The sequence below is a fragment of the Euprymna scolopes genome, chromosome 24 (genome assembly GCF_053919585.1).
Source record: "Euprymna scolopes isolate OS-2025 chromosome 24, ASM5391958v1, whole genome shotgun sequence".
Classification (NCBI taxonomy): Eukaryota; Metazoa; Mollusca; class Cephalopoda; order Sepiida; family Sepiolidae; genus Euprymna; species Euprymna scolopes.
Genome location: NC_136505.1, coordinates 89,406,467 through 89,478,555, shown reverse-complemented (window position 1 = coordinate 89,478,555; position 72,089 = coordinate 89,406,467). Strand labels below are relative to the sequence as shown.

General features: G+C 36.1%; 1 protein-coding gene across 1 annotated transcript; it reads left to right on the top strand.

The window, feature by feature from the left end:
- Nucleotides 1-23,614: 23,614 nt before the first annotated feature.
- On the top strand, nucleotides 23,615-55,194 carry LOC145246832 (glycerophosphodiester phosphodiesterase 1-like). Its single transcript, XM_080108669.1, has 6 exons — nucleotides 23,615-24,288; nucleotides 36,032-36,207; nucleotides 37,722-37,827; nucleotides 44,286-44,378; nucleotides 47,746-47,951; nucleotides 55,030-55,194. Exons 1-6 carry the CDS (start codon nucleotides 24,016-24,018, stop codon nucleotides 55,178-55,180), a joined length of 1,005 nt encoding a protein of 334 aa, XP_079964795.1. The 5' UTR covers nucleotides 23,615-24,015; the 3' UTR covers nucleotides 55,181-55,194.
- The last annotated feature ends 16,895 nt before the right edge of the window (nucleotides 55,195-72,089 follow it).

The following is a 72,089-nucleotide window of genomic DNA, read 5'->3' as shown; positions in this document are numbered from 1 at the left end:
ATCGATGCGTACGAGGATGCAAACATTGATATAACAGATGCTCACATAAAAGCTCTAGCTGAGGAGATGCGCAAATTTGACACAGACGGATTATCCAGTGGACACCTCCATTCTTTACCTACTGTGTACATTCCTAAGGATCTTCAAATTTGTGACAGCGTCTGGTTGAGAACAGACAGGATTCGAAAATCTATGGAAGCTCCATATACAGGTCCATTCCAAGTAGTACATCGTCATGGCAAATATTTTACTATTAAAATGTCTGATGATGTACACAGTAACGTTTCCATAGATAGATTGAAGCCTGCATATTCTTCAACAACGTCAAAAGATTTTGTTCCACCCCTTCCAGTATCTGACACTTTTGTATCTTCCTCTGATACAGAGGTTGAAAAGAAACAAACTAAATCAAAGTCCGGGAGAACCATCAGGTGGAAAAAGGACAACACATATTTTTACTATTAAAAATAAAAATGATGTAAAAATTTTCTAAACAAAAAAAAAAAAAAATTTTTTTTTCCCAACCTACATTTACATGTAAATATACTACCAAACTTTCCTTCACAAAAAAAAACCCAAAGCTATTTATCATGAACGATGAACCTTTAAACTCCGTTTACTGGGCGGAAAGTTATATGGTGAGCTACGATGTTCACTCTTTCGCTGCCGGAAATTCAAGTGCCCCGAGACGTTTTCTGCGCAAGCGGCTAGAGGCGCCCTTTTTCTTTTTACTGAATTGCTCTGGAGGTTCAATGTTTTGATTTTTTTTGACCAATCAGAGAGTTTTCCGGGCTGTCGGAAATTATGTGTCTGGGAGCCGGTGAAAATCTTTAAAAACCTCTGTATTTTCCAAAAAAAGTGCAGTTAACAAAAATTCAGAGATAGTGTTGAAAGATATATATATCACTACTGTCTGCAGCTCAAAACTAACGCGACAACACTGTGAACGTAGCAGGCGAGTCGGCTGATAAAACAATGTGGGCGAACACACAGACACAGTAACTAACTTTTGTATTCCCCCTTCTACTATCGCATGCTCATTTTTAATTAATTTTATGTAAATAATTATTTTAAAACTTCCTTAATCTCAACTAATTCCCCCCTTTTGTTCACTCATAAATGAACTATTATTTTCATTGAAATATTTCCTAGAAAGTAATAAATCTTTTTTTATAAATTGAGAGTTAACTGTATTTGTTTTGTTGATATATTTTCTACGAAAGAACATCGTAAATTCGACTCTCTGTCTTGCTCTCTTTACTTCTTTTCCCCACAATAATAGTAAAATTAATTAATAAATAATAAACAAATGTAAGAAACATTTAACCCCTAACCTAAATCAAAAACAAACCCCTAACCCCAAAACAAAACCCTAACCTCTAATCCAAAAAACAAAATCCTAATCTTTACCTCCCCACCAAAAAAAACTTGGTGTATAACGTGTAATAGTACTTTAGTTTATAATGTGAAAAAAAAAATTTTCTACTTAGTTACAATATTTTTTTATAAAGCTTATGGTAGGTTGTTATATTTAATTTTATTAGTTTTTTCTTTTCTTTTTTTTTAATTGTCATTAGTATCTAATAAATGTTATTTTCTGTTTCCTAACGTTTTGTAATTTGATTGAATTTCCTACCATTTTTAAGATTTTTTCAGTGCTTGGTTAATGTTAGCTACCGGTTGAGCCCGAGCAAACATTTACGAGAAATCCAGTTTTTAATATGAACCAGGACCGACTTTCGGTTCATAAAATGAAATAACAAAACGAAATCTACAATAAAAATAAACAAAAATGATAATCTCTTCTCTTCTCTATATAAATAAAATGAACTCATTTTTTCCAGTCTGATTTTGACCTTAATAGGATTAAAAATCAAGATATTTCATGCAAATATAATATGCACAAACGGCAGAACAATATCTGAGGTGTGTTATAGGCTTATTATTTCTCAAATTCCTCGATAATCTTAGATTTCTATACTTTTTCTGCTGAGAAGTCAAGGCCAAAATCGGTTAAGATCAATGGAAGTGGTAAAATATTTTCTCTCTTATAAATTCCTCCTCCCCCTGCCACCACTTAATACCGTTTGGGGATCGTTCACAAGGAACAGTTGAGAAGAGAACACCGGTTTGGCTTCGTAGTTCTTTCATGTGAAGTTATTTAAAATCACTAAACTAAGCTGCAGTGCTCTGTGGCGTAGTGGTTAGTGTGCTGGACAATTCACATTATATTTTCACATTCGCGCCGACCTACCGTAGTCGTTTTTTTTTTTTTTTTTTTTCCTAAACAACTGGAATGGACTTTTCTTGGTGGCCGAACTGTTAACGTTGCAGATGTTTTTTTTTTTTTTTTTTCACACTTTATTTTCCTACTTTTACTCATGACTCCGGGTTTGATCCTTCCTACTTACCTACCATAACATTTTTTAAAACTCCCCCCCCCCCGTCCCGGAAACAAACACTCGGGCAACGCCGGGTACCCCCGCTAGTTTATACATAAAAAATTACCTTACTGACATAATGCTGTGGTTTTATATGAATATTTGGTGTTTGTGCTGTATAATGGAATTTCAAATAAGGTAAAAACAATACTACATATTTATCATGTTGAAATTAGTAAAAACCAACAGAGAATCTGACGTTGTCCGGGATTGAATGAGGATAAGCAAATGTTCTACACTTCCAATACTTTTATTGTCATTGAAAACAGTGAAATCGCCCATTTTTCAATCAATTTGATTGATTGCCTGCTCTAGTTGGGAACCCACCGTGGTGCACCGGGAGGAAGCTTCACATGTCTCCTTGCAGTGACTTAGTCCACAATATATTCTAGTCTACATTGCACTGTAGAAAAATTTTATAAAATCATTTTTTATATATAATGGCTTCACTTAAAGTTTAAAATGCAAAAGTTAAGTATCATGCTTCAATTGTGCTTTAAACAAGCACTCATTTTGAACGTGCCCCTGTCTCATCAAAGAACCTACTGTTGATTTTATACACTGGGTTCTTCTACTTGTGCAGTGATAAAACTTCTCAAATGCACTTGCGATGTTAGGTTTTATAAAAGTGTTAACTTTGGTCAAAATTTGACTGTTTCTTCTTTAATGGGATATCTTTGATTATCGTTTTTACATAATCATCAAGTATATTCTGACACAAAACCTATCCAAGACATTCCCAGGCACATATGTGTGAAATTAAAAAAAAAAAAAAAATCGGCCTAGCCGTTTTGGTGTTCATAAAGGACACACCCACCCACACACACATACACACACATGCATGCACACAGAGTACCTTTTATACATATGTAGAGATTCCAAAAATTGCTAAAAATTATCAAATAGAAAAACAATTACATGTAAAAATAAAATTTATTGGATTATAAAGTTTTATCATATTTGTTAATGTTGAAGAGTTCTTAAAATCCAGGGGAGGTAACTGCAGTCTATGATTTTAACAAAATAATCGTAATCCACCATTTTAAAATAGAAAATGTGGGCTGCTAATATCCGTGTTTTTTTTGTTTTTTTTTTGTAAAAAATAATTTTAGTGAATTCTCTGCTTGATCTTTTTTATAATTTAAAATTTTTTACTAATTTTGACATGACACGTACATATTTAATGTTTTCACGTGAAATGCGTTTTTAAAATACCATTATACTGCACAAGCATTAAATATTTTAGTTATGCATTTGAATAATTAACGAGTGTGAACACTGATGAAATATTTTTTCTTTCATAATTTTTGACACAGTAGAATATTAAATAAATAAAAAAAATCTCTATCTTTATCTTCTCTATAAAAGTAACTTTGTGTTTCTTTGAGTTTGTTCTCTATAGACTCCAAAATGGCTGGGCTGATGTTTTGGAAATTTTGCACAAATGTATCGTATCTGTCTGAGAGTGTTCTTAGATAGGTTTTGTAACAGAATGTCTTTGCTAAGTATCGATAATCAAAACAATCTGATGAAAGAAGGAACAGGCAAATTTGACCAAAGTTAACACCTTACACAGCCTAACATAACAAGTGCATTTGAGAATTTTTATTACCACACCAGCAGAAAAGCCCGGCATACAAAATCAGCAGTAGGTTCTTTGATATAACAGGAGCACATTCAAAATGAATCTTTATGTTTAGAGCACAATTGAACCATGATACCTGATATTTGCAGTTTAAACTTTAATCCAAGAGTGCAGAGAGTGATCCGGGCGTAACTCACCGACCGCTTGGCTGTCACTGGAACATTAATGTCAACAGCTGGAGTAAGCCGAGCCTCACTGTAACAAAGTTGAGCCACTGAAAATGAGGCGCCATGCAAATTCAAAGCAGTAGATGACAATTTAGAGGAGGAAGAAAAGAAAAAGTAAAAAGTAAAAAAACACACACCAGTTCCTACATTTACGGAAAAGACACACAAGTTATTAAATTCAGGGCAGGAAAAAAAAGTGTAAAAAAAATATGAATTTCACATCTTTATGTGACGAACTCAAAACCCCAACCAGGTACTGGATTTTTGCCAACAACAAAAAAAATTACTGGCAAGGTCGAAAACGTGTTCGTCATGCGGACACAACTGTCAGCTTATGAGAAGAGCCAAAGTCAGCGCGTGCTATGCCTGGAGGTGTCAGGCTAGCAATTGCCGGAACGTATAATTCACTAAGGATTGGCACATTTTTCGCCAAGTCCAGGCTTACAATAGCAACAATTATCAAAATCATTTACCTGTGGGCCTACCAGCGAGCCACAAAAAAAGATCTTCAATGTGAATGCAGTTTAAGGTCATCACACACCATTGCTGATTGGAAAAATTTCCTGAGAGACATCTGTGGAGAATATTTTCTCAGAAATCCCCAGCAGATAGGGGGCTCAGGCCATATGGTGGAAATAGACGAGGCAGTATTCAATTGCCGAAAACATAACATAGGCCGACTAATCACACCGGTCTGGGTCTTTGGTGGATACGACCCCGCCGAAAAGGAGGGTTTCTTGGTGAGTGTACCAAACCGGAAGGAAGTGAAACAATGCAACAAAATTGAATGCGGAACCAACCGGGAGCTTTTGGACACATATCTCCTAGAGTTTATGTGGAGGCAAAGATTTGGTAATGTTTCATTTGTCTCCATATTACCTCAAATTGCCGAAAGCTACCCGGTTGATGATAAGCTGCTCTTGCACATCCACTATCACCTCTGTGTCCACTTTGTTGTCGTGTGATGCTGTCCAATAGTCTGAGGAAACAACATAACCCCCCCCCCCCCAAAAAAAAAGACAAATGCTTCACTTTTCACGTTTTTCTAAAAAAAAAATAAATAAGACTCCTCCCCAGCCTCAAAAAAGTTTGGTTTCGTTTTTTTTTTGTAAAAAAAAAAAAAAAAAATTGTTTCAACGTTACACGTTTTTCTATAAAAAAAACATAAAAAAGACCCCCCCCCCTCCCCAAAAAAACCGTTTTGTTTCTATTTTTCTTGTAACAAAAAAAAAAAAAAAAGAAAAAAAATCTTTGAAAGTATTGTTTTGGACTTACCAGTGAACCTTTTATTAAACTAACAAATGTTTAAAATTATTTTTCCATAAAAACAAAATATTTATATAAAAAAAAATGTTATACCATTTTCCTTTATCGGTAATAAAACTTTAAAGTTAAAGTAAGTTTTCTTTTTCTTTTTCTTGTAATGCCATGCAACGCTCGGCTTAATTTCCTTGGCGATGCTCGGTTTACTCCGGCTGTTGATGTCAATGTTCCGGTGACAGCCGAGTAGTCGCTGAGTTACGTCTGGATCACTCTCTGCACTAGTACCAAGAATTTTTATTACCACACAAGCAGAAAGGCCCGGCATATAAAATCAACAGTAGGTTCTTTGATATAACAGGGGCACATTCAAAATGAATGTTTATGTTTAGAGCACAATTGAACCATGATACCTGATATTTGCAGTTTAAACTTTAATCCAAGCTATTATATGAAAATGATTTTATAAAATCAATAATAGGTTCTCTACAGTGCAAACTAGACTACAATGCATTGAGGATCAAAAAATGGGTGATTTCACCGATTTCGATGACAAAAAAATATGGGAGTGTGAAACATTCGTTGATCCTCATTCATTCTCGGGCAACACCAGGTCTCCCTGCTAGTAAATCGATAAATTTTTTTTTTTTTTTTTTTACACAGGAATCACCACTATCAAGGTCCAGAGGCCACTCAAGGATAAGGGTTAATCGGTATACATTAGTCAATGTGATTAAAGCGTAGTAAACATAGGTAGTGGGAATTTTGTAAGTTGGATAACTTAGGGGGACGGTTCATCAAGAACTTGTTTACATTGGACTTGAAGACAATCAGATTGTAATCAGCTGGAAAGTAGGCAATCGGAAAAAGTTCCAAAATTAATAGAAATAAAATAAAATAACTTACTGAACAATTAATTTATTGACTGAATTTTTCATTATAATCAAGCTGCACCAAAGACCGTTGCAGAGTTTTTGTCCTCACAATTGCAAGAGTGTCCACTCATTGTCCTCGACTACAGATTGAGTGTTTTCAATTATTTTGCTTCTGCGTTGTGATAATGGAAATGTCTGGAAATTTTCTGGCCTGTTAGAATCGTTGGCGTTACACTCAAGGCCGTAATATTCGTGATCAAAATGGATCCCGTTTTGCTCAGGTATATGCAGAAGTGTTCCCGACATGCCTTCCGTTTTGGAGAAGATTGATGGAAGTGTGATAATCTCTCTGTTGTTATTTATGCAAGTCGGCATGATAACAGAGTCGTATTTCAATGGACATTCATATAAATGTTCATTACTAAATGCCAGTGGTTCTTTCAATTGTTCAGTTTTCAGTTGATGAACGTACGTGTTGTGTTCGCTGTAAAGAATTTGGAATGCATCAGATAGTATTTCTGAAATAGTCGAGCTGATACCTTCCTTTCTCACCGCAATGTTGGGTGAGTTTTCTTGAGCTACAGCATTTGAAAAGTATTTCGGTTGTGCGCTGATTACCTCAAAGGGGGAGGATTTATACAAACATTCTGGAGAATTTCTCCCTTCCCCTTGCCTCATTTGCATATATTCAGCCTCCTGATGCTGATAGGGGTAGTCAGGTAACATTGACCATTCCAGAGTATCACTATCATATCCAATAGATTCTTGCATGCATGATTTTGTCTCCATACACAGCTGTTGCAAATATGATTGCATTCTGTCTGAGAGATCACCTGGTGTGTAAAAAGAAACCCTTGTCTCGGGACCAATTGGCCAGGACAGCTGACCACTTGGAACGAACACCACCTGAGGCATTTGGTAATAGCGATTATTTCTAAGATGGTTATCTTCTATTTCAACTGATTTTATAACAGTCTCAAATTTTTTGTTCCTGGAGTTTCTGTGCGATTTCGGACCACTCTGGAAATCTGGATAATCCATGATGTGCTGTTTCTTCATCCGTTCTGACTCTTTGAAGTACGGTTTTTTCTGCTCCATGGACATTGCGTTCCATATTTTCCCGAGAAGGACATTAGCCTGAGGAATAGATATCTTCGGGTTTTGTTCACATATTTTTTTTCTGAACAATCGGCACCATAAGAAATAAGCATTCAGGGGCTTTTTAACATGACCTTTTTCTTTCTGTTTGTTTGAAGTGTCCATTTTAATCAAAAAAATGTTTTCCTATAGAAAAGTACCTCCCAAAAATTTGTTTCTTACTTGTTTACCAAATCAATCTCTCTATCTATCTGGCTATTTATTACTAAAAATTGTGGGTCTGGTTATCTTGCTGTCTCTCTGCATAATAGATGATGTCATAAAGGACAACATCACAAAATGATGACATCATAAATAATGATGTCACTAAATGATGACGTCATGCGTTTCCTCCATGATTTGTACTTTAAATGCACAAATGGATTATTCTCAGCTGCGGCACCAAACTCAACAGAGTATCCAGCCTTGATAGAGTTCCAAACCTTCCCTGCAACCTCTTTCCCACAGAAGAGACATTAAGAGCCTGTCTCTGCTCTATTGTTATTTTAATAGAAAATGCTCAACTGAACTCAACTCTATGGTTCCCCCTTGCCAAACTTTCACAAAAAATACTCAACTAGCTACTATTTCTTGTTCTCTTTCGGTGGAGGAGAAATCCTTCACGACTGAGACAATTTTTATTTTTGTACCTTTTCTCCACGTTAAAAAACGACCCTGGTGTCTAACTCTGTCCCGTGGGGAGGCATAGTAAATAGGTACAATCACTACATATGATTTCCCTCATTCTCTGTCTGTGCCTAAATCTAAATGCAGATTCCATGAACAAAGCTCGTTTCTCAGAACTGTCCATCTGTGGAACACTGTTCTGCTGGCCTGCTTCCTGGTTGAATACAACATGGTAGCCTTCAAATTCAATTTAAACAGGTTCTTGTTGAGCTGCCCTCATAAATAATCAAATTCTACCCAATTTACACCATTAACGATTACAACACTACTAGCATACATTCATTAACCCTTATCCTCGAGTGGCCTTCAGGTCTTGATAAATGATGACTCCCAAGCAAAAAAATACAAAAGAATATAGGCTATTAGGGTAATGTCTTTTTCCCTGTGCACTGCGGTATGTTGCTGTTGTAGTTTGTTAGTGTTATAACCAATTTTGTATGTTGTGTCTAGGTGTGCTCATTGAACAAAGACTGTTGGACATTCAGAAATGAACCTTGGTGGACAAGTTAGGTATAGATTGAAATTTATTTGTACCAGATGGCAAAAAGGTTTGTGGATTTTACTAATGAATGGCATTTTTGCGGATCCTCTGCAGTTCTAAGCTTTGTCTTCAGTTGTGTCTCAGGCTTTATCTTCTCCCTTTGAGAAGGGGGTTAGTTTATTGCTAATTGTCTTGATCGCTCTTACTGGGTAATACTGTCGAGGTATGTTTTGCAGAGCTGAATGCTCTTCTTGGTTATTTTTACTGAAACAGTTTCATTTTCCGTTTAGCGGAAATTTTGCCTAAGTAATATTAACATCAAAATATTATTCACTTCTCTTTACAACTTACATTTTTTTTTTACACAGGCATGTGGTGGCAATGTGGTGACATTATCAAGGCCAAGAGGCCACTCAAGGATAAGGGTTAAAGAGTGTACAGTAGAAATTGGACAATATAGTAATCATCAGTAATGAAAATTCGTTAAATTTGATAACTTATATGGAACGGCTAGAGGATGACCTCCAATCCGTAGTGGAATGGGGACAAAAATGGTTGGTCACATTCAATGCTGCTAAGACTAAGCTTGTTTCCTTCAATAACTACAAGAAACCTTCTCTACCACCAATAGCAATGGCCATGAACACATTACCTGAAAGTACTTCTTTTAAACTCCTCGGCCTAACGTTTACAGGGAATATGAACTGGAATAGGTACATTGAGAGCATTGCCAAGGCTGCTGCAAGGAAGGTTGGCTCCCTCTACCGTGCTAGAAAACTACTTACGCCTGACAGTATCCTATACCTCTATAAGGCAACCATTCGCCCATGTATGGAGTACTGTTGTCACATCTGGGCTGGTGCATCTGCTTCTTGTCTCTCGCTCCTGGACAGGGTTCAAAAGAGAGCCGCCAACCTGATAGGTCCTGAACTGTCATCTAGGCTTCAGCCTCTGTCCCATCGACGAGATGTTGCATCCCTCTGCCTGTTCTACAAATACTTCAATGGTGAATGCTCTGACGAACTGCAAACACTTGTACCTCCCCGACGTGACTACCCCCGACAAACCCGACAAGCTACTAAGTCTCATCCCTTTACAGTAGAGATCCCTAGGTGCAAGAAAGCCTTTTACTCCAATAGTTTCTTCCCCAGAACTGCGGGTCTTTGGAACTCCCTTCCGGGATTCTGCTTTCCCAACTGCAACGATATGCAGAAGTTCAAGTGTAATGTCAACAAACATCTTTCTACTCATCTCCCTTCATAATGACCCCGCTAATTAAGTCCCTGATAGTAGCTCCCTGCTTCAAAGTGGCACTGTGCCTTGTTTGGGGTGAAAATTGAATTTAAAAAAAAAACAAAACAAAAACAAAACTTATTTACCTTAGACTTGAACACAACCATATTGTAGTCAGCTGGAAAGCAGGAAAAAACGGAAGACAATTCCACAGGCGTGCAGTTCTAAGAAAGAAGCTTTGTTCATGGAATCTACGTTTAGGTTTAGGCACAGATAAAGAGTGGGGGGAATTATTGATAGTGTTTACAGCTAGACGAGTGTTTCTTGTGAAAGTTTGATGAGGGGGGACCATAGATTGAAGTTCAGTCGAACAGTTTCCATGAAAATAACGATACATCAGAGACAAACTGGCAACATCTCTTCTGTGAGATAGAGGTTGCAGGGAAGAGAAAAGGACATCTCCTACGAGGCTACGAAGTCTGTTTTGAACTCTATCAAGGCAGGACAAGTCCTTTCTAGCAGCTCCTGCCCAGATGTGGCAACAGTACTCCATCCTTGGATGTACCTGGCTCTTATATAGATAGAGAATTGCATCAGCAGTGAGATATCTACTGGATCGATAGAAAGATCCCACCATTTTTCTAGCAGCCTTGGCAACAGATTTGATGTACGTGTTCTATTTAAGAGTAATGGTCAAGCCCAGAAGCTTGTAAAAACTTGAGGCCTCCTGAAGACAAGAGCCATTCATTTCAATTGATGCCAGAAATTCTAGTTTAATTTTAAAAAACTCTACATAAAATACAAAAATGATTTTTACTTGGGAATGCTTCCTTTCAGAGAGAATTTTATTTTTAATAAAATGTGTTGTAATGAAAACATATTTTTAAACTTAACTTGGAATTTTTTTTTCATAAACAAGTGTTGTCCGTGTTGTCATTGCGAACGTAGGTTCTTGCTTAGCTGTGAATATGAAATCACTTGAACGCTGATGTTTGGTTTAAAAAAAATGAATTACATAGAGATGAACAGTAATAACAGAGAGACAAGTATTGTTCACATTACGTAAGAACAACCATGTTGTAGCTTGCAGAGAGAAAAGCACATGGTAATGTGTTCCATAAATGAAAAAATCTTAACAAGAAACTCTATTCATGGAAATTCCATTTGCTTTTAGAAACAAAAAATTTAATGTATATGTATACTTGGAAATAATATAATTCTTGTGTATTGATAAATGCAAAAGGACAAAAAAGTTAATTGAAAAATGTCTTGGAATTTGATTGTGTAAAAAGTTTGTCAATTAGGACAGTCTCTAGTTGGGATTGGGGTGATTTACTTGAGGATGAGAACAGAAAATATTAGGGATCGAAAACCGGGGTGGAAAGTGACCTCCGAGTGGGAGAAGACCAGGCACAAAAGGTTTTTAGTGGCACTGAAAATGAAAATAATGTTTAAAATTCCAGGAAACTAGTAGTTTCCAAGATATGAAGAAATTATAGTTTCAAAAATTATGGGATCACTGTTCAATATATTAATGGAAAATGAGCACCCAGTTTATGGGCACCTTTTTTATTGGGAGAGGGGTGTCAATGTAAAATGAACATAATTTAACGTAAAATGAGCACCGACTTTATTGTCACCTTTACGGGGGGGGGGGAAACATGTTTCTGAAGGTTTTTGAGTGTGTTGAAAACGAATATCTCATTTAAATTTTCTGCAAATAAGTAGTTGGTACTTATGCATAATTTGAACCAGCGTCTAATTGGCTTTGCCCAGAACATGACGTCATTCGATTGGGTTTGGTTGTGATCTGACGTAAGACCATCGCTCAACCATTCAATGCGCTGCAAAGTAGCAGACAAACTTTTTGAAGCAAACATTGTAAAATCATTAAATTCACTGAGCAACACAAAATCACTAAGTAGCACACACTTGAAGCAACTCTTTTCTAAGAACTGTGTAAACAAAAAAAAAAAATGAATATCCCCAGTTTAGAAAAGTATTTGATGATGCCAGAATGGTCTCATATTGTCAAGGAAAAAAATTAATTGCTGAAAGAAAAAATGCATTTCCTGTGGCAAAACATGGATAATCGCCAAAAGAAGATCTGTGGAGGAAGGAAGTGGGTTAAGGTGCACACGTACGCAATGTCAGCAGTGGACCTCCCTAACGATAGGCACATTTTTCCAACACTCCAAACTTCAGATCGCCACCATAATACGATTTATTTACTTGTGAGCCTATGACATGGCAACACATAAAAATATTATGTGGGAATATGGGGTGGTGTCTGCACAGACCATAACAGACTGAAAAATTTTATATGGGACATATGTCGTGATTATTTCCTCAGACATTCCAGGCAGACTGGTGATCCGGGGCATACCATCGAAATAGACGAATCCGTCTTCAACCGTTGGAAACACAACGTTGGCTGACTACTTGAAGCCACTCTGGGTGTACGGTGGTTATGACCCTGTGGATAAGGATTAGGGTTTTCTCATCGCAGTTCCAAATAGGAATGCTGAAACCCTCCTTTCTATTCTGAAACAGTATATTCTGCCGAGGACTACGGCTGTGTTAAACTGCTGGAAAGCATATAGCAGAGTAAAGGAAGAAAAGTTTCACCATTTAACGGTGAACCGCAGTCTTCATTTCGTCGACCCTGACTCCAAGGCGATCACTAATCATGTGGAGCGGATGTGGAAGGAAGCTAAACAATGAAATAAAAAAGAATGCAGGATCAGCTAGGAGCTTTTTGGCAGTTACCTTTTGGAGTTTATGTAAAAAGAAAATTTGCTCATGACCCTTTTGTCTCCATCTTAAACCATATTTCAGAAAGCTATCCAGTTGGTGAAGTTTCTTTCACATCAGATGCCTTTTCTCACCCAACTTTGCCATCATCTGATGCAACTGTAGAAAAGTCTATCTAAACCTAACGGCAAAAAAAAAAAATAAATAAATAAAAATAAAATAACAAACGGTTGTGCAAACTCACCCTACCGAAAAAAAAACAAAACAAATCAGAACAATTTTTTTAAGTATAGCAAAAATGTTTCTTTATAAACCTTTCTGTTAAAAAAACAGGTTGTTTATTAAAAAATTTATTATCAAAAGCACAAAAAAATTTGCTTAATTGACAACTTCTTTTGGTACTGTTGAACAAACACCCCTGATATCTTAGCACTTAGTGAGACTAACCTACACTCCTCCATCCCTTCTAACTACTTTAACATGCCTGGATATCTCCCACTCTGCCGTAAGGACTCTGACAGACATATGCACGGGCTTGGAGTATATATTCGGAACACCCTCCTCAAGAGAAACTAAACTAGAATCGGACGATCAAGTCTTTATGTTCTTTAGACTTAACATGCAACATAAAATTAGTTACTTTTATTTTCTCTACCACTCTCCCTTGACCCAGGACCGTATCCTAATAAACAAAGTCTCTGACAGCATAGATACAGCACTTTCCCTTGACACTAGCGCACAAGTGCATGTATTTGGTGACTTCAATGTCCACCACAGCAACTGGCTTGGATTTTCTACTCACACAGACGCAGCTGGTATGACTACATATAACTTCTCTATATCTCATTCCCTATCACAGATGGTTACGTTTCCAACCCGTTTCCCAGACCAGCAAGAACAGCACGCATCACTTCTAGATCTGTTTCTGACCACAGTTCCTGATGACTGTGTAACTAATGCCCACAGCCCACTTGGAAACGCCGATCATGCAGTGGTAATAGTTGAAATAGCCCTAAACTTTAGAGCAAAAACTGAAGAGCCACTGCTCAAAACAACGAGATATTATAAAAAGGTAGACTGGGAAGCCATCAAGGATCTCATCAGGGACACCCCATGGCAAAATATCTTTTCACTTCCTGCTGAACAGTGCGCAAATGAGACCACTGAATGGTTCAAAGCAGCAATTGAAGCACATGTTCCCACATGGAAATTTTATAGCAAGCCACACTCTCCCCAATGGTTTACTTCTACTTGTGCAGCTGCTATCGCGCAAAGGCAGCATGCATACCATAGATTTAACCGACATAAGTCCAGTTCAAACAGGCAGAAGTATATAGAAGCCAGAAGTAACTGTAAAAAAGAAATAGCGACAGCTAAGAGAGAATTTACTGAAACCACCAAAAATCGCATCAAAGCACAGAAATTAGGAACCCACGACTTCTGGAAAATCTATGAGAGTGTAGTAAATAATGGGCAATCAACAATCCCCCCACTATCCAACAACCATGAGGTTGTTTGCTCTGCAACTGAGAAGGCTAACATGCTTGCCAGTCGGTTTGCCTCAAACTCCACACTGGACCCTTCCAACCATCCCCACCCTGACTTTCCTTTGCGGACAGACGCCATACTAAACGATCTGAAAATCATCCCTTCTCAGGTGCATGCTATCATAAGAAACCTTGACACTGCAAAAGCATGTGGACCTGATCTCATCCCGGCTGTGCTATTAAAAAAATGCGCTGTCGAAGTAGCTCCAGTTCTCTCCAAACTTTACAACAAATGCCTTAATGAATCTTGCTTTCCTGCCTGCTGGAATACTGCTTCTGCAGTTCCAGTTTTCAAGAATTCTGGCGAAAGAACTGACCCAGCAAATTATCGCCCCATTAGCCTCCTTTCACTTTTCGCCAAAATATTCAAGACAATAATTAATCAAGCTCTAGTCCATCACCTTACAGATGTTAAACTTCTGACGGACCAACAATATGGATTTAGGCAAGCTCGTTCAACAGCAGACATCCTAACTGTAATCTCAGAACGTATATATCAGTCACTGGACAACGTGGGGGAGGGTAGAGCGGTAGCCCTAAATATATCTAAGGCTTTTGACAGGGTATGGCATGAAGGTCTTCTCAGGAAAATCAGATCATATGGTATCACTGGAAAAATATATGACATAATTAAATCCTTCTTAGATAAGAGAAAAATCCAGGTTGTCCTCGATGGTCGTACATCTACCCAATGCAATATAAATGCGGGAGTGCCTCAGGGGTCTATCCTAGGACCTCTGTTATTCCTAATATTCATAAATGACCTCCCTGACAAAACTGCTTCTGAGATGGGTATATATGCTGACGACACCACACACTATAACAGACACGACAGGAAAACAAATGAACACATATCTAAAGAAATGGCAGAAGCACTAGAGGATGACCTCCGATCCGTAGTGGAATGGGGACATAAATGGATGGTTACATTCAATGCTGCCAAGACTAAACTCGTTTCCTTCAATAATTACAAGAAACCTTCTCTACCACCAATAGCAATGGCCAATGACTCTTTATCTGAAAGTACATCCTTTAAACTCCTCGGCCTAACGCTCTCAGGAAACATGAGTTGGAACAAGTACATTGAGAGTATCGCCAGGACCGCTGCGAAGAAGGTAGGTTCTCTCTACTGTGCTAGAAAGATACTAACGCCTGAAAGTATCCTATACCTCTATAAGGCCACCATTCGCCCATGTATGGAGTATTGTTGTCATATTTGGGCTGGTGCATCTGCTACTAGTCTCTCGCTTCTAGATAAGGTTCAAAAGAGAGTCGCCACTCTGATAGGTCCTGAACTATCATCTAAACTTCAGTCCCTGTCCCATCAACGAAATGTTGCATCCCTCTGCCTTTTCTACGGTGAATGCTCTGACGAACTGCAAGCACTTGTGCCCCCTCGACGTAAATACCCCAAACAAGCAGCTAAATCCCAACCCTTCACAATAGAGATCCCTAGATGTAAGTGTAACGTGCATCCAGGAGATAAGCGCCCGCGTGTTTGCGTGTTGTGTGGGTTCGTGGGAGAGACGGATGAGGGGAAAAAGACTTACCTCGAGACCAGCTCAGCGTTACCGACCAAAAATAGAAAAGAGGGACCAAGATGGCGACCGCCGTCTTTTGTAAAGTATGATGTCTCGCAAAGTCACACGAATTCTCGGAATATGCAAATTTAGCCGACCTAGAACGACGATAAAAGCGGGTGAGGGGAAAGACGTGGGCAGTGACGATTGAGTTGGCTGGGGAATCGTGTGGCTGTTGCTTCTTGTGCCGTGTTGAGGATATCTTACCGTGTTAAAGAGAGAGTCGGGCGCCATCTTGAATTTTTCCCTACATTTTTTTTCTTACAGTAATTTCTCACTTTTACAAGCTATTTCGGCCTAACGTTCACAGGAAACATGAGTTGGAACAATTACATTGAAGGCATTGCCAAGACCGCTGCGAAAAAGGTAGGTTCTCTCTACCATGCTAGAAAGCTACTAACACCCGAAAGTATCGTGTACCTCTATAAGGCCACCATTCGCCCATGTATGGTGGCCTTATAGAGGTACACGATACTTTACAACATAAGCTACAGGGGTACTATGTAGGGAGTTAGGCAGCAAAATGTTGGCTCACGTTACACATAACTTCTGCATGTCAGTACAGTTGGGGAAGCAGGGACCCGGAAGTCTAGCGGTTCTGGGGAGGAAACTACTGGAGTAGAAAGCTCTGTTACATCTAGGGATCTCTACTGTGAAGGGTCTAATACCCTTGATGGCAGTAGTCCAGCATAACAAGTCGAAAGTACGGCCCGTGCTGGACTATAGGGAGCTTAACAAGCATATTGAAGCCTACACTGCCGATGCTGACGTATGCGCCAGTAAGTTGAGGGAATGGCGTCAGAAAGGCACTAATGTCTCAATATTGGATTTACGAAAAGCCTATTTACAGGTGCGAGTTGATGAGACGTTGTGGCCGTTCCAGACAGTTTGGTTCCAGGGGCAGAGGTACTGCCTTACACGCCTTGGCTTCGGCCTAAATGTGGCACCACAGATCATGAAGACTATTGTCAACACAGTATTGTCCCAAGAAAAGCCCATGAGGGACTCAACGTCAGCTTACATTGATGACGTATACGTCAATGAAGATGTACAGTCTGCGTCGTGTGTCAAAGAAAAGTTGGCTCAGTTTGGTCTGGAATGCAAGAATCCCGAACGTTTAAGGGAAGGAGCACGTGTATTGGGATTGGATGTTTATGAAGAGGATGGCACCCTACAATGGAGGCGTGGCAGTGAAATTCCAAGCATCCCCAACCTCGTTACAAGGCGGACCGTTTTTTCTTGGTGTGGAAAACTTGTTGGTCACTTACCGGTCTGTGGCTGGCTCCGCGCAGCTGTTGGTGTGATTAAACGCAGAGCAAATTTAACAACCATGGGTTGGGATGACATATCCGATGATGTCCTACTAACTCTGATGATTAAGGAGACACTGGAGAGAGTGAACAAGAAGGACCATGCCTGTGGGCGGTGGTGTGTTAACGGAGACAACGTAGGTGTGTGGGTTGATGCCAGTTCTTTGGCGTTGGGAGTATCATTGGAGCAAGGAGGAAACGTGTTCGAGGATGCATGTTGGCTGCGGCCCGTAACAGATTCTCAGCATATCAACCTGGCAGAGCTGGACGCTGTTGTAAAGGGTGTAAATCTGGCCCTGCAGTGGCAGTCTAAGAAGTTGACCTTGTACACAGATTCTCTCTGTGTCTACCACTGGGTGTCTGACACACTTTCAGGACGGACACGAATCCGTACCAAGGCAGCAAGCGAAATGTTAATACGGAGAAGGCTAGACACGCTAAAAAACCTGGTATCTGAGTATGGGCTATCACTGAGCGTCACTCTGGTGCCATCACATTGTAATCGTGCTGACCAACTGACCCATGTACCTCACAAATGGTATGAAGCCGCGAAGATGGGAATGGAGATTACTGCTCGATCTTGTGCAGTTGCAATCGACCCATGTCAAATACAAAAAATTCATGCACAGAGCGGACATCCGGGTATCAAGAGGACCCTTTATTTTGTGAGGCGTGCATACCCAGCAGTGACCAAGATGGATGTCAGACAGATCGTCAGAAATTGCGAGGCTTGCCAGTCTATTGATCCTGCACCAGAGCGATGGCAGAAGGGTCGCTTGGAAGTTGAGAGTGTGTGGCAGCGGCTGGCCATGGATATTACCCATTACAGTGGCAAGCCCTTTCTAATTCTCATTGATTGCGGGCCTACGAGATTTGCGGTGTGGCGGCAGATGACCAGACAGGATTCAGCAAATGTTGTTCGCCACCTATCATCCATTTTTTTTGAGCGAGGTGCGCCGGAAGAGCTCCTGACTGACAATGATGCAGCGTTTTGTAGCCAGCAAGTCCGGCAGTTGTTAGATGAGTGGGGCGTCCGTCTACGGTTGCGATGTGCGCATGTGCCATCAGGAAATGGCATTGCTGAAAGAAGCCATCGCAGCATCAAGAGAATTGCCGCCAGGAAGCGATGTACTATTGCGGAAGCAACATATTGGTACAACATTACGCCAAAGGACGGGACGTCCCCTTCAACCGCACCTGCGAATGCTATTTACACGTACCAAGTCGGAGTGAAGGGAATCAACACTACGCAGCCAACCGACAAGGGAACATATAACAGATATGAAGTGGGAGATCCAGTGTGGGTGCGGCCTCCAGGAAATCGGTGCACCGACAAGTTTAAGCGAGGACACATATCTGGAGTGATTAGCCAGCAGTCTGTTTTGGTCGATGGAACCCCACGACATGTGCGAGATCTTCGCCCAGCTACCGAGGTGCGTCATACAACTACAGAAGAAAGCAGTGAAGCGTCTAGCGATGAGCTGCCGATGCACGGATTCAGTGAGCCCCTTCCAGAGACTGATAGCGATACTTCATCTGATGAGGCGGAACCAGATCCAGAGCCCGAATCTGAAACAGTGAATGTACCTCTTCGCAGAAGCACACGCACTAAAAGGCCACCCCCCCAGTGCTCTCTATGTGATCATCAGATCAGGGGGGAGTGTAACGTGCATCCAGGAGATAAGCGCCCGCGTGTTTGCGTGTTGTGTGGGTTCGTGGGAGAGACGGATGAGGGGAAAAAGACTTACCTCGAGACCAGCTCAGCGTTACCGACCAAAAATAGAAAAGAGGGACCAAGATGGCGACCGCCGTCTTTTGTAAAGTATGATGTCTCGCAAAGTCACACGAATTCTCGGAATATGCAAATTTAGCCGACCTAGAACGACGATAAAAGCGGGTGAGGGGAAAGACGTGGGCAGTGACGATTGAGTTGGCTGGGGAATCGTATGGCTGTTGCTTCTTGTGCCGTGTTGAGGATATCTTACCATGTTAAAGAGAGAGTCGGGCGCCATCTTGAATTTTTCCCTACATTTTTTTTCTTACAGTAATTTCTCACTTTTACAGTAAGAGAGCCTTCTACTCTAGTAGTTTCTTCCCCAAGACAGCTAGACTTTGAAATTCCCTGCCGGGTCCCTGCTTCCCCAACTGTACTGACATGCAGAAGTTCAAGTGCAACGTGAACCAACATTTTGCTGCCCAACTCCCTACACAGTACCCCTGATGCCTATGTCCCTGATAGTAGCCCCCTACAACAAAGTGGCAATGTGCCTTGTTTGGGGTGAAAATGTAATAAGAAAAAAAAAAAAAAAAAAATTTATTTAATAGTGTGACCTGACGTGCACGGCCCCAACAGATCGCCAACTCCCAAAGTTGTGTGTCGTGGATTTTTCATTCGACTATTCCTCTTATGGTCGGATCGTTGTTTTCTCGCTGGCGACCATCGATGGGAACAAAGCAAACGGGAAAAACACAAACGCCAATGTTTAACATATATGAAAATAAAGTTTCGAGTTTTTTTTGTTTTTTGTTTTTTTTTAAACTTATTTAGTTTTTAGTATTGAAAAGTGAGTTTGTGGGTGTTTTTTTTTGTATTTTTAAATAATTTATTAATTTTTATGAAAGATAAGTTTGTAGGTGTTTCTTCACAATAATATATCTGTTTTTATGAAAGGTGAGGGTTTTTTTATTTCAAATTTTTTTTTTTTTTTTTAATTTTTTAAGTATTTTAAATTTCACTAACATGCTGGAGAAATGTTTCATAATTTTCCATCCCGTTGTCTATTTTTCATAAAAAACAAAAAGTAATTTTCATTCTATTTTGTTTTTTCTTTGAGAAACAAAAATATTTCTGACTTTGGTAGGCTCATGTTATTTTTACTTTCTATGGTTTTGATATACCCGTGTTTTTATTAGTTACAAACCGATTTACCAGAACGATGTAAGTAAAAAGTAAGCACCCCTTTCAAATGTCGAAATAATGATTTTTTTTTTCATAATCTGGTTAAGTAGTGTCCCATCAATAATAATCCAGTGAAAAAATTTAAAAAAACCTATCAGTTTAGAAATTACACATGGTAGTGATGGTTGTACAACTCCGCCCAGTAAGTAAAATAGTAAAATAAAGTTACTTCTCGAATTACCCCGTTTTTTGGGGGTTTTTTTTTGGTAAATTTTCAGATTAGGTCCACCTCAACAATTTTCTTTTAAATGACAACTTTTATAGGTTTTCGACTATACTGAATACGAAAGTCGCATTGAAATTCTGCAGAAATAATTAGTTATCGAGATATAAAAAGTTGTATTATGCATTGTATTCTTTGGCGGCCATTTTTTACGCGCGTGCATGCACCATAAACAAATCTACTCATCAATGACTGACACTGCACTAGGTGTGTCAGAAATTTCGTGAAAATAGTGAATAATTCCACCCCATCTTTCCAAGCTTATAACTCCTCGAACAATGTAATTCAATCCCTAATTTTTTTTCAATTAAAGGAGCAAGAACCAAGGTTTCATTAAAAAAAACAAAACAAAAACAAACAAACAAAAAAACAAAAAACAAAAAAAAACGTGATTTTTTTTTTTTTAAAGGTTTTAAACTTCGGACTTTACAGGTAAATTTCTAAAAAACAGTACTTTTTTTTTGTTTTAAATTTGAATATATTATTTATTGACCTTTTCTCTTCAATTTGTGATATATAAGACTTTGGTACATAAATTATTTACTTTTTAATAGACATTTCAAAATGGGAGGCGTGAATTATTCGACCCTCTGTCTTTCCAAGCTTATAACTCCTCGAAAAATGTAATTCTAGCCCTAATTTTTTTTTCAATTAAAGGAGCAAAGACCAAGGTTCGATTAAAAAAAAAAAAGAAAAAACAAATAACTTGGTTTTAAATAAAAGTTTTAAACTTCAAACTTTACAGGTAAAATTCTAAAAAACACTACGTTTTTTTTGTGTTTGTTTTAAATTTGAATATATTATTTATTGACCTTTTCTCTTCAATTTGTGAGTAAATTAATTATTTACTTTTTAATAAACACTTTAAAATGGGGGGGGGCGTGAATTAAAAAAAAAAAACGTTTGTCTAAAATATTATATTCGGTTTATTGGAAAGAACATAAAATTTCACATTGACCTGAAATATCGTAAAAACAGAATTAAGAGAAAAATTTTGATAGATTTTTAAAGTTTAAAAATTGAAAAATATTGAGTTCGGAAAATTCATTACTGTTAAAAAAAAAAAAAAAAATTCTATTACTTTTAAAACAACTTTAATAGTTTATTTTGGAAGTATAATCCATAAAGAAAATAAACAACCCACTTTTAACAGAGAAATTACGAGATTTTTATATTTTATTCGCAGTTTCGTGTTAGGGGTGTCAAAAATTCCTACAATAATTCTGATACACCTAACACTGCACGCGCGTAAAAAAAGATGGCCGCCAAAGAATACAATGCATAAAAAACTTTTTATATCTCGATAACTAATTATTTCTGCAAAATTTCAATGCAATTGAATTTACGTATTCAGCATAGTCGAAAACCGGTAATCTCCAAAAATACCGTTAGGGCTTACAACATGGCCGCCAGAAGAGTCAACAAAAAACTGCGAATAAAATATATAAAACTCGTAATTTCTGTTTTTAAAGTGGGTTGTCAATTTTCTTTATGAAATATACTTCCAAAATAAACTATTACAGTCGTTTAAAACATAATAGAAGTATTATTTTTTATTTTTTAAAAACAATGTTTACAAAATGTCTACGAACGTGCGTAGACATTTTGTAAACATTGTTTTTAAAAAATAAAAAATAATACTTCTATTATGTTTTAAACGACTGTAATAGTTTATTTTGGAAGTATATTTCATAAAGAAAATTGACAACCCACTTTAAAAACAGAAATTACGAGTTTTATATATTTTATTCGCAGTTTTTTGTTGACTCTTCTGGCGGCCATGTTGTAAGCCCTAACGGTATTTTTGGAGATTACCCGAAAACCTATGCAAGTTGTCATTTAAAAGAAAATTATGGAGGTGGACCTAATCTAAAAAAAATACCTTTTTTTTTTCCTCGACAGTTTGCTCCGACCCTCTAGTCGCCTGTTTTTCTGAAACCTGCATTCATAAGGTGGCACGTAAATAGAAACAAAATGATATTATTCAGTCGTGATGACAACTGACCGGAACCACGTGACAAATACTATCGGAAATGCGTTAACGCGCATGCGTCAAATTCAGGATCATCTGCATGAAAAATATGTTTGTCTTACTTTAGTTTTTACTTTAAAAAAAAAAATATTTATAATAGCTTAATCTTTTCCTGGATTAAAAAAAATGTATATGTACGTAGACATGAAATAGACATCTCATAAAAAGAATAGTATTTCACGGAATTTATATATTTTTTTAAGTACAAATTTTAAAATTCTATTTTTCGAGAATTTCAATCTCATTTTTTGTCATTATTTTATAATATATATATATATATAAGTAAATAAAGACATACATTTTAACTTATTGTGGGTATTTTAATCGCATGATCACAGCGACGTTAGCAGTGTCAGAAATTTCGTGAAAATAGTGAATAATTCCACCCCATCTTTCCAAGCTTATAACTCCTCGAAAAATGTAATTCAAGCCCTAATTTTTTTTTCAATTAAAGGAGTAAGGACCAAGGTTTTATTTAAAAAAAAAAACAAAACAAAACAATGTGTTTTTTTTTTTTTAAAAAGGTTTTAAACTTCGGACTTTACAGGTAAATTTCTAAAAAACTGTTTTTTTTTTTTGTTTTAAATTTGAATATATTATTTATTGACCTTTTCTCTTCAATTTGTGATATATAAACCTATTAAACATAAATTAATTATTTACTTTTTAATAGACATTTCAAAATGAGAGGCGTAAATTATTCGACCCCCTATCTTTCTAAGCTTATAACTCCTCGAAAAATGTAATTCAAGCCCTAATTTTTTTTTCAATTAAAGGAGCAAGGACCAAGGTTTCATTAAAAAAAAAAAAAAAAGACAAAAAGAAAAAATGTGTTCTTATAAAATAAGGTTTTAAACTTCGGACTTTACAGGTAAATTTCTAAAAAACTGATTTTTTTTTTGTTTTAAATTTGAATATATTATTTATTGACCTTTTCTCTTCAATTTGTGATATATAAACCTATTAAACATAAATTAATTATTTACTTTTTAATAGACATTTCAAAATGGGGGGGGCGTGAAAATGGGGGGGCGTGAAAATGGGGGGGCGTGAATTTAAAAAAAACGTTTGTCTAAAATATTATATTCGGTTTATTGGAAAGAACATAAAATTTCACATTGACCCTGAAAATATCGTAAAAATAGAATCAATAGAAAAATTTTGATAGATTTTTAAAATTTAAAAATTTAAAAATATTGAGTTTAAAAATTAAAAAATATTGAGTTCGGAAAATTCATTACTGTTTTAAAAAAAAAATAAAAATATTTTTATTACTTTTAAAACAACTGTAATAGTTTATTTTGGAAGTATAATCCATAAAGAAAATAAATAACCCACTTTTAACAGAGAAATTACGAGATTTTTATATTGTATTCGCAGTTTCGTGTTAGGGGTGTCAAAAATTCCTACAAAAATTCTGATACTGCTACAGCGACGTGAGTTGACACTATTTCTTTAAAAGTCTATTTACGTATTTCTTCTTAAGAAAAATGTTTACAGTTATTTGGAGATAAGATATTCCTATATTTTCCATCTCGATTTATTTAAATTTATTTTATCGTATCAAGAGACCCTCTAAACTAATAAAGGTCTCAAAATTAAAAAAAAAAAAAAAAATAGCTCTCCCTCTCCGATAATTAAAAAAAAAAAAAAAAAAAAAAATCAGAAACAAACAAAAACAAAAATGTCGTCTCTTCTAGCTCCCACCACTTCAAACCTTTTATTATTTTATTGTATTATTTTATCCTTTCTTGTCTTGATCTCAGTCGTTGGGCCTTACATATTCATTCCTCTTGGTATTTTTTGCCTTACCCTTATCTGGTGGTTTCGGGTGTCACCCGTACCCGAAGCCGCCGCAAACGCTGTCCTGGGTCACACAACGAAGGGCCCCCTTGTCATCGCTCACAGAGGCGCAGCCCTTGATGCCCCTGAAAACACAATCGAAGCTTTTCAATTGGTAAGTACTGCAATAGCATTTTTGGTCACCAAAATCTACTTTCACGGGCCAAGGATAGTAATACGGAACATTCTTTACAATAGCATGAAAACAACAAATATGCAAGAAATTAAGGTAACACAACAACAGAACACCGACCAATCTAATTTGTATTTTAGAGGTATTCGAGGGCGCGGTAAAATTTTAGAAAAAGCATGAACTCGAATTAAAAGAAAAAAAAAAATTTTTTCTTGTAGATTTCGGCGTGCTAAAAAAGAATTTGAAAACCGTATTCGTCGCAAATTAATAGTTTCGGAAATATTAATATTTTTCCAATGGATTATTTTCTTTATAAAATCAGCTATAATGGCGTAAGTCGGCTGATTGCGCATGCCCACAGAGGCCATTTCACTTACTTCATTTACGCTACGCATGTGTGATAGTCACGTGACATTTCACAAGGCGCATGTATACATGGCGGACATTTTAAATTACAAGAAATATTTTCATAAAATTTTTTTTTTTATCATTTTATAGTAAAAATAATGCTGTTTCACGACCAGTTTACAAAAAAAACATATCTTTGTTTTCGTTCTTTTTTTGGGGAAGGGGGCGCGCGGTAATCAGAAAACTTGTGACAGGTGCTTCTGCGGTTTAATTAACCGTTTAACGTGCCGAAATTTATCGAGCCCGCCAATGTAAACAGAATTTTTGTGAAATGTTAATCATTACTCTGCTCGATAAATTTCGGCACGTTACTTACGGAAAAACGGTTATGCTTTTGTAAACTGCTCATGAAAACTGAAGTTTTAAGATCACTTAAAAAGTATTAAAAACTATGTAACAAAAATGAACCACATTTGTTTTGAAAATGCCCGTTAACAATTCCTCCGCAATGTTACAAGTCATTTTGTGCACGTGAACGCAAGAACCGAATTACGTGAACTAATACAATGATGCGTTGTGATATTTATTTTTTACTTACGGAAACTAATAAAATGATGATTTTTTATAAATAAATGTGATTTCTCTTTGGTCTGTGCGCATGCGTAATCAGCCGACTTACGCCATTATAGCTGATTTTGTAAAGAAAATAATCCATTGGAAAAATATTAATATCTCCGAAACTATTAATTTGCGACGGATACGGTTTTCAGATTCTTTTTTAGCACACCGAAATCTACAAAAACAATATATTTTTATCTACTAGTTCGAGTTCATGCTTTTTCTAAAATAATACCGAGGTCGCTGACAATGAATCTGATTATCAAACCCGCCGCAAATTTACCGCTTGTATGGTATGAACCCCTGGGCCCTGGTACTATTTTCTGCCTTTGCACAGCTTTCGTTGACGCTATGCGCAAGCACACGGTAGCATAAACGAAGGCTGTGAAATGTGCCTTCGCAGAAAGCTGTCTTCTCACATGGCGTATGAATACGAATCTTTCACGGATAATTTAAAAAGAAGATGAAAAAGAAGAAAAAGAAAACCACTTGGGAGCGGGATAATGTTGGAAATACATTTTTTTTGTTTTTTTCAGTGGCGGACAATTTGAAATTATAAGAAAAAGTGTCAAACAAAACTATAAAAAATGCATTATAGCATTTGGGGGAGGGGGTTAATACCGGCAAGACATTTTTTCACGTTAAAAAACAAAATTTGAAGAGAGCAAAGTATAAAGAAAACCAATTTCTGAAATTAATTATTTTAATAAAACAATGTTTTGTAATAAAAGAAACATTGGAAGTTTATCAAGTAAAATTTATTTTTCAAACAAATTAATTTAAATTAAAGCAACTTTGAAGGGTCAACAACAAATTAACAAATTATCAACGAAAAGTCTGTGAGAAAATATAATTTAAATAAAATAACTTTGTAATCAAACATTAAATTTTTAAAAAGTAAAATTTTTTTTTTTTTCCCGAAATAATAAATAATTTAAATATCCATTTTTCAAATTAAAGTAGCATTGTAGCGTGAAACAACCGAGATGCGCAACCTTGCAACAGTTTAGTGTAACAGTAACACACTAACAAAAATGGCCGTGGTCCGCATAATGCAGAAGTGCCAAAAATTTATATTTATTTCTGTGCATGCGGATGCGGGTACATTTTTGCAACTTGTATGAAAAAATTGTGTAAAATCATATCAGGCTTGTCCTTCAGGCTTCGTATAAAAAGGTATCTTGGCAGATATTTGCATAAATAGGTTGGACGAATACCCACTCCTTTACGTTGCGCTACAGCCGTTCGATATTTTGTGTATGTATTTCCAGGTCTTGTGGATTCACAAAATTTTTGGAATGGTTAATTGTGTAATGTTCGAACGAATGCTGTTGGATATTATTATACGCTTTCCATGAATCGCTGTATATTATAGACCCAGGCAGAATGGAATTAATGTATCTTCATTCCTTATATCTGTTTGTTCTAAGAGTGGGACGATAAAACTTCATTTAGAATGGCGTTCAATTCCTCCAAACATCCAGATTTGTTTGAGAAAGTGTCCTCTGTTGTACTTTCGACGAACGAGGAGGGTTTCATCTATTTCGACTTTTACACTGACACCTCCTATCGGGTTTTGGTTTGTTATCCACTCCTGAGTGATTTCAGAACATAATGACCTCCAGTCTACTGACGCTTTCCTAGATATGTCCAAATTATGTGTCACTGTCTTATGGCTCCATAAATGGCTCAGGAAATTATTAATGAATAGCACAATTTTCCACGCAGGAATATGCGTCTTTTCTAGAAATGTGCCCGTTTTGTCATTTACCGTGACGCCACAATGCTTTCTTTTCTTCGTTTTTGGAAGTAATACTGTACTTGTGCAACGCCACATGGTATGACTGCTTCCAAGTGAACACGGTCTATTACACTTAGGACATAATACTTGGTGTAGTAAGATACTATGTTCTCTCAAAAAATCGTGAGTCATTTTTGTAAAATTTGGCTATTGCATCATAATAATTGAACGTGCATGACTGGCAAGATTCCATTTTCACAAAGTTCTTTTAAAAACTGAAATTGCCAAAAGTAGTCCCTACAAACTGACCCCCCACCCCACTGGTACCCGCGAAAAGCCCTTCGGCTATTTTGTGATGAAATTCATACACCAAACATAGACCACTTGTGGCGCGACTGTTTCCAAGTGAACACGGTCTATTACACTTAGGACATGATACTTGTTGTGGTAAGATACCATGTCCTCTGATAAATTCATGAAACGTATCAGTTTTGTAAAATTTGGCTACTGACTGCTTCGTGATAAACGTGCGTGACTGGCAAGATTCCATTTTTACAAAGTTGGTTTAGAAACTAAAATGGCTGAAAATAGTCCCTACAAGCAGACCACCACGCTGAAACATCTAAGAATAGGTGAAATCGTAAGTCCTTTTCAAGTAAATTATATATTACTGTAGGCACCGCCAAAAATGGCCGAAAAATCAAATTGTTGTTGCTTTTTAAAACGAAATTACATTTATTAAAATCCATTATTTCGGAGTAACTTTTTTTTTCCAGAAAGATAAAACCCTGAATTTTATCATATAGAAAACAGAATAATGTAAAACTTTTTCTACTATTTTTAATTAAATTTTAAATGTTAAATTTTCCCAAAAAGTTAACAATTGACATTTTTTGTCTTGCACAAAAAACGTACATAAATATTTAAAAAAAAAAGAAGGTTTTTGAAATAATTAATTTATTTATTTGTCTAACTAAGATTTAGGATGATTTTCTAAGAGAATATGCAAAAATATTATAAGTACCTGGATTTGAAATAATTCCACTTATTCATATAGGCAACCAGTTACTTCGCGTTGATCTAGAATTTAGATCGACAATGTTTACGTTTGCATTTGATAAAAAGCAAACTATGGAAGACCAAACAGGCCAAAAAAAACTTATTTTTCAGTAACGAAAATTTCAATGTATTATTAACGCTGAGGGTGGCCAGTACCAGATGGATGACCATTTGTATGAGTTTGGTTTTTGATGTGTATGTGTGTGGGGGCCAGCCTCCCCGAATTGGGGTGGGGCAATTTAAAGCTGAATAAAAAAAAATTATTTCAGCGCGTTTGATCCACCGTAGTCGAAAGGCGGCAAACATTTTCAAATGGGATCGAAAAAATGATGCTATTTTTAACACAAAGGGCACAATATTTATCAAATTTTTTTTTTGTATCGATTCTTCAAAGCATGCTCTGTTTAATAATGGTCATGCATTATTCAGCTCACTAAAAAAAATTGTTTATTTATCAAAGATTTTAAAATGGCTTTTTTCGTATAAATATAAAAAAATGTTTTGTTTTTTTTGCTTAACTTAAATTAATTATTTTATTTAACATATTCACCGAATTTCACACTTCAAAACTCAAAAGCGGGATAATTAAACACAATCGAAGTTCTGATATTCAGACATCAAAATAAGGTATGCAAACAATTTTTTTTTTTTTTTTTAATCTATAATTCTGTCCCTTACAACAACACAATATGTTGTGTTCAGTTTCAGATGATTATTTTAAGCATATTTGTACCCCCTCAAAACAAGGGGGGGTTTTGTAAGCAAAAAAAAAATATATATATATATATATAAATATCGTTTATGAAAAATAAGTACACTGTTATAAAGTTAATTCTTCTCTTAATAATCACTGAAAATTTTGTATTGATCGGATAATTACCTGATTTTTGGTAGATTTTTAAAAAGACGGTCCGTCAAAAAGTACTTACCTGCCCCCCATCCCCCCCAGTTTTGGCGGTGCCTATATTACTGATATCTCCCTTTGGTTCGAAAAACATAAGTAAGTAAAAACACTAAAAACTTATTCAGATAGGTAGAAGAGTAACTTATCTTGCCTTTTGATTACATTTATTTAATTTTGTTATTTTTTTTTCCTTCAAAGTTGCTTTTATTCTGAAAAATGTTTCATTTAAATTATTAATTTGGTCTTGACCTTTTAAAGTTGCTTAAATTCAAACTCCTCGCATTTTTAAAAAAAAATAATTTCATAAATCGGTTTTCTTTATACTTTACTTTCTTCGAATTTTGTTTTTTAACATGAAAAAATGTCTTGCCATTATTAACCACCGCCTCCAAGTGCTATAATGTATTTTTTATAATTTTGTTTGAGACAACTTTTTCTTATAATTTCAAATTGTCCGCTACTGAAAAAAAAATGTATTTTCAACATTATCCCCCCCCCCAAATGGGTTTCTTTTTCTTCTTTTTCATCTTCTTTTTAAATTGTCCGCAAAAGATTCGTATTCATACACCATGTGAGAAGGCAACTTTCTGCGAAGGCACATATCACAGCCTTCGTTTATGCTACCGCGCACTTGCACATAGCGTCAACGAAAGCTGTGAAAAGGCAGAAAATAGTACCAGGATCTAGGGGTTCATACCATACGAACAGTAAGTTTGCGGCGGGTTTGATTATCAGATTCGTTGTCAGCGACCTCGAATAACCCTAAAAAAAACAAATTAGAGTGGTCGCTGTTCTGTTATTGCGTAAGGTAACATTTACCAAAATTAATGTTACCAAAGACAATATAAATTACTTTTCTTTCTTCCTGTTGTAATTTCTGATTGTTTTCTTTCATTCTGCCATGGGCAAAACCGCTGTGAGAGAATATCTCACACAATTATCACAGATCCCTATGTATGGTAATCAGGATTATATCTATTCTAACTGAACAATCAACCGAAAAATGATTTAAAATAAATTAAAACACACAAAAAAATCACTCAGGTAGGTAGAAGAGTAATTTATCTTTGATAACATTTATTTGCTGTATATTTATTTTTCACTCATTTTTTTGTTTGCTATTTTAAAAAATGCCTGTAATTTGTTAAAGCGCGCACATTACCTTAAGTAGTTAATGAGTATAAAGTTCATTGAAAACGCTATGTGAGTTTTAAACCAATTCTTTTGTATATTTGTTCTAACTAAAATATACAACTTTTATAAAATTTGGTGCTAGTGCACTTATTGATCCGTGCTATTTTTTAAATAAAATTTTGAAGCTTAATTAAAGTTTTATGATGTCTGTTTTTATTAAATTGTGTAGTTAAAGTACAGAATAGCTACAAAACACCCTCCCCTCCCTATGTTAAGAATGGCTTTCGAAATAATGTTATTATTTCAGCACGGATCAATAAGTGCACTAGTACCTAAAATTTATATATTTCAGGTTAGAAATTTCGAAAAGTAAAAACCATTGAATTTTAATGAGGTTGATAGTGTCAAATGAAAAAAGCAGGATATTATTTTTTATATTTATATTGTATTATTATTTAATAATACAATAAATCTACTGTTTCAGTTTAAAAAGACATCGTCAGGCGATAATAAACCTTTCTTGAGTAAGACCAGAGGTTTATTGTCGCCTGACGATGTCTTTTTAGAGTGAAACTATATTGCAGTAACCTATGGTAATTTTGTTTACCTAAATCGAATAAAATAATATATAGATAACGTTGCCGTTACACTTTAACCGTGTCATTACCTTTCAACCACTCAAATCCATTAAATGTAACTTCCGCTTACTTATAAATTAGTTACAATGTTTTTTATTTAAAAATAATGTAGATGAAAATTTTCGATATATATATATATATATATATATATATATATATATATATATATATATATATATATGTCATAATTTAAATTTTATGATGTGAAACGGTTAAATTTCAAATCTAGAAATTTTAGTGCTAGGGCACTTACTGATCCGCGCTATTTTTTAAATCATATTTCCAAGTTTAATTAAAGTTTTCTGATATGTTTTTTTAAATTCAATTGTAAGGTTAAATTACAGAATAGGTACAAAACACCCTCCCCTCCCAATGTTAAGAATGGCTTTCGAAATAATAGGGTTATTATTTCAGCACAGATCAATAAGTGCACTAGTACTGAAATTTTATTATATGCAAGACAAAGAATACATTTCAATAAGGAAATATACTTATTGAAATTTATTCTTTGTCTTGCATTTAATAAAAATTCTAGATTTGAAATTTAACGGTTTCACGTCATAGAATTTAAATTACTAAATTATGATTTATTTGCTCTATCTGGTATATTGAGCAATTTTCATTTAATTTGTCAGACCGATAATCACTGGATTTACATACTAGTAGATTTATTGCATTACATTATTCTGAAGTATATATATATATATATATATATATATATATATATATATATATATATATATATATAACAAAGTGGTGCATTCTTATTGTAATAGAGCGTTGATGAACGAGAAAATCAGCAGCTGTAGAATAGCTGACTAGCGAAAATATTAGCAGCAGCAAATTTAGCGATATGCAAATTAGCAAATGTGCGTAAGATTGTGTGACAAGAAAACGAGAAAAATCTTCCCCCACGTGGCCGAGAGGAGAAGCAAGTTGCATGCCAGGAAAGATGGACGCGTGAAAACAAAGGCAAGAAAGCACTGGCTATAGCCGATGTGAGGTGATGGGAAGAGCGTTGTAAAACGTGTGTGTGCGAAAAATCTTTTGAAAAATAATGAAATTCGTTATTATTGGAAAACTTACAAATAAATGCATTTCATTTGCATTTTAAAAAATGTAGAGTTGGATTTTTATTTATTTCCTTTGTTTGATTGTATTATGTTGATTAATCGGACTTGGGTTGGCATATATCATTTACAAAAATACGAACCATTTGTTCGAAAAGAAAAAAAGATATATGCTTAACCCAAGGGAGGTAACTTCATAATAACAAAACTCTTTTTTCTTAGAGTTGCCCCCCTTACATCGTGTTTACGGATGGGTATCGAGCCTCTGTTTTATAAAGCACTTTTTTTTTCTCTTCTTTTCTTTTTTTTTTACTAATATTAAAAATTAGTATAGATATCCCGAAAAATTGAGCCATAGAAAAACCTTTAACAAATATTTTAGTGACCTCTGATGATTGAGCCTTCTTTATGATCTACGGACCCACCCTCAAACCCATGGTTCGAATTCTTGTAATGCAGGCGGCAGAGCCAACCCTTTTTTTTTCTTTAGTAGAGAAAAAGAAGCTTGTTCTCAACACCCGAAGAAGGTCGCAGGTTGCAGCAATCGAAACGTTGTGCTAATAACACCCAAGATGAGAATAATAGTCCGATTAATCAGCATAACACACGCATTCACATACATCTCATCTCAAAAATTCAGAATTGCATTTCCTTTGTTTGTTTGTGACAAAATTAGGACAAATTAAACCCTCTACCAGTAGGTAGTGCTGAGTACCTGACATCAGTTCCTTAAGAGCTGTTTGATCCTGGCATGCTCATTGCAGATCTGGTATAGATTCGCATGCTTCTGAAAGGGGTTACAATGCCACAATATTTCATGGACTCCTTTGCCAAGGGAATTTGATAGAAAGCACCAGCGTGGTCATTTTTAGTAATCCATTACCACTGGCCTATCTTCCTCAGAGTCGAGTCAACGTGTGGCATGATGGATGGCTGAGTGGTGGCCTTCACTTGGTTGGTTAACTACGAAGGAGGAGTTTACTTTGCTGCTACTCCGACATGTTCAGGCTGTAAAAACCCATCAATGTGTTCTAATTCATCAAACTCATGTAGTTCTCTGAGTTTGTTGCCTCCAATTTTATATTTGGGAAATCGGCCTTGATCCATATGAGCCATTATACCCAAGTACATCAAGTACATCTCCAAATACATCAAAGAACTCGACATTGAGTTGTTGGAATCCAATTTTTTCTGATGGGGAAAACATGTCATTCAAATCAATGACCAGACAGGAAGTAATATTCGCTTGGTGGTTAAGATTGGATTGGCACTTGGCATACCAGAAGCTGTTGTTGCTGGAATGAATGTGGATACTGCCTGACAGATATGTTGGGATCTCCGTATCTGTTGTGGTTCACTAGTGGTGTTGATAAATCGCACTCTACCTCCTTGATATTCAACAACCAAATGCATGGATGTAAAGATCATGAATACGTCCCTGACAAGCAGATGGTTCCTTCTCACTAAATGTGGTTGGAGAAACCAGGTTCATCCTATACTCCATGTGATTATGGGCTGTGGCCAAAGTTCATCTAATACTTTGCAGCCTGAATCCCAACAAGGTTCAATGACAAATTTGTCATCTCATTGTCAGGATAATGAGAATGACAAGAGTTCTTAGTATCTACCAGGTCAAATTGTAATTTGTCTAGGTGGAGTAAGCAAAACATGAACACATAGGACCTGCCTTATGTTGGGTAGCGATGCAGTTGAACAGACGTCTTGCTACTCATCTTTCTACATAATATCCCTGCAACTTATGTCCCCGATAGTAGCCCCCTACTTCAAAGTGGCACAGTGCCTTGTTTAGGATGAAAATTGAATTTAAAAAAAAGAAAAAAAAAAGCATACTTGTTTCAGGTATTGCCAATTCATATCTCAAACCCAGCAGGTCTAATTGCCATGTCATTCCTGCACATGAATGGGATGCCTCCAAGTATCTTGGTAACAAGATCTTCAATAGCTAACCCTTCAAAATGGCACATTGTATTCCCTCTCTCTAGGATGAACCTGGTTTCTCCAACCACATTTAGTTAGAAGGAACCGTCCGTCTAAGAAGTATTCATGATCTTTAAACCCAAGCGTTTGGCTGTTGAATATCAAATCATGTTCCAGTGTTCATAACAATCTTCACCTGATAATGATTTGAGAACATGTCGATGTAGGGGGGGGGCTGTTAAATTTTCACACGTCACAAGGCTGTTGTATTTTTGATTTCTAGAGACCAGAGGGTACCTTATTATCAAGGATGTAAATGATATGTTGATCATATACCATCAGTCTGATTCAGAAAGGAAGGTGCATTTACTTAAGAAATAGTTTGTTCTGAGCCTCTTCATCTGAGGCAAGTCTGTCTTGGGTGAGGTTTCTTAGCATTACAATTGTGATGTAGTGATTACCTGACTTAGTGTCACTCATTTTCTAACTCGTTGAGTAGAGAATCCAATGCCAGGGAAATTTCAGGTTTGATTGATCTCAATGTGTGTGACCTCAACTCTGTCTCGTAATATTGTTTGATTAACTTAGGAGGGCAGGGTGAAGTAGACGCAACCATGTGAGGATTATTAAATTCTCCAATGTGAGGGAGACTTCATTTTCTGTTGGAATATTGTTATGGTTTCTTATAGGAATATCAGTGCAGAGAGTCATCAATGAATGCTGTTGGTCTCTTAAATAACTCTTCTGGGTACTTGTCCGTTTGGAGTCGAAGTCCAGGAGGTGAGAGCCACTAATCTGAAAGTCATAATGTTGTCTAACGATCTCGATGATTTCTCAGTAGGGTAGTAATTTGCCACTGGTCCCAATGTCATCTTAATGATATTATATTTTTGGACAGCAGTGTGTCTGTTACAATCAGGTACTTCCATCATTTGTAAAACCCCGGTGTGAGTGTGTGTGACACTCTCAATTAGCTTCGAGGAATGGGGCATATTTGTTATCAAGATATCAAGAGACAAGCAGTACGTAAGGTTATTTCTCCATGCCTTATATGGCATAATCATGTTTGGCACACCGGTTCCCGTCAGATCACAGAAGTTAAGCAACAATGAGCCTGGTCAGTATCAGATCGGTGACCATTTAGAACTTCCAGGTGCTGTATGTGCTCTGTGCTTATCTCAGCATTGTTTTCAGTCGTCCTGGACTTCTCCTTGCAACTGGACTCAGTGCAGATTTAGGAGAGATGTGGTTGGAGATTTCGCAACCCTTGCCTCACAATTACACACACAGCTGCCCCTACAGGGGGTGTCCTTTGTCTTTCGAGACTGAACGGAGGCATCGAAAGGAAGAGATAGTCTCATTCTTTCTCAGACTCCACTGTTTGAGGCGTGTGCAGACATACTGAGAGATATTTGAGCAACTGATATACAAGAGTCGTTCCAAAAGTAAAGCCTCCTGTTTCTTTTTAATTAAAAAAGTTGAAGAGTTACAAAGGCGGGAGTGTTACCATTAAAACGAGTAATCTTTTGTGTGCCAGAATTTATTTTCCTACATAGTCACCACCATTCTCAAAGTACTTTTGCCAGGAATTCAATGACCTATTTCTGCTTCTGATGCACATCTATGACAGGAGTTGCTTTGTTAGGGTCTCACGCCATCAATATCTGCAACAAAGAAATGAAACTTTCAAGTCCTGAATGCATAAGTTCAGTCATGATAACAATGCAATTTGTAATCATTTCCGATCTATTCAGACAGAATAAAAAAATAGGAGACATTACTGTTGGAACTCTTCTCATATTTTTTGTTATTATTTGGCTGGATTTTATTTTTTATCTTTATCCTTTTCTGTTTTTATTTCTTTCTCTTTACCTGTTTTTTTTTTTTGCTTTGTCTCCTTTCTCCTTTGTGACAGTTCTTTCTGAAAACTTAATATGTTAATCTTATTATTAAAGCTAAGACTTTGTACAATTCATGAAGAGTATAGAGGAGTTAGATATCTTTGGTTTCTTCAAAGAATGACTTCCTGTCTCTTTCCTTTCACACATGCACTTGATTTCTTTTAATTTTGACTTTATTTCTCTTATTGGAGTTTAGGAAAAATTTTTTTTTTTTTTTTTCGCTGTCTTCTCTCACCATCAATATCTGCAACAGAAAGATGAAACTATTAGGTCCATGCTTAACTCAATGTGGCCTTAACTCAATATATACTGAACTCTAAAAGTCTATTATACCAAGTAACATATAACATTTAAGACTGTTTTGCTTCTTGCAGGCTAAAAAGAACGGTGCAGATGCCATTGAATTTGATGTTGAATTCACTCGTGATTCTCATGCTGTGGTCATACACGATGATACAGTTGATCGCACAACAGATGGACATGGTCTAATCAGCGATTTCTCTCTTGAAGACATCCAAAAATTAGATGCTGCAGCAAAATATAAAAACAGGTAGGATAAATTCCAATATTCACCAATCACATCTCTTTAACCAAATGGTTCCCAAACCTTTTCCAAATCTCTGTTCTCCTCCTTAATGCTTATGTTATGCCTCTAGCTCCCTCCTCTCCACATCGAACACTTATCCAAATCATACTTTTTGATACTAGCAGTGTGACAGATCGGAACTTTATCTGTGTGTCTGTGAGTTTGTTCCCTATGGATTCCAAAATGTCTGGGTGATTTTTATGAAATTTCACATGAAGGTACTTTATGTGCCTGGCAGTGTTCTTAGATAAGTTTTATGTCATAATGTCTTTGATAAGTATCAATAATCAAAATAATCCAATGAAAGAAGGGACAAGCGATATGGACTAAAGTTAATATCTTACACAGCCTAACATCACAAGTGCTTTGAGATGTTTTATTACCACACAAGCCGATAGGCCCAACATATAAAATCAACAGTATGTTCTTTGGTATGACTAGGGCATGTTCAAAATGAATATTTGTTTAGAGTACAATTGAAGCATGATATTCGACTTTTGCATTTCAAATTTTAATGCAAGCCATTATGTATAAGAATAATTTTATAAAATCAACAGTAGGTTCTCTACATTACATTCTAGACTACAATATATTGTGAAGACTCCCAGTGCATTGTGATGGGTCCCCAACTTAAGCAGGCAATGAATCGATTTGATTGAAAAACGGATGATTACATTGATTTTGATGACAAAAAAAAATATGAGAGTGTAAAACATTCATTGATCATCATTCAATCCCAGGCAGCATTGGATCACCCTGCTAGTACACACACACACACATACATACATATATATATATATATATATATGAACTAGCCTGGGTGTTTGGAGGCATGTGTTGAGCAAAACAAAAAAAAAACAAAACTGATAGTAGGTAGGCAGGCTCAAACCTCCGCAAAGGAGGTAAAGAATGTGAAAAAAAAAAGTGACGTCTTTACTGTTTTGTTCATCGCCAAACTGGAAGTGGCAAAGGTTTAAATTAAGGCTAGTCAAATACCGATCTCGTGAAAATCTGTCGCCTCTGTCGAAAGTTTTAGGCAGACCTACAAACAACAAACATACATACATACATGTAAACAGACAGGTGAGATTTATATTATAGATGGTGACCTTATCTATTATTTATAATTAATGATTCCCATGCTATATAGTCTGTTTAGTAAGCGATCATCGACCAACATATGCGTTGCTTCTTTGAGTCATCTTACTCTCCACCATCCTTCTCTGTCTATAATTTTTACTTTGTCCCAGGAGGGTAGATGGTTTTTAACAGTTTTTAAATATTTTTAAGTAGCTAGAAAGCTGGTGAAGCTATTTCATTACCTATACAGAAACACTTTTTGCTGCTTTTTCTCTTGTTCCTTCTTTCTGTTCTTGTGTTCAGTTTTTCCGCATTGTCACAGCATTTTAAAAATTAATCTATATAAATGCTTCAAGCAAACCACAATACACTCTTAATTTTATTTTTTTTTTTTATAGGAGCCAGTTTGGAAAAGTAAAAGTTCCCACTCTGGAAGAAGCCATTGTAGCTTGTTTGAAACTGAAAGTAAAAATGTTTATTGATTGCAAACGAGATGCAAATTTAGTAAGCATTAAAAATTTATTTTTTAATTTTATAATCCTTTTTGATCCATATTTTAACATACAAATATTTTCAATCTAATTTTTTTAATATTAAGTCATGATTGATAGTTTATTTTTTTATTAGTTACAAATTGAGTTGGTGAGTTAACCATAACTTCTATAAGGAAAAGTGGTGAAGTCTTCGACCACAGCTACTATTGTAGCCTTAAGCTTAATGACCATGAAATGAGTTTGCTCAAGCATATCGTACACACTCACATACGTGGGATGGTGAGTATCTGTGAGGTATATTCAACAATCGCTAACCCTAACACTATTTGCTATGGTTTTCTTCTTTTCTCTTCTACTTCTGGCCATGTTGTCTTAGTGATCACTAAGGATGCAAACACTAAATAAAAAAACTAAAGCAGAACAATGCAAACTCACAAGGGAAAATGCAACCTCCAACACATTGCGTTTAACACAGTTGTACTTTGAATGTGTGTGATAAAAGGATCCTCAAACATTGTTCGTTTAGACATATTTATTGGTTGAGCAGTTCATCTCCTAAAGCTCTATCTACTCTTGCCTGCAAATTGTTGTCAACTGCCCTAAACTGAAAACTGTCGTCAAACTAACTCTGACTCCTAAATTTATTAACTTAAAATCAGAAACAGTATGTCTGTTTCTTTCTTTTTTTTTGTTTTTGTCTAAGAGTAACCAATAAATGGGAAAATGACTTGACCTCTTGGTCACTCCTAGCTGACCACTGATCCCATTTATAACCGCCTTTGTGTGCCTTGGTGAATCATTTCTTATCATTGTCCTGGGTCATTTACTTCCAGCAACTTTTCCTCTTTTATTTATGAGTCACTTTCTAATGTGTTTGGGGAGGGCATCCATAGCATCACGCATCATGAAGTTTGGCTTTGCATCAGACAGAAGAATCTCTATCCTTTCCATTGCATGCAAACTGCAGGAAACCTCTCTGTTTGCATTCGTTGACCTTGAGGAGGCTTTTAACCTTGTGCCTAAGAAAGTGCTCTGGTAAGCAATAAAGAGCTTTGATGTGAAGGATTGGGCTGTCCGTCTTATCCCAGGTATATATGCAAATGCTTGTCAACAGCCACTACAGCAGACAGGTATGGATAACAATGGGCTGATTGTTTATCTTCATTTCATGGCAAGATGATGTGGCACAAGGGTCAGAAAGCAGGATTTTAAGAGTTCAGTACCTTAGAGGAAGAGCACTCTGGCCTGCAAAAACTGCCTGGTCAGCCTTGTTAGTATTCCTCATAGGGACGCCTTGGGCGATTAGCAATAAACTAACTTTCTTTTGAAAGGGAGAACATAAAGCCTGGAAGGGTAGGCCTCCTAGAACTGTGCAGAACCAAAACAATCTTTTATTTAACAGGGAACAAGGCATTTCAACAATGGCCTAGACTCTGTTAGCTTTGGTGCCGAAGGAAAACCACTAAGACTCAGCTTGAAAACTCAGCCCATTTCTCTTCATCATGGTTCTAGAGATATTGTCAGGTGAGTTCCATATAAATGCGGGTGTACCTTAGGGATCGATCCTTGGACCTTTATTATTTCTGATATTCATAAATGACTAACCTGATAAAATTGTCTCTGAGATGAGTATATTTGCCAATGACACCATGCTCTATAGTGCAGACATGTGGGTAAAACTAATGAGCACATATCTAAGGTAATAGCAGAAACCCTAGGGAAAGAGTTTTAGTCTGTAGTGGAATGGGGTAAAAAATGGATGTTAACGTTCAACGCTGCCAAAACAAAGCTTATTTCCTTTAATAATTACATGAAACCTTACCAACTATCAATAGCTATGGCTAAAGATACATTACCTGGAAGTATTTCATTCAAGCTTCTTGACTTAACGTTCACAGGGAACATGTGTTGGAATAGATACATTGAGATCATTGCCAAGACTGCTGTGAAGAAGGTGTGGGCTCTCTCTACCATGCTAGAAAGTTACTTATGCCTGAAAGTATCCTGTACCTCTACAAAACCACCATTCGCCCATGTATGGAGTACTGCTGTCACATTTGGGCTAGTGCATCTGCTACTAGTCTCTCACTCCTGGACAGGGTTCAAAAGAGAGTTGCCAGCCTGATAGGACCTGAACTGTCATCTAAGCTTTAGCCCCTGTCCCATCGACGAAATGTTGCATCCCTCTACCTGTTTTACAAGTATTTTAATGGTGGATGCTCTGACGAACTACAGACCCTTGTACCCTCTTGACGAAAATATCCCCGACAAACTCAGCAAGCAGCAAAATCCCACCCCCACAAAGTAGAGATCCGTAGATGTAAGAAAGCCTTCTACTCTAATAGTTTCTTCCCCAGAACTACTAAACTTTGGAATTCTCTTCCAGGTTCCTGCTTCCCACATGTAGAAGTTCAAGTGTAATGTGAACAAACATCTTACTGCTAAACTCCCTACATAGTAGCCCCTTACATCAAAGTGGCAATTTGCCTTGTTTGGGGTGAAAATGCAATTAAAAAAAAATAAATATAGGTGTCTGGTAGGAGATCTTGTGTCCAGTTGTTTTTATTGTGGATTCTCTGAATGAGTGCAACTCTAGGTAGCTGACATGGAGGACGGTCAAGGAGAGCAAAGGACTGATAATCAACATGAAAAAGAAGAGAAAATTTCTTATTTTCAGTGTTCGTTTCAATCTCCTGCATTTCTTGCCATTATAATTGGTCACATTTTCCAACATCTAATTATGCTATTAATACAGAAATATATACGCCATCCAGATGTAAATATAAAGTTTCATAAACACATAGAAATGGATGACAAGTGTTACTCTCGGCTTTTTTTTTTAAAACTATTTCATAAGATGTATTATCTATTGGCAACATTTTGCATGAATAAAACGAATCCAGAGTTATTTCATTGAAACTTGTATTTATTTTACGAGGGAGTCATGACTTATCAAGGCCCAAAAGCTGTTTGAGGTTAAGAGTTAATGAATGTACGGTAGTCACCGGGACAATGACATAGTAATAGTTAGTAGTGGAAATAGGGTAGAAATGGATTATTTAGGGGGATAGCTCAACAAGAACTTGTTTACATTAGACTTGAAGATGATCATATTGTAGTCAGCTGGAAAGCAGGCCAGTGGAACAGAGTTCCACAAGCAGACAGGTCTAAGAAAGAAACTTTGTTCATGGAATTTACGTTTAAATTTAGGCACAGATAGAGAGTGGAGGAAATTTTTGATAGTTGTAGCTGGACAAGTATTTTTTTGTGAAAGTCTGGCAAGGAGGGACAATAGATTGAAGCTTAGATGTGCATTTGCCATGAAAATAATGATAAAGCTGAGACAAGTTTGTAACATCTCTTCTGTGGGAAAGAAGTTGCAAAGAAGAGAAAATGGTTGCAGAGAAGAGAAAAGGGCATCACCTATTAGTTTTCGAAGCCAGTTTTGAACTTTATCAAGGCAAGATAGGATGCTCCGAACGGCTCCCCCCCAGCTATAGCAACAATATTCTATTTTAGGATGTGCCTGGCTCTTATACAGGTAGAGGATTGTGTTGAGAGTGAGATATCTTCTGAAGTGGAAGAATGATGCAACCATTTTTTTCGGCGCCCTTGGCAAATGTTTTGATGTAAGTTTTTTTTTTGTTTTTTTTTTACATAAACGTCACCACTTATCAAGGCCGATAGGCCACTCAAGGATAAGGGTTAAAGAGTGTAGAGTAGTCAAAAGGACAATGTAGTTTTCCATTTTACATTAGGAGTGAATGTCAGACCCAGAAGTTTGTCAAAAAAGGAAGCCTCTTTTAGATGACAGCCATTTGTATCAATTGGGACCAAGTTGGGATCGGAGCATTTATGGCGAATAGTTTACCAAGACAGTTTTACGGACATGAAGAAAAGCATTTATCTATATAATTATAAAACTGGACCTTGCACCCTTGCTTGAATCTTTTCTTTGACGATCAGGCAATTCCACCTTTTAAAAAAAGGAATGATATATATATATTTTTTTTTTTTTTTTACAAAGGAGTCACCACTTATCAAGGCCTGGAAGCCACTCAAATATAAGGGTTAATGAGTGTACAGTGGTCAAGGGGAACATGTCAGTCATCATTAGTAGTGGAAATTTGGTAAATTGGATTACGTAAGGGGGTGGCTCATCAAGAATTTGTTCACGTTGGACTTGAAGACAACCATATTGTAATCAGTTGGAAAGCAAGCAAACAGAACAGAGTTCCACAGGCATGCAATTTTAAGAAAGAAGCTTTGTTGATGGAATCTCCGTTTAGGTTTAGGCACAGATAAAGAGTGAGGGAAATTAATGATAGTTTTTTTTTTTTTTTTTTTTTTTTTACAAGGGTGTCACCACTTATCAAGGCCCAGAGGCCACTCGAGGATAAGGGTTAATAGGTATACATTAGTCATTGTGATTTTAGCATAGTAAACAGTGGGAATTTTGAAACTTGGATTACTTAGGGGGACGATTCAATTAGAACTTGTTCACATTGGACTTTTTCTTTTTTTTTTTTCATAGGTATCAACTTATTATCAAGGCCAAGAGGCCACTCAAGGATAAGGGTTAAAGAGTGTACAGTAGAAATTGGACAATATAATAATCATTAGTAATGAAAATTTGTTAAATTTGATAAGTTATATGGAACGGCTCATCAAGAACTTATTTACGTTAGACTTGAAGACAACCATATTGTAGTCAGCCGGAAAGCAGGAAAACGGAAGACAATTCCACAGGCGTGCAGTTCTAATAAAAAAGCTTTGTTCATGGAATCTACGTTTAGGTTTAGGCACAGATAAAGAGTGGGGGGAATTATTGATAGTGTTTACAGCTAGACGAGTGTTTCTTGTGAAAGTTTTGCGAGGGGGGACCATAGATTGAAGCTCAGTCGAACACTTTCCATGAAAATAACGATACATCAGAGACAAACTCGCAACATCTCTTCTGTGAGATAGAGGTTGCAAGGAAGAGAAAAGGACATCTCCTACGAGGCTACGAAGTCTATTTTTTCAGCTAGACGAGTGTTTTTTTGTGAAAGTCAGGCCATGGGGAACTATAGATTGGAGCTGAGATGAGCACTTGCTATGAAAATAACGATAAAACAGAGACAGGCTCGCAACGTCTCTTCTGTGGGAAAGAGGTTGCAAGGACGAGAAAAGGGCATCCCCTACTAGGCTACGAAGTCTATTTTGTCAAAGCAGCATAACCTGCTTCTAGCAGCTCCTGCCCAGATCTGGCGACAGTACTCCATCCTTGGATGTACTTGACTTTTATACATGTAGAGAATTGCATCAGCAGTGAGATATCTACTGAAATGGTAGAATGATCCCACCATTTTCCCAGCAGCCCTAGCAACGGATTTGATGTACGTGTTCCATCTCAAGTGAAGCCTAGAAGTTTATCAAAACATGGAGCCTCTTCAAGATGAGAGCCATTCATTTCAGATGATGCCAGATGAGGATCAGAGCGTTGATGATGTAAGTTAGAAGTTTGGTCTTAGATGCATAAAAATTAACTAGCCACCTCTTTCCTCATTGTACCATGTGCTTAAGATCAGAAGAGAGAGAATCAGAGAGAACTTGGTTGTTTACGGCCTTTGAAATGTTGCCATAGATGGTAGTGTCATCAGCATAAATGTCTACAAATGATCTTAGAATGTGATTTGGGAGATCATTGATGTAAATCAGAAAGAGTTGGGCTCAGAAGTGATCTCTGAGGGACTCCAGCATTAATTCTGTGAGCTTCTGATTTTTGCTCATCAACCACTACTCTTATGAACCTATCAAAGAGAAATGATTTAATAAGTGAAAAGACGTTTCCAGCTATACGATAGCTGGAGATTTTGTGGAGTAGACCTTTATACCACACCCTATCAAACGCCTTTGATATGTCAAGGGCAATTGCCTTAGAAAGGAAGCCTTTAATGAGAGATTCGCTAATCCTATGAGATATAACCGTTAACACATCAGCTGTAGATCTAGCAGAACAGAAACCATATTGCATGTCACTAAGGAGGTTATTTTTTCATATGGGCATAGCTTAGAGGCTAAGGAATGACAGTGGAGAGTTGTATGTTTTGGTTTTGATTCTAGCTAATGGCATCTAAGTCATATATATATAGTTTTGTTCTCTCTACAATATATTAGGTTAAGTATAATACTCGTATCAATTTAAGCATACCTTATGACCGGGCAATGCCAGGTGGCCTGCTAGTATAAGTATGATATTTTTTTTCTTACTAATCAATAGAAAATGAACAGATGGACAGAACAGTTATTAAAATTATGCTCTTTATTAGATGCACAGTATTTCAAAAAGACTATCTTGCGTTGTTGATTTAAAATAACTGTGATCGTTTTGAATGTAATAAAGATCTGATAAATGAAAAAAACTTTCATATTTATTTGAATTATTTTCTTGGTTACAAAAAAAATTGTGTTTTCTGTGAATTTCAGACTGCCCAGTATCTCAGTCAACTATTCACCAAATATCCTGATTTGTACAAGGAAGCTATTATTTGTTCTTTTTTCCCGAATATCATTTATAAGGTATGTATCTTTTTATTTGTGCAGCCCCCATTTTTTTTGTTTTTAATATATTTGTTCCTAGTATTAAAAGCATGTAAATTTATTTTATTTTTTCCAAGGAAAAAAAAAACCCAGCAAAATTAAATTTTATCTGAAATCTTGCTTAAATAGTGTGGATCATAAAAGTTGAGGACATACGTTGTTGCATGGAAAGAAATAATATAAAAATGATACAATGAATGTGTAATGTGAGTCTTGAAAACAGGAAGATTAAATCTGGATAGTATAGGGAGATGTGCATCGAAGAGTAGATTTTGATGGTATAGCCACCTTGGAAGAATGGATGACATTTTTGTCGTTATTTCTTTCTTCCATTCCTTTCTTCCTTCCATTTCTTTTTTCTCATTCCTTTTTTTCTTCTTTTTTTTCTCCCGTTTCTTTTTTCTTCTATTTCTTTTTTCCCTATTTCTTTCTTTCTCACATTTCTTTCTTTCATTTTTTTTTTAACCATTTCCTTTTTTTTTCTTCTTTTCTTCCATTTCTTTTTTCCCTATTTCTTTCTTTCTTCCATTTCTTTTTTTTACCATTTCCTTTTTTGCTTTTTTTCTTCCATTTCTTTTTTCCCTATTTCTTTTTTTCTCACATTTTTTCTTTCTTCCATTTCTTTTTTTTTCTGTTTCTTTCTTTTTTCTATTTATTTTTTCTTTGTCCATTTCTTTTTTCTCTATTTCTTCCTTTCTCACATTTCTTTTTTTCTCACCCATTTTTTTTTTCTCCCATTTCAGACACAATCCAAAATATTAGCCCCTTATGTTCCAAGTGGCCATATGCCCTGCTTGGGGTGAAAAAGAGTAAAAAACAATAAGAAAGTTTACAGTGGAAAGAAAAACATGGTATGATGTGATAAAAGCAAACTAAAGAGAAAGAGGAATAAAAAGTTGAGGTAAATTAGTTTGAAAGCCAATTTCTTAAAGCCACCCTACCAGCATGTAAAATGGATGTTCAACCAAATTTGATGCTGTGTTCAGTACACATAATTTAAATGATGAAGAATAGAATGGAAAATGTTCGACTGAGCTTCAGTCTATGGTCCCCCCTTGCCAAACTTTCACAAGAAACACTCGTCTAGCTGAAAACACTATCAATAATTCCCCTCACTCTTTATCTGTGCCTAAACCTAAACGTATATTCCATGAACAAAGCTTCTTTCTTAGAACTGCACGCCTATGAAATTGTCTTCCGTTTTCCTGTTTTCCGGCTGACTACAATATGGTTGTGTTCAAGTCTAATGTAAACAAGTTCTTGATGAGCCGTTCCATATGTTAACAAATTTACCGAATTTCCATTACTAATGATTACTATATTGTCCACTTTCTACTGTACACTCTTTAACCCTTATCCTTGAGTGGCCTCTTGGCCTTGATAATGTGGTGATGCTTGTGTAAAAAAAAAAATAAGAAACAATAGGATAAAAAGGCAAATTTTTTTGATAAAGAATTGGTATTTGGTTTGGTTATTTTGTTTTACGGCGTCTCAACCCTTTCCTGTTATTTAATGCCAACTTCATTCAAAAAAACAAATTTACACTTCAATTCTTTATATCATCAAATATTTATTCATAGTGTTTAGTTTGTTTGGTTGCTTTTTGAAAAAAATTATTGTTGTTGTTTTTGGCATGCAGAACATGATTGAGTTTTGCAAAGTGTAAAGAAAAAAACAATAACATAAGTGCTTGGTACATTTTTGGTCAAGAACCTGTTATCTTTGGACATAAATAATCAATAATTTTTTTTTTTATATCAGTCAATGGACAATGGACAGAGTAACATATTAGGATTTGGCAAACGAATGAAATTCTAAAAATAAATTAATGCAAAAATATCTGAATTGTCGCCAGAATTATAAAAACTATATTATTATAAAAAATTGTAAAAATCACACCAAAACAAAAAATAGTTTTCATGTTTTAGAAATACAATATATACTCATGAGCAAAAAAAAAAAAAAAAAATAAGTTGGGCCAGGCGTGAAAGAAGGAAGAAATCGATTTTTCAATATTTTTCTATGAATTTTTGTTAATTTTAACTGAAAATTTCTATTATTATTATAGCATATAATAATAAGTGGAAAAATGAATCCTAAAAATGGTAAGACCGCATCTTGGCGAGGATATAAAAAACCGAATTGCAGGGTTAAGGCAGTTGAAAATGATTTATAAGCAGATTTTTGATATTTTAAGAAAAGAAAATGTGAAAACATTTCTTTTTGTAGTGAAGCAAATTGGTCGAAGGTTCGAAGTTGAATGCTTGGTAAAAGGGAAATTTGGATTTGGTTGCCCTAAAGCATCCACTTTGAAGGACGACCATAGGCTTAAATTAACTGTTTTGAAGGATTGAAAGAAAACTTATGTTGACCATAGTAAGGAATTTAAAACAGGGGCTGGAAATTCTCGTTCTAGATTTACAATATAAAGATAATAAATTGTTTGTGCGATAAAGCAAACACTTTTGGGCATTCATGACTGAAATATATTTGACCAAATTTGGTTAGATTGCAGAAAGGATTCTGAATTTTATTAACAATTAACGATTCCCTGCATGACATTTTTGACGAGAATCACATTATATTAGATAGAATTAAGTATTTATATATATTATATTTTTTATAATAATTTGTTTCTTATTGATGGTTTACATTCTATAGAAAGATATCTTTTATTTACATATAAAGTGATAATCAAAACAAACAAAAAAAGAAACAAATCAGTTGTGAAACTGCATATATCTACCTGACAATGTAAGGATGGGCCAAAGTCTTAATCTTGGTTTTATTTTTTCATATTGTACAAAGTATTCCCACAGTTATGCCATGATAATATTGATAACTTAAAACCTCTTTATCTGATCAGGTTGCAATTTTGAATGTTGGTTAGTGTTATGAAAGCGCATTGGATCCATACATCAAATTTAGAAAAAGCAAAAGTTGAAATACTGCTAAATTTCCACCGTGACTGAATTTTTCAAAGTCAATATTATATAAGATGTGGAACATCATTGACTACAATATGGACCAAGTACCGAGTCTTTCCAATGAATAGAACCAAGTTTATTACTAAAAATATGACCTTTTCCTTTGATCTTGATATGTTAAAATTGAAATAATAATTTAGATAGATAATTTAATTTAGACCATGACCGGTATTTTCAACAAGTTTGGTGATGATTGGTCAAGCGATGTAGATGCTGGACTGTAGACAAACAAGTAACAAATCCAATCAAAAACATAATTTTCACATTAGTAAAGGTAAAAAGTAAAGACCTTATTTTAGAATATATTTTTTTCTGTTTTTTTATTTAAGATCTTTTCTATTTGTTTTTTTTTTTTTTAGTTGCGGCAAGTTGATCCAAAGATTGTCACTGCGCTGACATTTAGGCACCAATTCATTGCCACTCATGTAGATAAAGAGAAAGCTAGATGGTGGCATTGGTTATCAGCTTATGTTGGGGACATTCTCTTAGAAGCAGCACACTACTTTTTCCTCTGGTACCTCTGCGGAAATTCAGCTTGTCTTATGAACAACCAATGTTATTCAAGGTTAGTCTTTGTTTTGTTTTTGTTTTATCTTTGTTTTTGTTTTATCTTTGTTTTTGTCTTTTTCGATTAATTTGCAATGTGATGACTACATCCTACATTAAGCTTGGCCTTGTGTCATATCCAACACTCATCGGGATCCAGGTAAATAAATTCAGTTTATTTTCATATGGGTTATTGTTTGTTGTATAGTATTACTGTTCTTAAAAAAATAACAACTAACACTTATATATAACTCATTGGCTCACAAAGTTATTGTTTTGTTGACTTCACAAAGTTTGTTTGTTGTAACACTTGAAGCATTAATTTAAAATAATAAACATTTTATGTTTCTGAAGTTTTTAGATGAGGATTGATAATTTGTATTATTTGGATTATATATAGACTACTGCTCTCATTTTGAGTGGTATTCTCACAACGTTTAGGCTGATGTAACTTCCGACCTTCTTCAGGTGTATCTCATCAAATTCTGGAATCTTTCTATCAAACTTTATTATAAATAATAAGCAAGGTTGACATAAAAGAAATATATATATATATATATATATATATATATATATTGGAAAACTTTTTAATTAGTTTTCATCCGGAACAAAGGGCTGCTACGGAGTCAAAATTAGCAAATTAGTATGTAGAGGCCATTGGATTTTTATTTATTTGTCAACTGTTTCACAACTGCGCATGCACAGTCGAGAAATATGACAGCTTTTTTATGTTAAGAATAAGATTTTTTAAAAACATTTTGTAAATGTTATGTCGAGCTGGCGTAATAGTTATCGTACTTGACTCAATGTCTTTAGGTTTTGGGTTTCATCTTAGCTCGAGTTTTTTGTTTTTTTTACTGGCAAAAATTGAACTGTTTAGAAAAAAACATAATACTCGCATGCACATGTCTCAATTTCTGTATGCATTAAAACATATTTATGCATATTTTATGACCAGGCAATGCCGAGTAGCCTGCTAGTATACATATAAAGTATGTATATATATATATATATATATATATATAAAGTAGTGATTTATATTGGTAGTAGTAAAATTGTACATCTAAAAAAAAAACAAGTATTGGTTTAAGCCTCCCAAAATTTAAACGAGAATTGTCTGCAAGGACCCATGGCATAGCAGTTAAAATAGTTGGTCAAATTCAGTTGTAAGTGACACTCTTTGGGAGGTTGAAAGCTGAAACCTCAGTGCAAGTGATATGAAGTATTACTTAATACTTCTACTTAGTCATGGCTGACAGGACGATAGCATGTCACCTCTGTGGATTAAATAAAGGGTTTCGTTTGAAATCCTGTGCAAATTCTCAAGTTTTGCCAAGATACACTTGAAGAAGGTTGGAGGTTACATTGGCTGAAATGTTATAAAAATAACGTTTAAGCTGAGAACAATAGCCTGAATAATCCATGCAATAGCATAAACATTTCATTCATTCATTGTAAACATGAGACAAAATTTTTCCTATTTGTTATAATAATGTGCAGTGAACTAAGTAGTATGGTATCTGTTCGATGCACAGTTGGGAATTAATAAGGACTAGCGGGGGATACCCGGCGTACCCGGGGGTTTGGAGGTGTGTGTGGTTTTGGGTAAATCAAAACTCCAGGGCGGGGGGGGGGGGGGGTAAAATAAAAAGTTAGGTAAGTATGAGGATCGAACCCGAACCCTTGAGGCAAAGTTGAAAATTAAAGCGTCAAAAAAAAACGTGCGACGTTAACCATTGGGCCATCGCGAAATACTAACAGAAACACGTTTGAATTTATTTAACTATTTAGAATTGGCAGGTGCACGTTTTAATGACTTAATGAGGTCAACTTTGACTGCGGGGTAGTATTTCATTGACTGCGGGAATGCTTTTTTTATTTTTATTTTCCCAAGATGTTGTGGGGGGACAGCTCCCCATAAAAAAGGGGATTGTCCAAATTGAATAGCAATTGTCTGATATAAGGAAAAATTTCCACATTGATCAAAGCTGATTGCTTTCGGACATTTCCGGCGATCGCGATCACAAAAATACCGCCAGAATTAGTGCCGCTTTTATTATATGAAAAAGACTAATCCACATGTGGCGAAAAATGTTGAATATTTATCTTTTCAAAGTCAAGCAAATTAAATAGACAGGCGACCTCTATTGTTAACTCGTAGATATTATGATTTATATGTGATATAAAAAGTTTTAAGAGGTTGTGAGCCGACCGACCGCTTCTCGGAAAAATGCCTTTTACAGACATACACAAAAAGCAAACATACATACATACACACATTTTGGTTTTTATATTTATAGATTAATAGAAATTAGTCACCACAATACCACATTTACACTAGAAGTTTGGCATAAAGCACTCATTTTAAGTTAACAGGCTATAACTTTTACTCGTTTTTAATAGGCTAAAAATCTAGTTACATTTAAATTTCTGTCCGGGAAAAAGGTAGCAGATATAGAATTCCAAAGGTAAGCGAATTAAGGAAAGAACTTATTAGTTGAAATTTTTCCAGAATCTGTGGATCTCTATAGTGAAGGAGTGGAATTTTGCTGCTTGTGTGGTTGGTTGGAGGTATTTACATTGAAGAGGTACAAGTGTAATAAGTCCGTCCTATGCACAAGGATGCAATATTGCACCGATGTGACAGGGGCTGAAGTAGATAAACAGTGCGAAACCTGGAAATTCAAGGTAGTTAATATAGCATTTTTGGATATCCATGCATCCTCAACTGCCGCACCTAAATAGAAATTTTATCTGCTCACTCTATGTAGCTCTGCATCATATGAATTGTGGTTTCCAGCAATGTCTTGTTTATGTAGTAAATGGATGTCCACTGCATCTAGTGGTGTTCTTTAAAAATGTCTGCATTAAATAGTCTGATGTTATCCACAAATTCAATATTAACTTTAGGAAAATCCTTAAAATCTCACCCAACTTATTGCATAAAATAATTATATTTATAAGAGTAATTATATTTATGTTTTAAGATTAAGACAATAAGTTATAGCAAGTTGAATTGTACCGGGTGGAACAATAAAATTGTCGCCATAGTAAAAACAATATGATTCTATTTCCGTTTGATGAAAACTTGCTGCAGACCATCTACTAAGTGGTCAGTTGTGTACAAATCCCAAGAGCGATAGAAACCTTCTATCATGTCTGAAAGTGACACAATGCAACGAACGAGATTGGAGATGTGCTGCTATACAAGTTATGCTCCTGACCGATGCAAGTTATGACAGCAGGATCATTGCCAGTATCCTCAAAATGCATTGCTGGATTGCGAATAACAGGGACATGTCCAGTGTGATGAAAACAAAGTTTCCAGCCACGGTTATGGTCTTAGGTGTGGTTTCAAGTGAGGGTCACATCATGCTACCTCGTATCTTCGCAGTCAGCTTGAAAGTCAACACCAAAGTGTACCTGGACATGCTGAAGAGTGAGGTGATCCCCTGGTGCAATCAGGTAGCCGCTGGCAGACCCCGGGTGTAACAGCAAGATTTGGCGCTGGCTCCCAAGTCCAAAGAGACCCAGGATTAACTTCAGAAGGACTGCTATGACTTTGTACTCTTCTCTCATTGCCCCCCCCCCCTCCGTTCCTCCCCCAACCTGAACCCACTGGACTACTTTGTTTGGTCATACGTCAAAAACATCACCAACACGACCTCTCACAACACCAAAGCCAGCCTGATCACCGCCATCTGGCAAGTATTTGCAAGCTCCCGCCGGCGCTTGTGGAAAAGGCATGCTCCCAGTTCCAGACCCGTATCAAAGAGGTGATTGATACTGAAAGTGGCTACACTGAATAGATGTCAACTCTAGTACATAATCAAGTTACCTGAACCGATTTTTTCAATAAAAATTGTAGAATAAAGCTGTAGTTTTTTTTTTTTTTTTTTTTTATTACATTTTCACCCCAAACAAGGCACATTGCCACTTTGGTGTAGGGGGCTACTATCAGGGGAAACATCTACTGGGGTACTATGTAGGGATTAGGACAGCGAGATGTTGGTTCACGTTGCACTTGAACTTATGCATGTCAGTACAGTTGGGGAAGCAGTGACCCGGAATGGAATTCCAAAGTCTAGCAGTTCTGGGGAAGAAACTACTGGAGTAGAAGGATCTTTTACATCTAGGGATCTCTACAGTGTGGGGGTGGGATTTTGCAGCTTGTCGGGTCTGTCGAGGGTGTTCACGTGGGGGCACAAGTGCTTGCAGTTCTTCAGAGCATTCACCATTATAATACTTGTAGAACAGGCAGAGGGATGCAACGTTTCGACGATGGGACAGAGGCTGAAGTTTTGATTCCAGTTTAGGGCCTATCAGATTTGCGACTCTCTTTTGAACCTTGTCAAGGAGCGAGAGACTAGTAGCCGATGCACCGGCCCAAATATGACAGCAATACTCCATACATGGGCGAATAGTGGCCTTATAGAGGTACAGGATACTTTCGGGTGTTAAAAGTTTTCTAGCACGGTAGAGAGAGCCCACCTTCCTTGCAGCGGCCCTGGCAATGCCCTCGATGTAACTGTTCCAACTCATGTTTCCAGTGAACGTTAGGCCAAGGAGCTTGAGAGACGTACTCTCAGATAAAGAGTCGTTGGCCATTGCTATAGGTGGTAGAGAAGGTTTCTTGTAATTATTGAATGAAACCAGTTTTGTCTTGGTGGCATTGAAGTTGTTTTCTTTAGGGCAACACTTTTATCATTCCATCCTGTAAATGCTGACAAATAGTCTTATGTCGAATTTTTAATATGGCCGATATAAACAAATGATCATTTGAAGAGAAATAAACCTTCTTGTATTGTGCTATAAGGGAGATAACCTTGTAGTTAATGAAAACTCAAATCTTTTTCTTCATTTCTAAAAAAAATGTTAGATGATGGGGGTTATCTCCTTTGTGACGTAATAGAAACAGATATATTACCTTTATCGATATGAAAAAAGCTTTCACCCCAAAACAGGTTTTATCAAACGATTTTTTTTTTTTTTAATTTTTTTTTATTGATCATTTTTTTTCCTTCTTGGAGATGTAAAAATCTCCCTGGGTAATAGTCCATTGTTACACTTGAAAAGTCTTAAAACCTGTCTATTTATTACCCAGAGAAATATTTACATCTCCAAGGAGAAAAATGATTAATAAATAAATCGGGGTGAAAACTTGTTTCATATATTTAAAGGTGAATAAACATCTCTTTTAAAGAAAACAAGTGAAGCATGCATGTTGTAAGTATACAGTGAACGAGGCATAAAAAAATGACTAAGTTCATGATTTGCCCCCCCCACCCCCGTTTAGCCCCAAAAGTCTCCAAGGGACGTCAAATCCTGGTGAAAATGAACAAACGGTGCAGTTTTAGGCATTAACATATGTAAATTTGAGTTCTGTACTATGCAAAAAAAGAAATAACTAAGTCCATCATTTGCCCCCGCCCCCATTAAGCCCCAAAAGTCCCCAAGGCCTTAACATACTTAAATTTGAGTTCAGCACCATACAAAACTGCTAAATAGACATATACAGAAAATTTTGGACAAATATGGTAAAATATTCCCCAAAATGGAGTGTTTTAAAAGCCCTAAAAGAGCCCCTGGGGCACACCCAAGAGTTATCGCGAAGTATAGACAAACACAATTATATAGAAATCAGTTAGTTACAACTTTTACAAAAGTTTTATAAAAATCCAAGGCGTCAGTTTTTTTTAATAAGCACAAAAGTGTCAATTTTAGCCATTTTAACCAAAAGGCACCCCTAGGGGGGGGGGGCAACCAAAGTTTTCCCAGAAAATCAGTTTTGTTACTTTTTTCACTCATGTTTAATGTTTGTACAAAATTTCCAAAATTCCAAGGCGTAGTTATTGAGAAAAGTGCGTACAAACGAACAAGGGTGAATTTACAGGCCCACCATCCTTTTCTCGGGGGTCCAATAATATTATATACCTTTTGGTTTTCTTAAAAAAGTTTCAAAGATATATTTCCTTTTGTGTCTTGTCCGATTATTTTCTAAAAACTTTTTTTACTTTTTTTCATCTCAAACAAGATATATTGCTATTTAGAACATAATGGTCTACTATTTGGGATCGTGTCTAACAGGGAACTGATGGGAGTTGAGCAGCGAGATGCCTGTTCACATTACATTTAAACTTCTGCAGTCAGGGAAGCAGGAAACAAAAGGAATTCTAAAGTCTAGCAGTCTGAGAATTAGAATAGAAGACTTTTTGGTATCTAGGGGCATCAATAGTGAAAGGGTGTGATTTTGCTGCTTATTGGGTACATTGGGGAGGCACAAATGCTAACAAGCACAAGGATACAACATTGCAACAGAAATCAGAGCTTGGTTGATAGTGCAGGATTTGTTGGTTGTATTAAAACTTTAACATAAAGAGACTTTTTTTTTTCTATATTTACGATTTTATATTTCGGGAAGAAAGAAACACCCTAATGTTGGTGTCTTTTTAATTAAAAATGAATGAGCAACTCATTAAAAATGAATGAGGTATATAAATGTTTTTGATGAAGTGCAGGGTGTTTGGGACAAATTTGACACTTTTTAGAATTAAAGAAAAAAATTTCATATCTTGGCCAATAATTGATATATTATTATTATTAAAAAATGTCCTATCTTGGTTAATAATTGATATATTCTTATGATTCAAAAATGTCATATCTTGGCCAATAATTGATATATTCTTATGATTCAAAAATGTCATATCTTGGCCAATAATTGATATATTCTTATGATTCAAAAATGTCATATCTTGGCCAATAATTGATATATTCTTATGATTCAAAAATGTCATATCTTGGCCAATAATTGATATATTCTTATGATTCAAAAATGTCATATCTTGGCCAATAATTGATATATTCTCATTATTCAAAGTGCATCCCTTAGAGAATCTTTTGCTGAGTACAGTTCACTCGAAGAAGCCACTATCAGCTTCTATCCTAACCTTGATGCAGAACTTGAGGCTGAAACATATTTCTTCTACTTATGGATAAAGTAGTAGGGTAGCCTGGATAATTAGTCAGCAATAAACTTTTGATTTATGTTTTTGTCTACAGTTTTGTTGATTGTAAGAATATTTCTTTTGTTATTTCAGCAATTCTCATACATTCTGGAAAAACCGTGGTTTGCATGTCGTGTTGTGGACGGTGAATGATACTAGAGAGAAGGATTACCTCCTCCACACCAAAAAATGCAGTATCATTACAGACACTCTAAAGAATGATGAAAACCAACAAAATACATAATTCTTGACAACTGATCCTGATATAACTTTGTTTTTTTTTTGTTGTGTGTGTGTGTGTGTTTTTTTTTAATTTCCCTTTTTTCCATCGGAGAGTCCTTCAAGACAAGGCATGAAGCCACTTAATGTAAAAGAACGAAATATGATATATGATTAGCATTGGCAGGAAACATAAAATATATTACAGTTTTCCATATATATGTTATTAACGGGGGTGCCCGGTGTTGTTCGGGTGTTTGGAGGTGTGTGTTGAGTACAAAAAATGTTTTTTAAAATGTGGTAGTAGGCAGGCAGGCTCAAACCTGTGCCGCGAAGGTGGAAAAGAAAGTGAAAGAAAACCTGACATCTTCCTGCTACGCCATGACGCAACAGGAAGTGGAAAGCGTTCAAATTTAGCGATGTCAATCAAAAAGTTGACTTGCAGAAATGGATAGTTAAGTGAATGAGTTCACGCAGGTGCAGAAAAAAACGTTTGGCTGTAGGCCAGTTAAGCTTTCTGCCATTTTATTTATTTGCCCACGAAAACCAGTTCCCCTCAAAAAGAGGGTGCTCTGGCAGTGTCCAAATTAATAGCAATTGTCTGATATGAAGCGTTTCCCCCGCATTGATCAAAGCTAATTGCCTTTCTGGACGTCCCTAGCAGGAAAGCCAAACGGATGCCTTTGCTTAGATTAGTTTCGCTTTATTTATACGAAAAAGACAAACACTCAAAAGGACGGAAAGGAGGCAATTTTTTTAAAACTTGATCAAAATAAAGATAGAGATGACGTTCATTTGCAAATCGTAGATATTATAATCTAGGAAGTATAAGGAAAGTTCTCCAAAATAGCAACCTTGTCAAGGACTCCCAGGAAAAAAAAAAGCCTTTCTTGGACATACAAAAACGTGCACGGCTGTTTAGTCTTTTATATATATAAATGGGCCCAGTTTTAGGGGTCAAACAAATCAAGATTGATTAGCTAAAAGCAAAAGTTAGAGAATTTTTTAATGGAAGTTGCTTCGGACAAGGCTTGAAGCCACTTGATGTAAAACGCTAAAAAGAATGAAATATGATTATTGCAAAGATAGGAGATGCCTATTAATCTCAATCTTGAAAAGACCAAGGCTATAGGTAGGAGGAAAACAGTCAGCAGAAATAAAATGGATAAGTATATTTCATGTTGATCAAAGAAGACCCAAGAGTATTGTGGGGTCTACGTTTGCACTTAACGCCCTTAACTTTTTGTTACGTATTTCGGAATGGGATGGATGTGGGGTACAATTCTTGGTTTTCTCAAATTTTTCAGGTAACACTAGGATATGCATCACAAATAATAAATAACAATAATCAACTATTTTCATCATCATAATCTTGCTGTGTATTAAAAGAAATGGATTTTTTCCCCTCAAGAAATTTTTAATCCATGATATTAAATTTTAATTGAGATATTTTTGAGATGAGGATTGATAATGTAGATTATTTGGACTACTGCTTTCGTCTTGGATATTATTTTCACAATGGTTCAGCAAATCTAACCCTCGACCTTCTTCAAATGCATCTTCCTGGTTTTTTAAAGATGCGCGTTCTCCACTTTTTCAATCCAGGAAAAAGTGGATTTCTGCTTATGCCATTTTTTGTTTTAAATAAGAAAAAGATGATTTCTGCCAAATCGCTAGAACCTTACCTGTGTATGATGGTCATTCCAAAAGTAAAACCTCCTATTTTTTTTTTTAACTCAAAAAGTTGAAGCGCTACGAAGATGGGAGTAGTACCATTAAAACGAGCGACTTTTTTGTGCTTCAGAATTTTACTTTTTCTACATAGTCACTGCCATTCTCAATGTACTTTTGCTAGAAATTCAATGAAGCATCTTTGCTTGTGGTGCACATCTATGACAGGGGCTGCTTTCTTAGGGTCTCACACCATCAATATCTACAACAGAGAGATGAAACTTTTAAGTCATTAATGCATAAGTTCAGTCATGATAACAATGCAATTTGTAATTACTTCCGATCCATTCAGACAGAATAAAAAACATAGGAGACATTACCATTTGAACTCTTTTATTTTTTGTTGTTATTTGGCTGGATTTTATTTCTTTTTATCTTTATCCTTTTCTGTTTGTATTTTTTCTCTTTACTTTTTTTTGCTTCCTTTGTGACAGTTCTCTCTGAAAACTTAATATCTTAATTTTGTTATAAAAGCTAAGACTTTATACGATTAATGAATAGTATAGAGGAGTTAGATGACTTTGGTTTCTTCAAAGAATGACTTCCTGTCTCTTTCCTTTCACACATGCACTTGATTTCTTTTACTGTTAGCTTTGTTTCTCTTATTGGAGTTTAGGAAAAAAAATCTTTTTTGTAGTCTTCTCTCCTCACACACACACACACACGTGGGGGAGAGGCAAGTTCAAAAAATCATCTCAATTTCAGCTTTTTTTATTGCAATTGGATCATTCACTGATTTTGATGTAAAAATTCCTCAGTTTGAAAAGACACTTGAAGAAGGTCGGAGGTTTTATTGACTGACATGTATATTAGAATAATATCCAAGACAAAAACAATAATCTAAATAATGTAAGTGTTGTATACTGGGGGAGTATATATATATATTACGGTGCATGTAATATTTGTTCTGTATAACATGGAGTGATGTATATTATGTATGTGTGTCTAAACTCATGCATCGTCTAGTGGTATCAAACTTACAACAACAGATACATTTTAATAACAGGCATGTACATTTACAACAGAAAAGGGACAAATAACAGTTCTCTGGGCTTGTAACATCGGGCCAATCAGAGAAACATACTTAATCTGGGTATATTTGCTGATGACACCACTCTCTATAACAGGCACGAGGGGAAAACAAATGAACACATATCTAAGGACATGGCAAAAACACTAGAGGATGACTTCCAATCTGTAGTGGAATGGGGACAAAAATGGATAGTCACATTAAATGCTGCCAAGACTAAGTTTGTTTCCTTCAATAACTACAAGAAACCTTCTCTACCACCAATAGCAATGGCCAAGAACACATTACCTGAAAGTACTTCCTGTAAAGTCCTCAGGCAAACATGAACAGGAATAGATACATTGAGAGCATTGCCAAGGTTACTGCAAAGAAGGTGGGCTCTCTCTACCGTGCTAGAAGATTACTTACGCCTGAAAGTATCCTGTACCTCTATAAGGCCACCATTCACCAATACATGGAGTACTGCTGTCACATTTGGGCTGGTGCATCTGTTGCTTGTCTCTCACTTCTAGACAAGGTTCAAAAGAGAGTCGCCACCCTGATAGGTCCGGAACTGTCATCTAGGCTTCAGCCTCTGTCCCATTGACGTAATGTTGCATCCCTCTGCCTGTTCTACAAATACTTTAATAGTGAATACTCTGATGAACTACAAGCACTTGTACCTCCTCGACGTAACTACTCTTGACAAACCCGACAAGCAACTAAGTCTCCCACCCCTTTACAGTAGAGATCCCTTCGTGTAAGAAAGCCTTTTACTCCAATAGTTTCTTCCCCAGAACTGCAAGACTTTGGAACTCCCTTCCGCGATTCTGATTTCCCAACTACAGTAATATTTGAAGAATTTTGCAGCTAATTCTACGCTTTGCGACCAAGGCCGCTAACCTCCAATATTTCCTCCTGTATCAGAAAACACGCTATGTGATATACCAATGTCTGTACGTGATGTTGCCAAGCTAATTAAAACCTTTATTCCAGTAAAGCAACCAGTCCTGATGGTATTCCAATTATAGTACTCAAAAGACTTCAACCAGAACGAGCACCCATCCTTACAAAACTGTTTAAATGTTGCCTTAAGGAGAATTGCTTCCTATCACCCTGGAAAATCTCATCAGTATGCCCTGTATTTAAGAATTCAGGCGATCACTCATCTCCTTCTCAGTACAGGCCAATAAATCTCCTGTGCGTCATGAGTAAGTTGCTGAAATCTGTGTTAAATAGAGAAGTAATCAACCATCTCAGCAAAAATAACCTTCTTAGTGACACGCAATATGGTTTCCATTCTGCTAGATCTACAGCAGATGTGCTTACAGTTATATCTCATAGGATTAGTGAATCTCTCGATGGAGGCTTCCTTTTTAGGGCAATTGCTCTTGACATATCAAAGGCCTTTGATAGAGTATGGTATAAAGGTTTACTTCACAAGATCTCCAACTATGGTATAGCTGGAAATGTCTTCTCAATTATTAAATCATTTCTGCCTGATAGGTTCATAAGAGTAGGGCAGAAATCAGAAGCTCACAGTATTAATGCTGGAGTCCCTAAGGGGTCCATCCTGATCTATATAAATGATCTTCCAAATAACATCCTTACATCATTCATAGACATCTATGCTGATGACACTACTATCTATGGTAGCACATCTAAGACCGTAATCGACCAAGTTCTCTCTGATTCTCTCTCATCTGATCTTGAGCATGTGGTACAATGGGGAAAGGAGTGGCTAGTTAATTTTAATGCATCTAAAACCAAGCTTTTATCTTTACATCATCAACGCTCTGATCCCCATCTGGCATCAATTGAAATGAATGGCTCTCGTCTTGGGGAGGCCTTATGTTTTGACAAGCTTCTGGGCTTGACTTTTACTCCTGATCTTAAATGGAACACATACATTAAATCTGTTGCCAAGGCCGCTGGAAAAATGGTGAGATCCTTCTTTCGATCCAGTAGATATCTCACTGCTGATGCAATTCTCTATCTATATAAGAGCCAGGTACGTCCAAGGATGGAACACTGTTGCCACATCTGGGCAGGAGCTGCTAGAAAGGACATCCTGCCTTGATAGAGTTCAAAATAGACTTCATAGCCTTGTGGGGGATGTCCTTTTCTCTTCCCTGCAACCTCTTTCTCACAGAAGAAATGTTGCGAGTTTGTCTCTGCTTTATCGTTATTTTCATGGCAAGTGCTCAGCTAAGCTCCAATCTATGGTCCCTCCTTGCCAAACTTTCACAAGAAACACTCGTCTAGCAGAAATCACTATCGATAATTTCCCCCACTCTTTATCTGTACCTAAACCTAAACGTAGATTCCATGAGCAAAGCTTCTTTATTAGAACTATACGCCTATGGAATTCTCTTCCGTTTTCCTGCTTTCCAGCTGATTACAATATGATTGTCTTCAAGTCTAACGTAAACAAGTTTTTGATGAGCCGTTCCATATAAGTTAACAAATTTACCAAATTTCCATTACTAATGATTACTATATTGTCCAATTTCTACTGTACATTCTTTAACTATTATCCTCGAGTGGCTTCAAGGCCTTGATAAGTGGTGATGCCCATGTAAAAAAAAAAAATATGCAGAAGTTCAAGTGTAATGTGAACAAAAATCTTGCTACTCATCTCCCTTCATAATGCCCCTGCAACTTATGTCCCCGATAGTAGTCTCCTACTTCAAAGTGGCATTGTGTCTTGTTTGGGGTGAAAATTGATTTAAAAAAAAAAAGAAAAAAAAGTCTGTCCCTGATCTGTTTAGCTTTTCAATCGACTTGAGCTCATCAATTCACTTCATTTGCAATGGATCTATGGGAGAGTCCACCCCTATTAAGCTCAAAGATCCTTCCTCTCTCAAACTCTGATAATGGTTTCCCTTTTGCCATTTATAATTTAGTAAGATGTTTTTTATCCACTAACAAGTTGCTTTTAGTAACATAGAAAGCTTTTCGTATTCATTTTTTCAAAACTAGCTGAATTTTATTAAAGTAGTCTTATCATTTTGACCGGGTGAAAATGTTTGTTTTTTAAAAATAATTATTAGATCAGGGTTAAGGTTTCAAATGAAGCAGATTTCATTTTTTCCATCATATTTTCCCTTTTGGCAATGGTTTCAACCATTTGTTTGATTAAAAATTTGATAATATGCATACACGCTTACTTTCTTAAGTGGTCTTATGATTTTGACCAGGACTGTATATAATCTTTGCTAATATCGTTCTCTGTCGAAGTACCTTTTTGTTATAACCAACCAGCAGAGCATTACAACTGTTCATGCAGGGAAGAGTCTGTCACGTATACAAACATTGTATGGAAATGGAAACTTGACCAGGGAGTGTTGATGGCTTGTGCTACAATTGAAATAAATGATATGGATGTATAATGTGAGTTTTTAAGACAGTTTTTGAGATGTAGAACAGTTGAGGTAGCAGGGTCAGTTCATTTGCCAATGCCAGAGAAAAACGTGGGAGGAAATGATAAGGATGGACTTGAGAGAAAGAGGGATAAATAAAGATCTGTGCTGTTTCTTATTTTATTTTTCTCAGACACACACACACACACATACACATTAAAATTTATAAATTCATTTGCGCGGGAATTACAGCAATCAAGACGCTTGAGAAATGGCCGATATAGCTGATAGCAGATTTTTTTTTTTTTGTCAAAAATATGAATTTTTGACCAATTAGGGCTTGATTTAAAAAACTTATTTTTGCAAGCTTCTGGGTGCTGCTAAAGAAATATAAAAGGGATTTCTCTCAAGAGAGAAAGGGATGATCGACACCAACGGCAATGCTCGCCGAGTGAAATTCAGTAGCTGAAATGACAGCTTTCCTCGCATGTCAAAGAAGAACATTGCTTGACTCTGTCTTTCTCTCACTTCACCACAACACGTAGTCGGACGTTTTCTTTCATGCTCTCAAGTCTTCACCTTCTTCCTCCTTTCCTTCTTTCATACCAATTGGTGCACACTAAAAAGTAATTTCTTTTTTTTTAACGAAAAAATAAAAGTTTATTTTACATTATTTGCTAGTGTATTTCTTTTTATTTATTTGTTTCAGGGGATTTATGCAAGTCCCCAACAGACGTGGTCAGAGTTAGTTCAGAAGTCAATTTCTGAAAGCTGTCCAACACATACCAACATGTAAAATGGGTGTTAAACCGAATATGATGATGATGACGATTTCTTAACTATCATCCTTTGTTTGATCCGATACTCAAGACTACACAACACAAAAGCGACAATGATGCATCTTCTGTTGGTTGCAGCAGAGACCATATTTGGGTGTTTGAGTAAAAGTACCCTGAAAATCTATCTTTAAATGAGATTATCACCCCAATACATGGTCGCAGTCTCCGCGGCCACCCCAGAAGTTGTACCATCGTTGCTTTCATCTTACCAAAAGAAAGGCAGCATTCTCCATTTATGTTTCTGCTATCTGGCACAGCATACCAGAGGAGGTTGTGACGATGCCCACCATAGCTATGTTTAAAGTCGCCTTGGACAAACATTCAGATGGTTATATACAGTAACATCCAAAAGTTAAGGAAAGGTCGATCATTTTTTTTTTTTTTTTAATGGCTTCTAACTTTATCTATGAAAAAGGAAAAAAAAAACATTTGGATGAATTTTCCAATGTTTACTAATGGTAGTTAAATAAAAAAAATTTTTTTGATTTTGAATACATATTAGTTTTTTACATATAAATAAATTTAATTAAATTACAGGCGTCCAAACATTTAGGAACATGGAAAATTAATACAAACTTTAGCAATTTTAATAACTTAACAAAATGTTGACTCCGAATATTTGAAAAAACCTTTCTATACAAAAAAAAAAACAGCTTATTTGTGACCATTATGAAAAAAAGTCCATGGGTAGATTGCTAAAATAAGAGCATTGTTTATCGGGTTATTGAAAATAGAAAAAAGGTTTATCATTGACTGAAAAGAAAAAATCGGGCTGACCCCGAATAACAATTAAGAGGGAGGATAGAAAAAGCATTCGATCATCTTGTTCTGATCACTTTAAAACTGCAGCTTTTATGAGAATGTATAAAAAAATCCTGGAATAATATCTCACCTATAACATGTGAACGATTGGTTCTGTCTTGCAGCAAAAGATGCCATAGTGTGATTGAAAACAAGGGGCTTTTCACTAAATAATGAAACGGTTCTTTATTTTTTCATTAATAATTTCCCTTGGTCCAGTTGAGGGTGAAGGAATTAATGTTTTTGACCAATTTTTCAATATTTATAGTCATAGATGTCGAGCTTCAAAACGATACCGGTCTCATTAGGATCCATTGTGTCTATCAAAAGTTTTTGGCAGACATACAAACATACATACATAAATACATGCATTCACACAAACTGACGATTGAGATTTATATAGGACCCATATAAACAGTTGTAAGCGATAGTAACGAACCCGAGAGCGTGTGTGCGAAAAGCCTTTTGAAGACATACACGAAATGGTCACACACATTTTGCCTTTTATATATATAGAAGATTAAAAAAATATTTTGTGTGTTCTTGTTTTTTATTGCATGTTATCGTTAGAATATCTATTTGAATTTCTAGAAATTGAAAAATCCTTTTATTTTTAATCGTGGAATTATACTTTAATTTCAAACTAGTTTATTTTTAAATGTTCAAATAATTAAACTTGCTAATTTTTATTTATTTTTTTTATGGAAATCCCTCCAGACAAGGCATGAAACCACTTGATGTAAGTAGCTAAAAGAGAAAAGGTCAAAAACTTGCCAAGGATAAGTGTTCGATGGAAGAGATTCTGACTCAGAAAATAGCGGTTCTTCCCCCTTTGTCAGAAACATTGCTCATGGAAAGAAATGATATGGATGTATTTATGTATTTATCTATTTATGTATAGATGAGATTTAAAGATAGGCTTAGATCTGATGACCTAAGAGGAAGATTAAATCTGGAGTGTATAGGAAAATGTGTGCAGAACAGAAGACAGAAGAAAATAATAATATGAATATTATAAATGAATATAAATATCAAAAATAAAAACTGATTGATTGAAAATGTTATATATTTTAATGCCTCGAGGCATTCATGAATTAATAAGGGGATCAAGAGTTATGAGGTTGCCGAAAGCAAATCCAAGATCAACTTTCTACTCTATTGCTATTGTCTGCTTAACTGCAAAGATTGCCTTCAATGACTCAATCTGTCCTCATTTAGGCGGCAAAAGATTCGAGGAGACCTGACATATAGCATCGTCAATGGTAAAGTAGATCAAGAGGTTTTCATCCTAACATTTAACTGCGATTTCTGCGGTCATCCACAAGAGATGCATCATTGTTGCTTTCATCTCAAGAGAAGAAACACATCATTCTCTATTACTTTCTGCTCTCTGGAGCAGCCTGCCAAAGGAGATTGTGATTATTCCTACCACATCCAGGTATTAAGTCGCCTTAGAAAAATCTTTCACATGATGTAATAACTTTTGCTTTTTTTTACTGCTGCACTTCGTTTTTTGTTGTTTTGTTTGCCAATAAAATTGATTGAAAATGTTTTATATTTTAACTAGTCTGGGTACCTAGCGTTGCCCAGGTGTTTAGAGGTGTGTGTTGAGCAAAGTGAAAGAAAACCTGACGTCTTACCCCGAGTCCATGATGCGACCGGAAGTTCGGAACGTTAAAATTAGTAAAATCATTTTAACCGATATGATGACTTGCGAAAAAAGCACTACAAAAAAACAACCCTACTTGTAGAAAACTGCCCAGTTGAGAGTGAAGGAATTAATGTTTTTAGCCAATTTTTCGATATTTGTCGTCCAAAGGGTCGCGCTTCAAAACGATACTGATATCATGAAAATCCGTCGCCTCTGTCAAACACACATGCATACATACATTTAAACAGACAGGTAAGATGTTGAAGTGATTGCATTTTTTAAAATAAAGTTCATTCATTCAAGTGGTGTCCTGCCTGATACAGACATCCATCTCTCTCCCTAGAGACATTTATGAATTCATTGTTGCTCATTATTTTTGATGTTGCCCAGATGTTCAGACTGTTAATGTTTCTCGCTGTTGGTCTCTACTTTTATCCACGATCTTCCCTGTTATTTTTTGCTAGTTGTCGGAGAGTTCTTTGATGATGATCAGGCGCCACCTGTCTACCATGGTGATCCTTACCGAGTGAGGTGTGTTGATTCAGAACCCTATTTATGCTGTTTCTCAATTAAAGAGTTTGATGTATTGCAATAGCTTTCTATGCAGTTGTATAGACAATTGCAGTTTTTTTCTATCCGAGCAGTGTCCATATCAGACGATTGTCCATATCATATGTTTAACATAGTGCATACGAGTGCATGGAGAATATCAGCAGCAGCAAAGGATGGCTGGTTTGTGTAGAGATTAGCAGCAACAGCAGGAGATCGCGCGTATGCAAATTAGAAAATCTGCGCAAGAAAATGAAGGAAAAAAGGAGAAAAAATGCAACACGTGCTCTGGGAGAAATGAGGACGACGTAGAAAGAAATGGATGTGCGAAATTGCAGGCAAGAAATGGCCGGCTAATGCTAGTGTGAGGTCAAGGAGAGAAACAAAGTTGGCATCGGAAAACGAAGACTAAAATGGATATATGGTAGCAAGAGTGTTGAAAATAACGGTAAAAAAAAAAGGAAAAAAATATGGTGATATTTTTTTATGTTTATCTATTTGCAACGTAATGGCAGAGGTATTTGCTGCTCAGCACAATGAAATACGAATCATGAACAGAATTATTTCTGTTCGCTTCCATTTTACATCAGTCACCTGCTTTCTATGACTTCATCTTACCCTGATTGGGGGTGCTAAAGTAGGTTCTTGACCATGTCCAACCGTCTCCCACAGGCTAGTGGAGGGAAGGAGGCGCCTTACTTTTCCTTTGACAGTAGTGCTGTCCCACTACCCATGATACATACGTGATATATAGACGTAACTAACCTGAGTGCGTGGCGTTGCCCAGGTGTTTGGAGGTGTGTGTTGAGCAAAAAAAAAAAATAAATAAATGGTAGTAGGCAGGCTTGAACCCATACCACTACGAGGAATAGAATGTGAAAAAAAAAAGTGACATCTTTGCTGTTGCGTCCATCGCCAACCCGGAAGTGGCAAATTAATGCTGGGCAATTGAAAAGAAGACAATGACTTTCGAAAATATCAGCGAAAAAAGCGACCACTCCTTGTAGAAACGTGCCCAGTTGAGGGTCAAGGAATTAATGTTTTTAGCCAATTTTTTGATATTTGTCTTCTGAAGGGTCGAGCTTCAAAACAATACTGATTTCATGAAAATCCGTCGCCTCTGTCGAAAGATTTAGGCAGACATACAAACATACATACATACATTTAAACAGACAAGTGAGATTTATATTATAGACTAGCAGGGGTACCCAGCATTGCTCGGCTGTTTGTAAGAGTGTGTGTTGGGGAGGGGGTAAAAAAAGGTTTGGTAAGTAGGTAGGATCGAACATCCTGGACATTGAGGCAAAGGTGAAAAAACCTGACAACCTACCCACTCGCCCACGAAGACAGAGTAACTAAACAGAATTTAATTTTAACGATTAAAAACTTAAATTGACAGGTGCGCGATTTTAATGATCACGCCATAGAAGTCCTGCAGTGAACATTTACTGCGAGACAGTGTTTCTGGTTTCGTTTTTCAACCTTTTGTTTCACCAAAATGTTGGGGAGAAACCAGCTCCCCCTAAAGAGGAGAGTATCCATATGAATAGCAATTGTCTGATATAAGGAGTCCCCCCCCCATTGATATATTAAATCTTTTATTCAGGCAAAAAATGAACATGGACAAAAAACTTAGGCACAGGGCCAACTCAAATTAGTGGGGGGGGTCGTTGGTCATCCTTGTCACTCTAGAAATAAACAAAAATTTCTCTGTGCTAGAATCTTCTTCCACCATAATACCACATTCACCCTTTCGTACTTGGAGACGTGCTACTTAGTACCCAATTTTTAAAACATTTTTTATTAACATGTAAAAACAAAAAGCGATAACAATAACAGTAATACAATAATTCATTTGTGTTGATGTCAAGGAAGAAAGAATACAAGCAGTGGTTAGTAGGACCCTCCCAACCCCGTCTAGTTGATAGACTGCCCGTTCCACTTTGGTTTGTAAAGGAACCTCAACTCTTACGGGACAGTCTCTAAGTGGGGGTGCCTTCTAGATGGGATGAAATGGAGAAAAGAACATTTTTGGATGAGGGTTGGGGGGTTAGTTATTGGTTTCTTTCTCTCCAAGATGGATGAAATTTAGAGGGAAGGGTGAAAAGAAAATATTACAGTTAGGAGAGGGTGGGGATCTTGGAGGCTTCCTAGTCGAGGAGGGATGGAGCACTCACTCGGCTAGCTAAGAGGCTTAAGATTAAATTATACTTGATGGAACTGCATGTTCCACACCTAGGTGGGGAACACGTATTCAAACTTGGCTCCTTTTCGTACACACAGACTTGCTACATGTATCCATCTTCTGTCAAATTCCGCACGATGTAGCCTTCTTCTATCACATCTGATCTTCATCCATAGTTGGTGTTTAAAGAAAGCGATCAGATCCTGATTAGAAAAAGACAACACCCCCTGGCCACCCTGCAGACGCGACGTCCAAATCACCATTCTCGCCACGGCCAGGATCGTAATGTAGACCATTTTCTTTCCCTGTTCCACGGCAGCCTCACGTTGTCAACGACATTGGATATGGTAATTGGGCGAGGTTGCGCTGGATTAATGTGAGCCATCACCTCGCTGACATACAACCAGTACTGGCGGCAATCAAAGAAAGCGTGATCAGTCGTTTCTACGGCCGTTGTTCCGCAACAGGGACAAGCAGGCGACTCCAAAAAACTGGAACTGCATTGTATGTTGTTGAGTAGAAGACCCCCCCACCCACATTGATCAAACGCCCGGTTTTCGTGCCGGGAACTGCACCTTTGCTTCAGATCAGTTTACGAAAAAGCCGAATCCACACGTGAGAAGCCAAAATAGCAATAATTTTGTAAAAGTTGCTGTACATAACTCTAGACGCGACGCACGTTCACAAATCCTAAATATTATTATCTAGGAGGTATATAAACACTTCTAAGCGATAGTAAACCCCCCCCCTCGGAAGCTAGCCAAAAAAAGCCTTTCTTGGACATACAAAAACTCTTGAGTGCGTTTTGCCTTTTATATATATATATATATATATATATATATATATATATATAGATAGATAACTTCATTTCTTTTTTTTAATTTTTACTCTTGCACTTTGTGCTTTGCCAATAAAACTGATTGATTTAAAATGTTATATATTTTAATGTTTAAGTACTTTTTGTAAGTAAAGTGGATTATGAATAAATAATATTCTAAAGCAGCTCTTGGTAGAAAATGATACTAAAAAACGTTGGGAAATTAAATGTGAAAACAAAGATTAAATGTTTTGAGAGATTTAAATACTAGCTGTCTTTAAAAATAGATCTTTTATTCGATAATTTAGTGTGTTATTTCTTTGTGAAAGTGGTCACGAACCTTTGACTATTTAGTTGTTGACATGAAGTGGGATAAAGTAATTTAAGTGACCTAAAAACTGTTTTGAACAAAATAAATAATTTGTTAGCATTCATTTTATTTCATATATATTTTAATTCATGCAAAAATAAATATAATACAAATATCAAAAAATAATAATACAAATAAAAAAATTATACAAATATAAAAAATAAAAAATAAGACAAATATAAAAAAATAAAAAATAATACAAATATCAAAAAATAATACAAATATCAAAAATAAATATAATACAAATATCCAAATATCCAAAAATTGATACAAATATAAAAAATATAAAATAAAACAAATATCAAAAAATAAAAATAATACAAATATCAAAAAAATTATTATACAAATATCAAAAATAATAATATAGGTATAAAAAATAATACAAATATTAAAAAATAAAAAATAATACAAATATCAAAAAAATAATAATACAAATATCAAAAAAATAATAATACAAATATCAAAAAATAAAAAATACAAATATCAGAAAATAAAGAAACAATACAAATATTAAAAAGTAAAAATAATACAAATATCAAAATAATAAAAAAATACAAATATCAAAAAAATAATAATAGTAAAAACATTTTTAAAAATAATACAAATATCAAAAAATAAAAAAATAATACAAATATCAAAAAATAATAGTACAATCATAAAAAATAAAAAATATAAATATAAAAAAAATCCAGAGACATGATAATTCATTTATGACCTTCGTTTCTCATGAAAGTAATTCAGCATTGACAGCAGTCCTTTATGTAGACATTTAAGTGACCTAAAAACTTATAGTTAGTTGTAAACTATATATATATATATATATATATATATATATATATATATATATATATATATATATATAAAGCAAGTACATGCTTATATGGAGTAATTTAGAAAAGAAATTAATGTCTGTTGGTTTCATTATAGAGTAATTAAAAATGACTTTTCAAAAGAACCAATTATTTCCCAGAGCTTAAATTCATAGAAGATCTTTGTGCATAAAGTACTAATGTACTGTACTGTCAGAAAATAATGTAAGAAATGTTACACTTTTGAAATAAAAATTATAAAATTAAAAAAAAAAAATTACAAAATTAAAAAAAAAAATTACAAAATAAAAAAAAAAATTACAAAATAAAAAAAAATTACAAAATTAAAGGTGACTTTGCAGCTGGGTTCAAATCACATGACTCGCTTAACAACAAAATCACACCCCTTCACTGCTAAGGTTCCTAAATGCCAGAAAGTTTTCTACTCTAATAGTTTCTTCCCTTGAAGAGCTAGAGTTTGCAATTCCCCTTCTGCTACTTGCTTCCCTGGCTGTACTGATATGCAGTAGTTCAAATGCAATATTAACCAACATCTTGCTAATCTTTTCTGGACCTGGTCCCAAATAGTAGTTCCTTACATCTAAGTGGCGATATACTTTGTTAGGGGTGAACGTGAGTAAAATTTTTTTTTTTTTAAATGTAATTAGTATTGTGATGTGAGGAAGCGATTGGGTTCCCCACAGGGGGAGGGGCTGAGGCTGCTGTAACACTGGAGAATGCCAGGCAGATATGATTGCTTTATTGTTAAGTATTGTTTTATGCCCGGGCGACAGCAACCAACCCTGCTGAAAGGAAGACTTAAGTTATAAATTTTATTATTTTTATGAAACCAACATATAAATCTGATTGTTTGGTGAAAGTGACAATTTGATGTTATTTTGAGAGAGATAACAAAATAGAATTTTGTTTCCAATGCCAGCGAGCCCTGACTCAGGGTTGTCTGGCCTCTGAGTACTGTACCCGACCAAGAGGTCACGGGGTTAACTCTCTCAGTCGTGAGAAAGAGGCCTGAGAGAGTTTGCAGATTCATAAATACACACAGGGGATTTCTCTGAGGTGACGTAATTAGTGGTGATTGGTCTAGGAAGTAGCCCGACCTACTCCTGACCTGACTACATAAACGAGTCCCCGGGCTGAAATCGGTAGTTAGAGCTAAGATTCGAGAGAAATCAAATACAATCAAATGGGTCGTCACCCCTCCTTCCCGAACCGTCACCACTGCAAAACTGAGAGTAATTAATCTAATTGGGACTCAGTAGAGTTTTGTCAAAATCAACAACTGAACAATTGTATATAATTTTATATTTTGTATATCTATCTTGAATTAACCAGTAGAATAGATATACGAGGGGTGTGCAATAAGTAATGCCCCTTACCCACTTCCCATAGCAGTAGAGCAACGAAACTTGGCACAGTTATTAGTCTTTCTCTACATAGGAACCACCCAGAGTTATGCATTTCTCCCATCGTTTGATGCAGCTCTGGAGACCGTTTTTGTAGAACACCCCAGGTTGGTCCTCCAACCATGACATGACTTCAGAAATCAAGGCTGCATCATCTGGGAAATGCTTTCCTTTCAAAAACAACTTCATGGCTGGGAAGAGGTGAAAGTCAGAGGGTGTAAGGTCAGGAGAGTAGGGAGGATAGGGAAGGATTTCATAATCACACGCCCGTGCTTCTGATCTGGCGACATGCGAGTTGTGGACCACTGCGTTGTCCTGCAGGAGGAGGGTACCTTTGCTGATCTTGCCCTACCTCTTGATTTTGATAGCTTCCATTAATTTCCTCAAAAGTGAAGCATAATAGGCTCCTGTAATTGTGGTACCCTTTGCCAGGAAATCTGTCATTACTACTCCGTCCTGGTCCCAGAAGACTGTGAGCATGACCTTGCCAACGGAGGGCTGCACCCTTGCCTTCTTTGGAGGTGGTGAGTCCAAGTGCTTCCACTGCATTGACTGGGCTTTGGTCTCTGGATCATAGTGATGGACCCAGGTTTCATCCTGTGTAATCAGTCTTTTGAAAAACTTTGACTCATCTTCTTGGCACATCTCCAAATTCATCCTCGAGCACTCAACGCGTTCTCGCTTCTGGAATGGTGTGAGCAACCTGGGAATCCATCTGGCAGACACCTTATGCATATGCAAATGGTCATGAATGATAGTTTCCACAGACCCTGTACTAATCTTGTCATCTTCGGGTATTTGGCGAATAGTAATGCGCCGATCTTCCAAAATGGCAGCCTCAACTTGACGGAGAGATGCCTCATCAATGGCAGAAGGGGGGCAACCAGGTCTGAGAGTTGTTTCCACAGACTTCCGGCCATGTTTGAATTCACAATGCCAGCGTTTTACAAGGTCATATGATGGGGCATTATCACCATAAGTTTCTTTCATTTCATCAAAAGTCTCCTGTGGTGTGTGTCCTTTCAAATACAAAAACCAGATCACTGCTCGACATTCAACAGGCTCCATTTCACACCTGGCTCAGTTCAAACACCTGTAAAACAGAAACCGCAATTCGTTCAGTCATTTACCACATAACCTGTAGAGATATAAATCATTGCACATGCAAAATTTCAGCTAAATCAGACAACTGGGAGTGGGTCAGGAGCATTACATATGGCACACCCCTCGTAACCGAGTCTGACTTTTTTGCGTGCATGAAATTGATTCATTTTCAGTGTGACAGATGGACGAAGCAGCAGCCTATCAACCTAAAGGACGAACACAGGTTACATTTGGGTCCGTGACCGAGGATTGATGCATATGTGACAAGGAGATCCCTATTAGG

Coding starts and splice junctions, on each gene's coding strand:
- LOC145246832 (XM_080108669.1), top strand. CDS start 24,016: ATGTCGTCTCTTCTAGCTCCCACCACTTCAAACCTTTTATTATTTTAT. Junction 37,828..44,285: donor GCAAACGAGATGCAAATTTA/GTAAGCATTAAA, acceptor TGTGAATTTCAG/ACTGCCCAGTATCTCAGTCA. Junction 44,379..47,745: donor TCCCGAATATCATTTATAAG/GTATGTATCTTT, acceptor TTTTTTTTTTAG/TTGCGGCAAGTTGATCCAAA.